This window comes from Lissotriton helveticus, chromosome 4_2 (genome assembly GCF_964261635.1).
Source record: "Lissotriton helveticus chromosome 4_2, aLisHel1.1, whole genome shotgun sequence".
Taxonomy (NCBI): Eukaryota; Metazoa; Chordata; class Amphibia; order Caudata; family Salamandridae; genus Lissotriton; species Lissotriton helveticus.
In genome coordinates this window covers 12,602,383-12,674,471 of record NC_136064.1, presented here as the reverse complement: position 1 = coordinate 12,674,471, position 72,089 = coordinate 12,602,383, and the positions used below count along the sequence as shown (strand labels likewise).

Below are 72,089 nucleotides of genomic sequence, written 5' to 3'. Positions count from 1 at the left end.
ATTCCTAGGACGCTGTGCAAGGGGGGTTCGACAGCCAGTGGGTTGCTCCTTGAAATTGCCAGCTAGCAGTCAAGAAGGTATGTGGCATCTCTGGGAGATATTCTCAAGAACGTCTGATAACCATTGCAAAATTAACTTAACGCAACTTTCAACATCGCAGTCTATCGCGGTAAAAGAACGGCGTGGTAATGAAGTATTCACAACACTGAGGCACCATGCGATAGGCCCCTGTCAACGGGTCAAATGTCTGCGATAAAGTCAATGCGAAGCCCCAAAAATGCGAAACACGAACGCAAAAAAAGTTGCGATGAGGCCAATCGTGATACAAATTGCAGCGAAACCCAGCGACAGGCCTGCAAATCACACGCGTCTGGGGGAAAACGCACTATATAAGCAACCAAGAAAACACACCAAAAATAATTCAAACTGCGTAGCAACATGGATGCACCCTGACCGAATGCACAGGTGAACGTGAACCCCACAAGCCCCAGAGACCACCAGCAAGGAACAACGGGCTCGGGGAAGGCCAAGGAGAAGAGGGAGAGGAAGACGGGGTGCAGTCCACAGGAAAACCAGATCAGCATCACGGAGATGACAGAACACTACCATCAACTGACCCACAATTGCACTACCGTGAATGCAGTCGGTCTGTCGAGGAGGTCAATGGAGGAGGCCAAGAGGTGCTGGCATGATGTGAAAACCAAACCAAACACAAACCTGCTGCCAACAGATCAGGAGGTGGGAGTCCTGCGCCACAGGAGGAACTGGAGGAAATAGAGGCCACAGTCATCAGTGTGGAGATGGTGCGAGGAGGTGGGAGTACATCATGTAGTGCAAATGTCCACTCTCCCCCCTCATACGTCACGTAGTGCAAAAGTCCACTCTCCCCCCTCAAATTAGCAACACTGCCCAAACAGTCACAATGTACATTGTCATACAGTCTGCATGTCAACATGAACAATGCACCAACATAAATGTCAACACAATGTCAACATTCATCTCCCCTTCACATTGCAGTGGGACAAACAACACATAGAGCAGAGCACAACAGATAACCCATCAGTGATGCTGGAGATGACCACCACACCTTCAACATCGACACTCTACAACAGCTCATGGACATCTTAGTCAACAACCCCCCAGGTGCAGAACAGCTAAGCTACATAGAGAATACCCTAACCCCTGCACAGACCACACAGCAGGAAGCACCCGCCACCACGGCTGGCTCCCAACATGTCACCGAGGCACACATTGCATTCCAATGCCAGGTGTCAGAATGCCAAAAGGAGGTGGCTGAACAGGTGCGGGTGGGGTCAGAGCTCATGGAAGCCGAATGACATCACATACGGGGTGTCCAAGTCCTATCAGGGACCACCTACACCCCACAAAGGAGACCCACACTGTGACAGAGACACATGTATTTGCACATTTTCTGTACTGAACCACGCCCAGAGCCCCAGAATTACCATTCACACACCCACGCTGGTCCTCCATACAATGGCCCAGTACACCCTTCTTGTGTATTGAGTGGCTGATGACAAAACTACATCTCCAAGCTCTAACCATGCAATGACATGGTTTGCATCCTCTGTACACAGCACAATGTAATGTTGTAGAGCCTGTGGCCCTCATGCACACACCTTGACCACACAGACACACGCAGGTAGTTTGTGGAACTGACTACGGGCACGGGCGCCCGGCCCCTTTATTGGCATGGTCACATGTACAGTGACGCCTGTGCTGGATGTGTGTGGGGGAGTGTAAGCCAGCCCTCAGGGAGTTGTTGGTGCTGGCAACAAATACAACAGTGAACACTATGAATACGGAAACAGAAAACACCGGCATTACAGAGCCAACTGCGGAGCATCAGGGAGGTAGCCGGAGCAAGTACAAAGTTCACTCAATGAGCAAACAGAAGCGTCCGTGAGTTGCAGTGCACTGAGGTTGGGATACTAGAGCTGAGCGCGCTCAATTCAAGAAAATGTCTAGGATTGCGTCCCTTCGGGACATTCCTGATGCAGCTGCGGTGGGGCGTGTCACACCTGCATCATCTTCCTCATCATCATCCCAGGTCACCCACACTGCCTGAGGTGACATTGCTGCGTGAGCTCTCCACAGCACATAACCAAAACAGAAATGGAAGAAGAGTTGTGGTGCACTGAGTTAGTGGCACCTGGAGTGCTGAGCAGGGTATCAGGCAGATGATGGCATCCACGACAGGTGAGAGCAACTCCGTCAGTCTGCCAGTACGATCTTTTTGACACTGGCAGTTCGTGGTGGTCCTGGCGGTGGTGGCGTGTGCCTCCGACGGTGATGCGATGTCCGGGCCAGTCAGGACTCGATTTGATGTGTGAGCCCTAGTGGACCGCAGTTGAGGCCAGAGACAGCGGACAGAGCAGGGCCACAAACACATGGCATTGATGACCCAAGGTATTCGTCTCAGAGGCCATCCAATATCTTAGAAGAGAGGGTCCCTGACCTGAGCTGCACAGATTTAGTGGCCCCGGATACACAGCGGCGGTACACTGAGGCAGGGCCACGCTGACTGAGCCGGCCCTCGTCGATGTCCAAGGGGAATGTGGCAGAGGGCTGCGGGGGACATTGGAGGGTGTCCTCCAGGGCATAATGCAGAGGGCAGAAGCCGTCTGGAAGCAGCAAATGGAGGAGTGGAATGCTACAGCCTTGTATTTAGGTATCAGCTGCATGAGGATGAAGACAACCCTGGTCCATAGACTCAGACGCCACCAAAGTTCAAACAGAGAGTGTCCATGAATGTCGGTGAACAGACTTAGTGGCACCGGGGCTGAGAGGGGATGCAGTCTGCGATGATGCCGGTACAATGTTATGAACTCGGCCACTGCATAATCAAGACTCAGATTCCAACTGTGTGACCCACTTGACCGCAGTGTGGGCCAAAGGCGTTGCAAGCAAGGGGCCACAGTCATGTGTGGTTGTAATGCTATGCACAGAGTCAGTGTCACCATATTGAACGGAGTATAGTGATTTGAACTCTACATTAACATGTGTACTTGGCCTTTGCATGATCGAGACTCAGTCCCAAATGTGTGACCTACTTGAATGCAGTGTAGGCCGCAGGCAGTGGTCAGCAGTGGCCCACAGCCACATGTCGTTGGCTCGCGATGTACAGAGTTAATGACACCAGGGCAGTTGTCAGTAATGTTCATTCACCTCCGTAACGATTATCCTTTTTTTTTCTCCTGACTGCAACACGTTATCCTCTTACACCTCTCCTTGCATTCAATGATATGTACTCTGCCATTGAAAAATCGATGCACAGTTCCAATTGTGTGACCTACTCGAGCGCAGCGTATGCCGAGGGCCGTAGTCCGTGTGGGCCTACAGACACGTGTGGTTGTAATGCTGTGCACAGAGTTGGTGGCACCACATCGAAGGGAGTATGGTGACATAAAATTTACCATAAATTGTTCTCTGCCATAGTGTAATCAAGACTCAGTTCCAAATGTGTGACCTACTAGTGCGCTGTGTATGCATGAAGAGTACGTCAAAGAGAAAGGAGCACTGTGGGCCTTGCTCACGGAGGCCATGTTGGCCGTAGAAGGTAGCCAGGGTCGCGTGCCTTGGGCTTGGGGCTTGCACTGGCACATGTTGGGCCCTCTTCCACACACGCCGGTGTCAGCAGGTGTGCAGTGAGACCAGGATGCGCAGGGGCAGGAAAGTCGGATTCGGGAACCAGCAGCCTGGGGTGCAGCAGGCGCACAGGATCACAGGCAACACCGCTCATGGCGACGGCCTCGTGGCGGGCTGAGGGGCAGAGCCCTGGCAGAGACGTTGGGCATTCCAGAAGAGGACCACACCCAGAGCTACGTGCTTTTTATTCACACCCCTATGCTGGCCTGGCGTACGCTGGGCCAGCCTACTCTGCTCACGCTTTTGGGGGGTGTAACAAGCTACATTTCCGCGAGCTTCCCCAGTGGCTGGGGTATTATGGTTGTGTCCACTGTCCACTACACTCCATCATACACCAGCGGTGTATGTCAACATGGATATGTGTGTGGTCTTCATGCTGCAGTCTGGTCATCACATCCAAGCCACACTTGGCATTGTGTACATTCACATTCATGGGTCACTTGCCTCCTTCGCACATGCCTGGTTCCCACCTCTCCCCACAATCTTCTATTCTGTGGCTGAGGTGCCATGCCATTGATGGCTTATGTACATGGCTGTGCCAGGTTCCCACAGTAAGTTGTTCTGTTGTGTCTGGTGGGTGAGCATGTTGTTTGCTGTTGCTCATAGGCGCTAGGACGCCTGCGGGTAGCTATCGCGCTATTCAAAAACCAAATCCAATCCAATCCAATCCATGCTGTACGTGAGTTTGTAACTTGTGCATTCCCAGTGTTGTGTGTTGCATGATTGTGGAGTTGAGGTGTGTGTTGTGTTCATTTGGTACTTTTTTTTTAATTTTAAAAAACTTTATTCGGGTCTTAAGTGTACACAGCTTCAACATGCCTACCACCCAGAGGCCAGCAGCATCTGCAGATATTCTATTTCGACAGTTAACACAGCTTATTGGCCGACAACCCGGGGGTTCGGCAGCGTGGCTATCTTATACGCATGATCGTGTCACAATTATGGATATGAAAGTAGGTCAATCAACGAGATTCTATCAATGTGTAGTGATTTAAAATTTTTATATTTTTGTTTTTGTGGATGGTGAAATAATTAACTCTCTCTTACGGTGGTAAAGATGAGAGCACAATGTGCTTGTTAAAATACCCCTCACATACTAAAAAACATCCAATAGTGTCATGCTTCATCATTGGGGTCTTCCCGTCCCTCTACGGGGCGGGGCGTGCTACGACCTGACGAACTACGCGGGAGCACTGATAATGTGACAAGGCTATGTGATAGTGCAGGGTGGGTGGTGTCAGTGAAGTGTAGGGACCTAATAATGTGTGAGAATAAAAAAGGCTAAAAATCCTCAGGCTAGTGGAAAAAAATAATTTATTCACTTCCCTAGCTGGGGACGTTAAGAAGGGGGTTTTGAGGTAGAGCAAATAGCTGCTACCGGGTCTACATGTTTCGTAAGCAGTCCCCTACTGCTTACTCATCAGGACCTTCTAGTGGCCCCTACTAGGAAATAGCTCAGTTTCTAAGTATAATAAGCCTGTCGTCCTAAAAACTAGCAGTAAAAATCCACTGTTAGTTTTAGCTTCAGGGCATAAGCTGGCCCAAAGGAAGCAAAAAATGTATCAAAAGAGATGACCTAAATTGGTCTCTGTAAGAAAGAGGGAGAAAAAAGGAAAACACAGATCTTTACCAATTGTAACTGTGATTTGTCTCTAGGCACAACATTGTAATAGCGCCACAAGTCCCACTAATCATTCATGTTTTGCCCGTTTCATAAAGAATATATTTAAGACTTTATGGACAGAGTGATGGTTCAACCTGCCATCCCCTGAACGTTCGTTTCTTGGCCGAACATTATGTTGCCCCATGTGATTGGGGCGGGTTCATCACAACTCACACACACATTCATAACTCGATGCACACATCGGCACCACACAGGGTTAAAAAAGAGGGACCCGATTTTTTCGGATTTCAATACCAGCAATAATGTCAGAAACAGTCATTAAAATCCTCATAAGGCACACCCAGATTATTATATAGATTGCCATACATACTGCTGAGGCGCTTAGGATATGCCCCATGAGCTGACAGTCGGTAGGTGTTTCACCGCGGTAATCTGTAAAAAAGAAACCACGCCCTTAGCGTCAAAACACACACACACACGTACATATTATCCCCTGTCTCTTGGGCCAGGTGTTTAGAGACCTTTGGCCAAGTCTGGTACTCACAGTATCCGCATAAGGGTATTGCCTTACTCCTACCCGTGCTGCCGCTCTGAAGAGTGCTCGCGTCTGGAGACAAGTGATCATTTAAGCTCCTCTCAGCGCTGGTGTCGCGTTGGTTGCCAAGTTGCAAGACTAGCGCGCTGACCTAAAATGGCCGCCCCCGATGGAACCAAGGGTGTGCATATTCGGAAGTCTTTCTTCAGTGTCTATTTCGTTTGTCAATAAACGTTCTGCCCAAATTGAAATAGTTATTATTATTTATAAAATATGCTCAATGCTCCTATTCGTCTGTATTTAATATTGGACCATGGTGTAGATATTTAGTGATGACTCACACAAGGACCATTGAAACAGCGGGCTGCCTATGATTCAGGTGTGTCGCTATTGATAGTTCGTGGTGATACTTGACCAGACTATGTTGCAGGTTCGATGAAAAATTATTTAATGTCTACAAGGTAAAGGCTCTTGGTAGCGGCTATCATCAAAGTGCTGTGCGCTACTGCAAATTTAAAAAGAAAGTTATATTTATGGGTGTTAGACCCGTTTGCGGACTTATGCTTTGGGGACGATAGGCTTGGCAACTATTTGATTTATATACAAAGGTATTCATTTTCACTTAGTGGTCTTATTGGCGGTGGTGAGGTAAATTACAGACATTGATATCCATCATTGGGCTCTTAAGGGTGAACGGAGGTAGTGTGTGTGGCCCATGGGGGGTGGTGCTTATCAAAGGGGAGTGTGTTGGTCTACAACTGACCCCACGGTATTTCATCGTTCAACCCATGTTTGTGAGACTGGACACGAAAAACCCATCTTTGTTCTTTTTCCAGTAGGTATTTCTCGTTATCAATCTGTTCGATCACTGTCCAGGCTATGTCCTCAGGTTTGTGCCCACTTTCAAGGAAGTGGTTGGTTAATTTCGTGCTTGACTTCTTGCACTTGATTGTACTTTTGTGCTCGCCTATTCTTATCTTTACAGCCCTGCTTGTCATGCCAATGTACTCGAGATTGCAAGGGCAGGTGATCAAGTAGACGACATTGGAACTGTTGCAGTTGCTGAAGCTTCTCTGCTCCCATGTAGTTCCATTCTTGAAGGTCAATTTTTTACTTTTTTTGGTGAGGCAGCATACCTTGCATCCACCACATGGGTAGTGTCCTTGTACAAAGTTGGAGTTCCCTGGAGTCCTGTCCTCCTTTGGTCTGGTGTGTACCAGTATGTCTCTTACACTCTGAGCTCTTTTGTGAGAAAACATGGGTTTCGGAATATCGAGACCGCCACTATTGAGAATCTTCCAATTCTTATTAATGATTTTGGTAACTTGGTCCGAGCTAGTGTTATATGTAGTGATACATATTGGTCTCTGTACTTCCACTTTTTTCACTTTCTCTTCAAGGAGGCTCTCTCTGCAGTTGTTCCTGGCTCTTTTGTATGCTTGATCTATGATTCTTTGAGGGTAGTGCCTCTTTTGTAGCTTCTTTCGTAGGTCGTTGGACTGAGATTTGAAATTGTCAATTTCAGTGCAGTTCCTACGAAGTCGCAAAAACTGTCCGTAGGGTAGATTGTCCCTCAGATGTCTAGGGTGGAAGCTTTGGTACATCAAAAGGCAGTTCTTTGAGGTGCACACTTCAAGAGCACCTCAAAGAACTGCCTTTTGATGTACCAAAGCTTCCACCCTAGACATCTGAGGGACAATCTACCCTCAAAGAATCATCGATCAAGCATACAAAAGAGCCAGGAACAACTGCAGAGAGAGCCTCCTTGAAGAGAAAGTGAAAAAAGTGGAAGTACAGAGACCAATATGTATCACTACATATAACACTAGCTCGGACCAAGTTACCAAAATCATTAATAAGAATTGGAAGATTCTCAATAGTGGCGGTCTCGATATTCCGAAACCCATGTTTTCTCACAAAAGGGCTCAGAGTGTAAGAGACATACTGGTACACACCAGACCAAAGGAGGACAGGACTCCAGGGAACTCCAACTTTGTACAAGGACACTACCCATGTGGTGGATGCAAGGTATGCTGCCTCACCAAAAAAAGTAAAAAATTGACCTTCAAGAATGGAACTACATGGGAGCAGAGAAGCTTCAGCAACTGCAACAGTTCCAATGTCGTCTACTTGATCACCTGCCCTTGCAATCTCGAGTACATTGGCATGACAAGCAGGGCTGTAAAGATAAGAATAGGCGAGCACAAAAGTACAATCAAGTGCAAGAAGTCAAGCACGAAATTAACCAACCACTTCCTTGAAAGTGGGCACAAACCTGAGGACATAGCCTGGACAGTGATCGAACAGATTGATAACGAGAAATACCTACTGGAAAAAGAACAAAGATGGGTTTTTCGTGTCCAGTCTCACAAACATGGGTTGAACGATGAAATACCGTGGGGTCAGTTGTAGACCAACACACTCCCCTTTGATAAGCACCACCCCCCATGGGCCACACACACTACCTCCGTTCACCCTTAAGAGCCCAATGATGGATATCAATGTCTGTAATTTACCTCACCACCGCCAATAAGACCACTAAGTGAAAATGAATACCTTTGTATATAAATCAAATAGTTGCCAAGCCTATTGTCCCCAAAGCATAAGTCCGCAAACGGGTCTAACACCCATAAATATAACTTTCTTTTTAAATTTGCAGTAGCGCACAGCACTTTGATGATAGCCCCTACCAAGAGCCTTTACCTTGTAGACATTAAATAATTTTTCATCGAACCTGCAACATAGTCTGGTCAAGTATCACCACGAACTATCAATAGCGACACACCTGAATCATAGGCAGCCCGCTGTTTCAATGGTCCTTGTGTGAGTCATCACTAAATATCTACACCATGGTCCAATAATAAATACAGACGAATAGGAGCATTGAGCATATTTTATAAATAATAATAACTATTTCAATTTGGGCAGAACGTTTATTGACAAACGAAATAGACACTGAAGAAAGACTTCCGAATATGCACACCCTTGGTTCCATCGGGGGCGGCCATTTTAGGTCAGCGCGCTAGTCTTGCAACTTGGCAACCAACGCGACACCAGCGCTGAGAGGAGCTTAAATGATCACTTGTCTCCAGACGCGAGCACTCTTCAGAGCGGCAGCACGGGTAGGAGTAAGGCAATACCCTTATGCGGATACTGTGAGTACCAGACTTGGCCAAAGGTCTCTAAACACCTGGCCCAAGAGACAGGGGATAATATGTACGTGTGTGTGTGTGTGTTTTGACGCTAAGGGCGTGGTTTCTTTTTTACAGATTACCGCTGTGAAACACCTACCGACTGTCAGCTCATGGGGCATATCCTAAGCGCCTCAGCAGTATGTATGGCAATCTATATAATAATCTGGGTGTGCCTTATGAGGATTTTAATGACTGTTTCTGACATTATTGCTGGTATTGAAATCCGAAAAAATCGGGTCCCTCTTTTTTAACCCTGTGTGGTGCCGATGTGTGCATCGAGTTATGAATGTGTGTGTGAGTTGTGATGAACCCGCCCCAATCACATGCGGCAACATAATGTTCGGCCAAGAAACGAACGTTCAGGGGATGGCAGATTGAACCATCACTCTGTCCATAAAGTCTTAAATATATTCTTTATGAAACGGGCAAAACATGAATGATTAGTGGGACTTGTGGCGCTATTACAATGTTGTGCCTAGAGACAAATCACAGTTACAATTGGTAAAGATCTGTGTTTTCCTTTTTTCTCCCTCTTTCTTACAGAGACCAATTTAGGTCATCTCTTTTGATACATTTTTTGCTTCCTTTGGGCCAGCTCATGCCCTGAAGCTAAAACTAACAGTGGATTTTTACTGCTAGTTTTTAGGACGACAGGCTTATTATACTTAGAAACTGAGCTATTTCCTAGTAGGGGCCACTAGAAGGTCCTGATGAGTAAGCAGTAGGGGACTGCTTACGAAACATGTAGACCCGGTAGCAGCTATTTGCTCTACCTCAAAACCCCCTTCTTAACGTCCCCAGCTAGGGAAGTGAATAAATTGTTTTTTTCCACTAGCCAGAGGATTTTTAGCCGTTTTTATTCTCACACATTATTAGGTCCCTACACTTCACTGACACCACCCACCCTGCACTATCACATAGCCTTGTCACATTATCAGTGCTCCCGCGTAGTTCGTCAGGTCGTAGCACGCCCCGCCCCGTAGAGGGACGGGAAGACCCCAATGATGAAGCATGACACTATTGGATTTTTTTAGTGTGTGAGGGGTATTTTAACAAGCACATTGTGCTCTCATCTTTACCACCGTAAGAGAGAGTTAATTATTTCACCATCCACAAAAACAAAAATATAAAAATTTTAAATCACTACAAATTGATAGAATCTCGTTGATTGTGCATATCGGATCGGAGGGTGATTCTGTCAACACCTCTTCACTTCCTCTATTGTTTTGGTATGAAAGTAGGTCAGCAGATCAAGATTAGAATAAATGTACACTTCAAGAATCACATGTTGCTACTTATCATTAGCCGCCTAAATCCTTCATAGGACCCCAACTTCCCCCCAACTTCAGAACTGCACACATCTGCCCGTTTATAGTGCATCCTAACAATGCGATTATAGCTACTTCAATATTCTACGATATGTGGTGATTGACTGTGACCATGGGTCGCCTTAAAGGAACCAATAAATAAGCCAGTGAGTTTGCCCTATCCTAACTAGTACGATCCAAATCATACATTCAGTCAGACGCATCTAAGGCCATGTCCACTCCCCCTCTAGCTAGCCACGACGTGTATGGTTCCAAAATGTCAGTCGGCCTAGAGCGGCTAGGCTGCAGTTCCCAGTAACGGGTGAGCTGGTCCTTGCAGTATGTGACAGAGTGCAGCCAACCCGCTATGGCAGGCGGCCTCTCCCTCTTCCAGTGTACCGCCGCTTGTCGTTTGGCTAAAAGCATCAGCATCGCCACCAACTTGCAAGAACTCGTCGATATCTCTTTAACATAGCCTAAAAGTGCTAGTAGCGGGGACAGCGGAGTCGCGATCCCTACTATATCTCCTTCGCGTTCAAATACTTCCAGCCAATAGTAGCAATGTCCCTCCAGGTCCATGCTAGGTGGAGAAATGTCGCGGCCGAGCTCCCACAGCGCCAGCAATTTGAATCAGACCTAAGATTCATTTGTTGTAGTTGTAACGGAGTACGGTAAACTCTATGTAGGAAGATAAAATGGATCAGACGAAGCCGATAGTTGGGGGACAGATGTCTTAATTGCACGCAGCAGAACGTCCATTGCTGGTCCGTTACCGTCATGTCTAAATCCATTTCCCACCTTTGTTTTGAAGTGTAGGCCGAAAAGGGCGCCGTTTTTTGGGTAATACTATATATCCGCGTTATCAGTTTCCTGGGCGAGGGGTTGGACAGTACATTCTCAAGAGCATGCAAGGAGGGTGGTTCCTGGGGGTATTCCGCGTAGCGGGCTTTGCAGGCGGACCTAATTTGATAATATAATAATGCGTCAGCTAGCGAGGGAGCCTCTGCCCGACACATGTGTTGAAGCGTCAAGAAAGAGGCCTCCGGAAAGAGGTCACTCCCCTTCACCAAACCATGCATCTTGGCCCTAAGCATCGTGGCCTTGTCCATCAGAGGCATAATGAGCGGGTTACTGTCCAGTGGCATGGAGGGGGCATATAGTACTTTAATACCCGCTCTTTTGGCGATACACCCCCAAGCCCATCTAGTAACTTCCACTGTGTCAACCTCCCCTTGCAGTCTCTTGTAGCTCACGTAGACCGTAGCGTGTATCGGAGTTGGTGCAGATCTATCAATTTCAATCGCCACGTGCGGCTGAAATGGTGTCGAGTGCTGCCAAAAATGAAGAAACTGAGCATATAATTCAAAATCTGGGGCACCCAGTCCTCCCTGCTCAAATGGAAGCATCAGCAGATTCCAAGCCACCCGGAGTTGTCTGCCTGCCCAGGCCATTCTATAGCTGCCGACCGTAGTCTTGCAAAGAAGGCCTTCGTGAGTGGCATCGGTATGTTGACAAATAAATATAGTAATTTGGGTAGTACCACCATCTTGAGGAGTGCTATGCGGCCTAGTAGTGATAGAGGGAGATGCTTCCAGCCTTGTATCTTGGTTTCAATCCAGTCCATTGCCATAATTATCGAGCCACAGCTCCTGTATCGATCTGCTGACCATTATGCCCAGATACCTAGTCCCGAAGTAGCCCACTGTATCGGGTAGTCTGTTTCACAGGGTGTGGTCTTGTCCGTGAGAGCAAGTATCGTAGATTTGCCCCGGTTTACTTGAATACCCGCCAAGCCGCCATATATTATAATTTCTCGCATGAGTGGATTGAAATTGTCCACAGGGTTGGTCATGTACACGGACATGTCGTCCGCATACATTGAAATCAGGATACCTCTAGAGGTAAATCCGATGCTTCTTTGTGTGTGGTGTTGCCGCAATCTCGCCGCCAGAGGGTCAGTGGCTATGGTGAACAGTAGCGGCGACAGGGGGCAGCCCTGCCTCGTTCCGCGTGTAATAGGAAAGGATTCTGACACTTGCCCGTTTATCCACAATCTGGCACATGGCTTGTTATACAGTACCTGAATTTGTTGTATGAAAGGAGGACTAAATCCCATTCGGGCCAGCAAGACAAACAAAAATGTCCATTCTAATGAATCGAATGCCTTAGTGTAGAGAGGACGGTGGCAGTGTCTCCCCGACCCGCTGACGCTGTACATCGCAAGCTGCTGGACATAGCTGGTTTTTAAATTTCAATTGACAGCAACTGTTGAGATTGAATTCTAAATAGCGCCGCTTTTATATATTTTATTTTATTTTGCCTTACTTGTACTTGAGAAGCCTGGGCTCGATCACACGACCTGCCCGCCCCGGTCCGACTCGGCACCCAGTGCCGTTGAGCGGAGGGCGGGACAGGCAGAGCCAGGCCACTTCCGCCCACATCGAGCGGTTAGCGCTCTAGCTGCATCACGCAGAGGGGTACTTAGGCAGCGAGGAGCAGGCGTCGGATTGCGGTAGGGAGGACGGTGGCAGTGTCTCCCTGACCCGCTGACGCTGTACATCGCAAGCTGCTGGACATAGCTGGTTTTTAAATTTCAATTGACAGCAACTGTTGAGATTGAATTCTAAATAGCGCCGCTTTTATATATTTTATTTTATTTTGCCTTACTTGCACTTGAGAAGCTTGGGCTCGATCACACGACCTGCCCGCCCCGGTCCGACTCGGCAACCAGTGCCGTTGAGCGGAGGGCGGGACAGGCAGAGCCAGGCCACTTCCGCCCACATCGAGCGGTTAGCGCTCTAGCTGCATCACGCAGAGGGGTACTTAGGCAGCGAGGAGCAGGCGGCGGATTGCGGTAGGGAGGACGGTGGCAGTGTCTCCCCGACCCGCTAACGCTTTACATCGCAAGCTGCTGGACATAGCTGGTTTTTAAATTTCAATTGACATCAACTGTTGAGATTGAATTCTAAATAGCGCCGCTTTTATATATTTTATTTTATTTTGCCTTACTTGCACTTGAGAAGCCTGGGCTCGATCACACGACCTGCCCGCCCCGGTCCGACTCGGCAACCAGTGCCGTTGAGCGGAGGGCGGGACAGGCAGAGCCAGGCCACTTCCGCCCACATCGAGCGGTTAGCGCTCTAGCTGCATCACGCAGAGGGGTACTTAGGCAGCGAGGAGCAGGCGGCGGATTGCGGTAGGGAGGACGGTGGCAGTGTCTCCCCAACCCGCTGACGCTGTACATCGCAAGTTGCTGGACATAGCTGGTTTTTAAATTTCAATTGACAGCAACTGTTGAGATTGAATTCTAAATAGCGCCGCTTTTATATATTTTATTTTATTTTGCCTTACTTGCACTTGAGAAGCCTGGGCTCGATCACACGACCTGCCCGCCCCGGTCCTACTCGGCAACCAGTGCCGTTGAGCGGAGGGCGGGACAGGAAGAGCCAGGCCACTTCCGCCCACATCGAGCGGTTAGCGCTCTAGCTGCATCACGCAGAGGGGTACTTAGCCCCCTCGTCACAGTGAGCGCACAGCGGTCGCGCACAGGGGGGCGCCTGAGGACACGCCTGAGACAAGCCAGAGAGAAGCCCGTCTGCGCCCGTCCGCGACTGGACGGGGCTAGGCGCCATGGCATTATTATCATCTGGATTAAACTCCCCAAAGAAATCTAGGGTGAGCTATTCCTTACAGGCCCTGATGCGTTTTAGAGGTAATCCACTTACACTCTGTGTGGGGAAAAACCAACGCCCTCCTGAAGGGCCATTTTCGTGTAGGCTATGTCAATATCAATTTCAAGTTGTAAATGATGTATGTCCTCAACAACCCATAACATACAAGCCCTCTGAAACAATTCAGGGTGGGAGAAACCTGCTATGTAACATAAGGTCTCTAGCCAAACATTATATTGAGGTCTGGGACCTCATCTCCACACATAAACCCGATCTGTGTTTTTTCACGGAGACGTGACTTAAACCCCATTCCATCCCGGCTATTACTCTTGGGATCCCGGAAGGATATAAAATTATCAGACAGGATCGTCCCACGAAAGCCGGAGGGGGAATAGCAATTGTACACAAAGATAACATTTCGGTTTCGGTTTTAGACCAATGGTGTAATCCTGCCTTTGAAATGATGGTTTTTAAGGTTGGTTCGTCTGCCAAACACAGTAGAAAGGGAGCACTGGTTTATCGTCCTCCGGGCCCCATAAAAGGAGCTTCTAGACAACTAGTGGAAGCACTCGCCCCTTATGTTGACGCAGATAAGGATTTTATACTGCTTGGTGATTTTAACATTCACAGCGAGATGAAAAATAACGTAGAGGCTCAATCCTTTTTGACTGACGTATCTCTATTAGGACTGAAACAGAGTAACAGTGGGCCTACGCATTTGGCGGGTCACACTTTAGACCTGATTCTTTCCAATTTTTCTGGTATTAAGTGTTATATGCCTAAACAGACTAACTGGACAGATCATGTTGTTCTTGAGTTTTCGATGCCGAAGATTGGCACATGTTCTAATTACTCTTCACAAATTCCGGTTCAGGGAAGACAATGGCATAAAATAACTGATGTAAATTTCAAAATGGTTTATGTTGCCCCACTTACTTTAGCTACTGATGATATTAATTCTGCCCTTTCTAAATTTGATTCAGCCACTCATACTGCAGTGGAGCAGATTGCCCAGCAAAAAATATTCAAAAAGCGCTCTGCTAGGAAACAGGAAGTCTGGTTTTCTGAAGAACTGCGGAGCCTTAAGCGCACTGCTAGGAAAACCGAGAAGGTGTGGAGAAAGTCGCACTTGGAGGAAGATAAGATCAATCATCAGATGGCGATTAACATCTATCATAAAGCCATCCGATCAGCACGTAAGAACCATGTTACCTCACAATTGGAGGCAGCAGGCAATGATTCGAAAGTACTCTTCCAGATTGTAAATGCCTTTCTAAAACCAGTGGCATGCGAAAGTGCGGACATGGCATCCCAACATCTCTGTGACAACATCTCGAGTTTTTTTACCGAGAAAATTGATGCTATCTATGAGAAGATAGAGGCACTTATTCCACCGATAATTAGTCAGGATGTCCATACATCGGTGCAAGCAGTTGCCACCAATTCCTATACCTTTCACAATTTTCCTGAGATCTCTTTGCCAGAAGTGGAGATGTTGATTAATAACATCAAAAGTGGGAGCCCGTCTGATCTACTACCAGCCAGATTAATGGGAACGTTGGGGAGTACACTTGGTCCTGATATTCAGAGCCTGGTGAACCTCTCATTAACAACGGGATGTGTCCCACGGGAATGGAAAAAGGCCCTAATTAGTCCGATTCAGAAGAACACCTCCTCTCCTTGGACCAACATGTCCAATCTTAGGCCTATCTCCTTGTTGCCCTTTCTGGGGAAAATCATTGAAAAGCACACAAATAAGCATCTGTCCAACTTCCTGGAACAATCGGGAAGCCTTGATCCTTCACAGTCAGGTTTCAGGCCAAAATATAGCACTGAAACGGCCTTACTGTCGATAAGTGATGACCTCCGCATGTACCAGGACAATGGTTATTCCGTTGTCCTGGTGCTGCTGGATTTATCGGCAGCGTTCGATACCATCTCGCATAACATCCTGATCGAACGACTGACTGTGAATGGACTCGGTGGCAAGGTACTGGACTGGACAAAAAGCTTTCTCTCCGACCGCACCCAATGTATCACCATGGGTGACTTTAAGTCGGATGAGGTTAAGATCACCAAGGGGGTCCCACGGGGCTCGTGTTTGAGCCCAACTCTTTTCAACACCTATGTGGCCCCCTTGGCAGATATAACAAGAGCCTTTGGTTTCTGTCCAGTGTCCTATGCTGACGATACTCAGCTGCTTTTCCCCTTTAAATTACTAACTCCGAAGGTCATACAATCTTTCTCCGAGGGGATGAAAGCAGTATCCCAGTGGATGTCTTCCAACTTTCTTCAGTGTAATGTTGGTAAGACTGAGGTGATGCTTTTCGGTGAGGCTAAGGTCCAATGGTCCCCCGACTGGTGGCCGCTGGACCTAGGTCCAGTTCCCGAACCTAAACAAATAATCAAGAACCTGGGGGTACGGTTGGAGCCGGAGTTGACTATGAAACAACATGGTAACATCACGGTGGGATCTTGTTTTCATATGATAGGTCTCCTCCGTAGGATATTCCCATTCCTCCCGGACTCCATCAGAAGAACTTTGGTTCAGGCTCTAGTGATTAGCCGACTTGATTATTGTAATGGTCTTCTGGTAGGTGCAAATGAAGAGGTGCTAGACCGACTGCAAGTGGTGCAAAACACAGCAGCCAGGCTAGTCCTCAATGCCCCCCCCAGATCTCCATCCAAACCACTGTTGGATAAACTTCACTGGTTGTCCATGCACCAAAGAGTGAAGTTTAAGACCTGTTGTATTATACAGACCCCCCAGGATATAGCGGCATGGATTAGCAAATTTACCGGCACAAAAATGGAAATTTAGCGGCACAAATATGGAAATTTAGCGGCAATTTTGCGGCATTTCATTTGGCCCTGGACCTTCATAAAGCGGCCTCCAGTGACCCCATCCGTCACCCGCCCTTCCTAACACTCTTTCTGCCTCCCAATTCTCCCTCTCTTAGTTGTGTTCTGCCGCTTTTAGCTCCTCTATCTTCCTTCCTAATTCACTCTTTCCACTGTCCCATTCAGCTTTCTGTTTCTCATGCCCCCTCCTTTCTGTGCCTCATTCACTCATCCTCTCTCTCACACATACACACACATCTTTCTCTCCTTATCGATATCTCTCTCATCAGCCCAGTCTCTTCTCCCCCGTCCCTCTCTCTTTCCATCTTCGTATCTCTCTAGCACCCTGCCTCTCTAGTTCTCTCTTGTCGCCCTCTCTCCCTTCCTAGCCCTCTCTTCTCTCTCTAACTCTCATACTTTCGTTCTACCAGACACTGTCTTTCTTCCCCTTCCTCTCTCGCCCTATTTCTCGCGCATTCACCCTCCCTCTTTCTCTCCTGCTCACTCCTCTCTACTTTTCTCCACCTTTCACTTTCATTCGCCCAGTTTCTCTCACCCCCTACTACCCTTTACTTCTTTCCCACCTGTGACTTCTTTGCTCACTCCCCCTCTCTTTCACCCCTTCTTTCTCGTCTCACCTGCCCCATACCCTCAGTTTTCATTCTTGCTCCCCCTCTTTACCTTTGCGCTCCACTGCTACTGGATAGGGCAAAAGTAGGCACAGGCTGCTATAGGCTGTCTTCCATTGCTACTCACATCGGTGATTACTCAGGCTTTTAAGTGAAAGTGACACACTTTTCGATGCTAGATAATGTGTAATTTGAAAGTAGCACTTATTCCGATGTGCTACTCTGTAGTTGCTGACGTTGCAACGTGATTTGTTGATAGTATTCCTAAGATGGCCTGTAAGTCTGTGTTCATAAGAGATATATCATGGCTAAATCATCGGCCATCAGTCATAAAAACGTAATTTTATTGATGGGCACAACTAAAGTGGGTGGCACTAGACACTCTGAGATATGGTAGTGGGCACAACAGAAGAGATGGGATGGGACCGTCGCGATAACGACGATGTGACAGTCCTAGATAGTTGCTGTACACATCTCCATGGATGCCACCACTAGGCAGACGGTAAACTGACTCCTAAATCAACATTCAACAGTTCATCCCACATGCTGCCTAGATATTTTAAAGTACATTTTCCTAGGTATTTTACTTTTCTTGTTTTTTAAGATGTTTATCTTTGTGAGGCACTTTCCTTGGGTTCAGTACTATTTTAGCCCATTTGCTTTTACTGACCTGGAACAAAAATTGCCTGGCTGGTATCTAAGAGAATGAGAGGGGCAGTGGAGGTGCGAGCCCCTGCTTCCTGCTGGGAATCCAATCCCATCACAATCCTCGTGGTTGTTTCATTTCCTTCCCGAGACCCCCCCCCCGGCTCCAGAGCTCATTACCGAGAGGAATGTCGGGATTACACTGAGGCTTGTCTTCAGGGTGGGGGGGTCGGGTGTCCACTTCGAGCCCCCCGGCCCGCCCTGCAGCGGTGTTCACGCTCACCCCACATCATAGGCAGCGCAGTCTGTACACAGGGCAGACACACACACACTGCAAGGCACGCCGCTCCTCTCCAGCAGACACCCCCACCTTGTCTCTACTCCTCCCCCCCCCGCCCTCTGGAAGATAGATGCCCCCAGCCTCTGGCCACCTGCAGGCCCCGGGTCGGTCTGTGCGCTTCTATCGATTGTGAGCTGAGTGAGCTGCTAATGCCCCATTAAGCAAGCCCGGAATGTTATTCTTTCGTGCTTCTGTGTCCTTCCCGCCCGCCCCAATAAACAAAGTAAGTCAGACCCCCCCAGGATATAGCGGCTTTGGTAAAAATGCCGCGATTTCTACGAAAAGTGTCGATTTCGCAGGCACTTTTGTAAAAATCGCGGCATTTTTACTAAAGTGCCGATTTCGCGGCAAATCGCGAAATCGCGATATCCTGGAGAGTCTGATTATACATAAAGGCTTACATGATTTGGGACCGGCCTATTTGGCTATTAAATTTGTACCATACGTCCCTATACGCACACTCAGGTCAAGTGAGCAGATGCTGCTGAGGGTACCCAAGATCAGCAGGACTAGACTGGGTGGTAAGGCTCTGTCAGTGGTGGGTCCCATCTTGTGGAACGCTCTTCCACTCTTATTGAGACAATGCTCCGACCATCTCCTCTTTAGAAAACAATTGAAAACCTTTCTGTTTAAACAAAATTAGCTGAAGCTTTGTCATCGTAAAGTCAAAAATATGTAATTGACCCATATGATCTTAGAATACCAGTGTTATTGTTCTGTTTCATGCTTGCCTGCTGACTTGAGCGCGGAGATACTCCTTCAGGAGTCTATTCCTAGCGCTATACAAACCCGCAAATAAATAAATAAAAGTGGCATCTAGTAGGGCCACCACGGCCTGGACTTGTGGCGCCAGATAGTGTAGGACACCAAATAGCGATCATAGGTTATGCGATATCGCTCTACCCGGTATGAAACCAGACTGGTCCGGTAGCGCTATCTGGGGTAGCATAGGCTGCAATCTGTCAGCCAGCAATTTGGCATATATTTTCGCATCAAGGTTGATGAGCGAAAGTGGCCTATATGTAAATGTAAATGTAAATGTGCTAGACTTGTAAAGCGCACAGCTGCCCGTAAGCGTCCCGGCGCTTGCTTAGGGAACCCGTCCTGGTATTCCCCTGTGAGAAACCCTGGCAGGGTGTCCACAAGGTGAAAGCCAGGCATCCCGCCGCGAGGGGCCGTAGTGGAGATTAAGCAAGCTATTGCCCAGAGTCGCAGAGTGTGACCCCGTGAGTTGAGTAGGCACCAGAGCGAGAATTGTCGAGTCCGTGGAATTTTGAGCCCGAGACCCGCCGAGGCGGGGAATCGAACCCTGGTCCACGGTCGATCTCAGCTTCCGGGTCTGCCGCATCTAACCACTGAGCCACGCTTCTCCCTAACCACTGAGCCACGCTTCTCCCTATGAATCCGGTAACGCTGAATCTTTACCAGGCTTTGGCAGTGCGATTATCAGAGCTTCGCGCAGAGTGGGGGAAAGCATGCCTGTGTCACCGGCCTCCATGTATACTCTCCATAGTTTAAGCGCCAGTAGGTCTGCATATTCTTTGTAAAATGCGGCTGTTAGGCCGTCCGCCCCTGGGGCTTTTCCGGTCGGCATACTCCCAATCACTTGCCGTATATCTTCAATTGTTATTGGCAAGTTCATGTATTCCCGGGCACCGTCGTTGGGCACGGGAGGGTGGGGGCGCAGGGGGGGGTCAGTGGTGGGAAAAAACGGCGGGGGTCAGCGGCGGGAAAAGCGGGGGCGCGGGGTCAGGGGCTGCTGGCACACGGGGGGTGCAGGAGAAGGCTGTCAGGCTGAGGAGGCGGCTGGCTGTCAGGCTGAGGAGGTGCTGTAGCGGCGGGGAAGCGACCTACCCGAGGGTCAAGGGTCACTGTCTCTGTCACACAGCAGCCTCCCTTGAACTGGGGTCAGCTGGGAGGCGGGAGGGCAGGCTGCAATGGGCACGGGGGGCGGGGGCGCAGGGGGGTCAGTGGCGGGAAAAAACGGCGGGGGTCAGCGGCGGGAAAAGCGTTGGCGCGGGGTCAGGGGCTGCTGGCACACGGGGGTGCAGGAGAAGGCTGGCAGGCTGAGGAGGCGGCTGGCTGGCAGGCTGAGGAGGTGCTGTAGCGGTGTGGAAGCGACCTATCCGAGGGTCAAGGTCCCTGTCTCTGTAGTTCAGAACACGTGCCAGTATCGGGCGAGCCGGAGCGCCCGGTTTGGGCCGTGGGCCTAGCGATCTATGGGCCCGCTCGATCAGAAATATGGGCGATAGTTCAGGGCCAAAAAGTTCCCTCATCATTTCCTCCACGTATTTTTCCATATTTTGCATGTCCGTTGTCTCTGCAATTCCAGTAATGCATATGTTATTACGGCGGGATCTCGCTTCTAAGTCCTCATTCTTTTGTTTAATTATCTGAAGTGCACCATCCATACCTCGCAGTTTTTTATCTAGTTCCGTGTGTCCTTCCTCCGTTTCTGTAAAACTCGTCTCCAATACGCTGACCCTACCTTCTTGTTTGTCCATACGGTTGATTCTTTCTGTGAGAGTGTCTAACTTAGTATCTAAGCTCTGCAGGCTGGTTTTTAGGTCTTTGAACATGGAGCAGATATCATCCTCGGAGGCGTCTGCTCCGCGGACCCCGTTGGTTGTTCCTGGTGAGTGCCATCTGTGTCTCCAGACTTATTTGTCTTCTTTTCAAAGGTGATCTTTGGCTGTCGCGTTTCTGGTTTGCCCATGTTGGTGTCTGGGGAATGTTGCGCCCTCTCCGGGGCCCTCCACCTCAATAGTGTCGCTCCTCACCACTTCACCTGCGGTACCGGCAGTGTCCGCTCAGGTGCCGTTACTCACGTGTTTGCTATCAGCTCCACGTGGTCCACAGCCTTAGGCTTTCGGCATCCAAGTTCTTATATTATAGGCCAAGTGTTGCGGGACACCTGCACGCAGTTCGCGCCAATGCCTTCCCCTTCCCGAATGCACGGCCTGTCAGCCCGAGTGTCAAGGTTTACTGTTGTGGGCCGGCGTCACGAGGTGCGCAACTGGGCCTCCACCTCGTCTCCAATTACGCCCCTGATAGAACTTCTGTGTTGCAGAGGAAGGGGCGCGTTACGCCTGTGCGTGGTCTCTTCAGCACCAGGTGATACTCCCAGGTGTTGTGTCCTGATGTTACCGCCCAGGGGGGGAGAAGAGCACTATCCCCCTAAATGCAGTCAATTTCTGTTGTCTCCAGGCCTCTGGGACCAGCGCGACCCGGCCGTGTGTCAGCGACTTTCAGTGGCCCAGGGGTACATTATGTCCATCACCTGGTTGCTGCCCATGAGGCCCTGCGTGGGTCAGCTGTGACTGTTTGGGCCGGCACCCTCGCTTTCTCAGTAGGTAGTGCGCAGGTTCCGCCGCTCAACAGGGATAAGGCAGTCAGTCGCAAAATGGCAGCGCTTCTTCACTGACTCCAACTGGCTCGAGATGGCGCCGAATCTCCCGTGGCTCCTCGTCCCGTCGCCCTCGATTCAGCGGCGCGTAGGTGCGCCGGCTTCAGCAGAACAAGCACCGATGCGGGAGATAAGCCCGCGGTGCAGGCAGTTAGGTGCGCGGCTCACTCCGGCTTACCGCGTAGCTAGCAGCGTCTGGCCCCGGGTGTCTGGTCACAGGTTCTGCAGCCTCAGCGCTCCTCGGGTTGTGAATCGGACCGGCCCTCAGCTCTGCTGTCGAGGCCCGATATTTGTCTGCTGGCTCGGTGCCGGGGTATGGCGACCCTCCCCGCCGTCCGCTCCTCCGCCGGACGTGTGGTTAGGCAGGGCGTCCCGGCTCGGTCACCCTGGACTCCAGGTCCCGGCTTCTATGGCGCCTGCTAGGCCGCAGTCCGGCTCAGGGGATCGGCTGCCTCAGGCGGCGGCCGGCGTTCCAGCGCCTACAATCACTAACCGCTGGTTGCCGGACACACTCTTCTACCTGATCCGCTGTGGTTGGGTCAGATCAGCCTGCCAATGTGCGGATTAATGGACGGATTATTCAATCGGCCGGCGGAGCTGCTCTGGCAAGCAGCCATTCCGCAGCTCGACCAAACCACGCCCCCATGTGTTCATTTGCTACTTCCCAACGAGCAGTGCATTTCCTTAGGTGCCATCCTGATAGCACTGGTTTCTGATGGACTGTCGGGAGATGTAGGAATCATGCACACTGCCTGGGTGATTGTCGTCGACGTCGGTGGAGATTTCCTGGGGGACCGCTATCGCCTGCACACTGATTGAATGCGTGTGCTTTCTGTTGCGGTTATGGTGTGCAGTGTTGCCAGGGGGCACCTGTCGGACATGTGTGCAGTCAATTGCCCCCAAAACGTTCAGGAAGACAGCTAAGGCGTAGACGCCTTGCTTGGTCTCCGGCTGTTCCTACGTAGTGTGGGGGAAGTATAGGTAGTGGGGTACCAAGCTGATTATGTCATCCATGACCGTTGTGAGGAACTTGGATTGGGCTGGCTATGAGACTCCTCTGACTCTGGCAGTTGTTGTTTGGAAGGTACCAGAGGCCAACAGGTGAAGCACGGCCAGCAGCTTTGTCTTAGGTGGGATGTTGATTGTCTGCTGTGTTACTACCGTCAGCCTTTGGGCAATGATGTTCAGGATATGGAGGATGGTTGTCCTTTTGGGCCTGTAGTGGGCAATGACATTCTCTCGTGTTGGGTCTGTGAGGTTGGAGCGTTTTCTGAAGGTCCGCTGTCTTTGTCTGCGCTGCCTCAGTGTTGGTCCTGGGGGTCGGGGGCCCTGGGGGTGGTGGCGGTGGGTGTTGTCGCCCTCTTGGGTGTCCAGCCTGCATGCTCAGTGGCTCCATGGCATCTGTTGCCCTTCAGGTGTGGCTCTGGCCTTGGCTCCCTTTTCTGTTGCAGGCTGTGGTCCGACTTTACACCAGGTCAGAGCAGGTGTTAATTTCATCCAGCTAACGTACCTTATCGCATGTTTTGTGATCTTATTACCGATGTGGCTGGTCGTTGAGAATGTTGCGGAGTGGTGTGGTCGCGGCTTTTTGCACGGGAACGCCTACTCTGCATCTCATTAACGATAGTTGCCGGGGTCATCTGTGGCAATGTTTTTTGCAGCTGCTATCACAGGGAAACTGGTGATATGGGCTGTTAGCACCAGCTTGTGTATGGGGCGATAGTTTGAACTTAATTTTGGCTGAGATAAGTGCCAATAACTCAGCGATAGCTCCTTGAGAATATGCCCCTCTGGGTGTGGTAGGAACTTCCAAGTTCTCAAACATTTCACTCACATTTTTAGACCACTGCACAGGGAAGAACAGATGAGAAGCAGGAGGACCGGAGATGGAGAGGGGCAGGCCTGCATGGTGGATGAGCCCATGTCCAGAGTATGGAGGACCACTCTGGACTTGTACTCCTGGCACTTTAGCTGGACTCTTCAGAGGTAGTGGCACAAGATGTCTGCCTCCTCTCAGAGACAGTTGAGTGGATTTGCTGGGGACTGAGAAAGAAAGATCACCTTGGGCTTCTGTGGATTGGTCTTGTTTGTTGCTGCCCCAGACGTGGGTACTGCAGGTCCTTCCTGGACAGACTAGCACTGTGTAAGTGGCAGGACTCATGTGGGTGCAAGGGGACTGCAGACAGAGAGAATGACTTGTCTTGAGGACCAGTCTTTGCCTGCCCAGTATCTTATAGCAAGCTGGTGCAGAAGACAATAGGCAGCATTACAACATTAATGAATTCACCATCGGAATATTGAGGGTCACTAGACCCCACAAGTGCTTTCGTGGTGATAGTAGCACCTAACCAGGAGTACTGAATAGCAAACCCCATAGAAATTGACACAACGCGGCTGGAGATATGCATGGGAGACCTTAACCTCCTCTATCTGGTCTTTCAGTGAGGTGCCTAAGAGCTGGGGGAACCCGGACGACTACTACAGCCCCAGCATAATCACCCGCTTTCCCTCAGGGGGCCCATGCAATATTGTGTCTTTCCAGGGGACCTCATGCTCATTTCAGAAATCGTCCATTTTAGATGAGCGATACCACAAGGTGGTCCATGACCCCAGAAAATCCCTGTGACCTTTTGAGCATGGTCCTACAGCGTTGGTGTGCCCTGTTGCATTAGGGAGTAAAGGGGCATGGACCGCCTCCTCTCCCCACTACCTAGGCCAGATGCCCTTAGGATTGGCATGGAGGATCGGATGCAACATCTTGCCCACCTGCCGGCACCTTGGATGGAGATGCTAAAGGGGGGTGGCATGAGAACCTACTTGGGGCACTTGCCTGAAGATAAACAGATTCCAACTGGTGCATCAAAAAGGAACATAAATGTAAACATTTGCTAGCACAGTGGTGGTAACATCAAAGGAGACTGAAAGAACGCCGCCGGCAAAGCGACCCCCATAAGTCATAGCAAGTGTACTTATGGTGACCCAGGAGGGCAGGGGCAACAGAAAAAATACTCAAGTGTACTCTAGGGGCTACATAGAGTTGTAAGAGGCACAAAAGTCCAGTAGATTTGTAGAATATCAACATCCGAAGTTTTCCAAACTTGCCAACATTTTAGAAGAGGTAAGTGGGATATAAAAAATATACATATTGGAAGAATGTATTTCCCGCATAGACTTCTATTGAAGCAGAGGCAATTTCAGGCGGAAGACATTTTTGCTTCGAAAATTGGGAGTCTCCCTCCCGAATCAGGTCTTTTGGCATGTGTGGTCTCCCAAAGGAGGAAACTAGTCACCCCCGAGAGCAGCTGAGTCTGTGTGAAGTTGTTTTGGGGCTGACGTTTTGGGTTTCCCCAGGGAGTCTGCCACACCTATTGAGGTTTGGGTTCTGAGAGTTTTATATATAACCTGTTTCAACAGGAGCTTCAATAATGTCTTTGATGGAAATGCTCAATGTTTTGTCATGTTTTCTATAGATTTGCTATAGTTTGTAATATAGAAAGTCAAAATATGTTCAGAATTCTGACAATAGGATTGAAATATTCATACATAAAGAAATACCCATGTTCTCATTGTTGAATGGATAATGAAGAACCTCTAATACAACTAGCAGGCCTGTTGTTTTATGTATGCATACCACATGATTTATTGATTTATTGTGGGCTTATATGGAGGTATTGGGGTCTTCGGGTTAAGGGGTATTTTGCTGCACAAATCAGGAAAAGGTGCCTTAGGCCTACAGGTCTAGTCTGGATTCGGAGAGTCATTTGATGAGGTCAACTTAACCTTTCCTTAGTGCACCACACACCATTTAAAGATGACGAAACTCTTTAAGGTGGTGTTGCAATTGGTCTTTACACCTGCCATTTTGTATATATTTAGGGCCTCATTTATTCTGAAAACTGTCGAATCGCTGCGTGAAAACAGCGATGCAACAGTTTTCACTGCGCCTTCCATGCAACAGGATGGATGCGCTGAATTTAATGTTTGGCACTCCATGTCGCAAGGAGTTACAGATACGTCACTATTTCTGACATGTCTGTAGGGGCAAAAGTGGCGCATTGCTGAGGTGTGCCTGAAAACAGATGTAACTCCAGCTATGTGTCCATTCACATGGGGCAGGCCCCATGTGAAAGGGCCTGCGTCAGTCTTACGCCTGCTGTGAGGCAGGCGTAGGATATTGACAGATTAGTGTCCTAGAAGTGTTGCAGTGAAATCTCATAGATTTCCATGGGCCACTTGTATGACCCTTTATTGCGGGGGAACTCCCACCCTGCAAGCATTATACCTGACGTAAGTATAATGTAGGGCATGGGTTTACAAAGTGACGCATCTGCTTACATGTGTCACTTTGTAAATATGTTGCAGCGCATTATTTATGCTGCTGCAACCTCACAAGTAGTGACGCAATGGCGGCCTAAAAGTGTCTCAGGCCTTCGTAAATAAGGACTTTAAAATTCTGTGCATAGCATTTAGTTTTGTGTGCCTTAAAGTAAGAATCCTTTTTAGAGAAAAATCACGAACCATTGATTTGTTGAGTGTTATTTGTAGAGTTTCTATGTTCGATTTCTAGTCCACAGCACCTTCCCGAGTAAGCCTTAGACGACTCCACCTCAATATCCTGAGAGTCAACTGATAAAAGGTGTACTTGATCCACATTTTAAGGGTTCACAGTGCGTGGGACCCACGGCACTGGAAGCGAAAAAACAACTATGGTGACACACTCGAAGCTCAGTAAATTCCCTACGAGGCTCCCAACTATACACAGCACTTGGCCTGTTGCCCCATCCTTTGTGATGTCACAGAACCCACTTTTATTAACAAGCCTTTTAATGCATGGGGTTCGTCCTACATGTATTAAAACCGCTTCTGTCTAAAGTGTCATGTGTCTAGTGAAAGAATGCCCATACACAATGGCAATTAAATCCAAGTTCATTTTGGACTTACTGATTTCTTCTTGTGGTTCGTCTTTGAATCAGGTGGTCCTTATTTCTTTCTCTCCTTCGCCAAATCTCTCCTCCTCCCAACTATCTTTAACCCCAAAAAGGGAAGAAAGGAACGAAGAAGAAAAGCTGGCACGCGAATGAAAGCAAAGGCCTGGGGAGCTGTCGAGTCAGACCCTGGCCAGCTGTTACATGTGTTTATTTGGAAGGAAGTGAGTGCGTTATGCATGAGCTGCTGAGGATAGAAATGTTCTGAGGCCTTCAGATGCGCCAAGGGGTCCCAAGTTGGCACAGCTGCTCTGACGGAAATTGGAAGCAGCCCCTGTCCCAGCGGCGGCGGCTGCCAGCGAGTGTCAGGTGTTTCATTAAGATCTGTGCGCAGTGCAATCAGGAAAGTTTGTCACTAAGTAAAGGGCAAGATGTGAGGAAGGCATGCTGCACCGGCACTTTGGAATAGAGGCGCCCTGCGTTGTTTGAAGTGCAGGTGACACTTTCATGCCACGTATTCTTCTCAGATGTAATTACTTTATGGAAGGTTTGGGGCTTGTTGTGATTTTATCTTGAAGAAATTCGGTCTCTATACGGGCACATGCATCAATATTGCATTTTGCGATTCCTTAATTGCGAAAAATAAGGAATCACAATTAAGGAATTGCAAAATGCAATGCATCAAAAAATCGCTAAAAAAATAGCGATTCCCTAAAATTCCTTCATTGCGATTCTCTAATTGAGAATCGCAATTAAGGAATACCACCCCATTCATTCCTATGGGCCTCCATAGGAATGAATGGGAATGACATTCTTAATTTGCGATTCATCATTAGAAATTCGCAAATTAAGAATGCAATTTCAAGGGTGCAGGGGTGCCAAAGGACACCCTGTTGCACCCCTGAAATTTGCCCATAAGTACATTTTGCACACACACATGCCCCAAGGGCTTTTGTGTGTGTGAAATGAAACTTTGAAAAATGCACTTTAGTGCATTTTTCAAAGTTTTTGCAAATTACCATGAAGGTCAACTTCATGGTAATTTGCACCCCTTATTTGCGAATTCGCAATTTTTTTAATTTTGATGCATTGCATTTAAGGAATCTCAATTTGAGATTCCTTAAATGCAATCGCAATTTAAGAAATTTTGCAATTTTGCGATTTCTTAAATTGCGAAATTGACAAAAATGTTAATGCATCCCAAAAATGGGAATTGCATTCGCAAACGGACGAATTTTGCGATTCGCACCGTTTGAGAATGCAATTTCCTTTGATGCATGTGCCCATAAGCTTATATTTTTGGAGTTTGCCTTCTCATTTTGGGGTTCACAAAGGGATTTCTTAGGAAGGGCGCACAGGCGTAAATATTTCCTCACCCAACATAGAAAGAAACAGTTCACTTTTCTTCATGCGTAGGTTTAATGAGTCAGTGCAGCTAAACTGTTTAGCTTTTTCTGTGTTCCTGCAGTTAGAAATATTTTTTCCAGTAGACAATTTTCCTCTCCCACAGCCTAGACAGTTTTGAAGGTGTTCCTTCTCGCTTCCCACACAAACATGATCTTGACAGGAGTCATTTTGAGACTATCTCACCTCAGGAAAACTCTAAGCAAAAGGTTTGTGAATACCCACAAACTTGTGGCTTGATGGTTTGTAATCCCATTTACAAGGTCAGAATTCCACCATTTCTGATTTTATAAACTCCATTTTTCCATCTTAACTGCCTCTATGTGTGCATCCGTATTGCCCTTTTTTGTGCACTTAGTGGAGATAGCCTTCTGAACCAGGTCCATTGTTTAATGACCTTAAAACAAAACACAGACACTCAGGATAGCGCATAGAAGTCTAATGCAAAAATAGCCAGCAAGCATTCAAAAGGAGCACAGTAAGTGCGTAATCAACAGACCAGAGGGTCGTCTGCAATCAGCTGGAGCATGCAATGCTGAAATTCATATATTTTGGTGTTACATTTATGCACTTTTGCTCATTGTAAGTGACTTGAAATTAAATGACGTGATAAAACAGAGACCTTCCGATAGGTTCTAATAAGGAAGGGCCAAGCTCTACTCATGGGAAGAATGTGAGAGTGAGAAGACCTTGACGGAAAAGATAAGTATTGCAAGCAAGAGCTCTGTGAAATCCTTGCTTCACTGTGCCAACTTCAGACAAGGCTAAGCTTACTAGAACTGTTGCATTTTCATTGCATTTAAGTACTGAGATGTTTGCGGCCTAAGAGTCTGGCCTAACTGTTTATGATCTGAGCTGTGCCGAGATACCCCTTCCGGGGTGATTATTGCGTTTATAAATAAAACTAAACATAACATAAGTAACCATTAACGCATATGTGTATGTGAATTCATGTCCTCCTGATGGATTGCAGAATCCCCTTCAGGACCCATGGGGCATAATGAGGTTATTGGGACACCATTGAGATGGTTGACGTCTTCACCACTGTTGTCCCGGGGCCTGACCTGCTATTGAAGCACGCCGAGATTAACGCCTTACTCAAGAAACCCAAGGCGGACCCCAAAGACCTTCAAGCTCCTCACCCACTCACACAAGGCACTCCACAACACCAGGCCAGCGTACCTGAACAACAGACTCAACTTTTACACCCCCGCCCGCCAGCTTCGCTCCGCCAGCCTTGCCCTCGCCGCCGTCCCGCGCATCCAACGAACGACTACCGGCGGCAGATCCTTCTCCTTCCTCGCCGCCAAGACCTGGAACACCCTCCCCACCCAAGACCTGCTCACCTTCAGAAGGCCCCTCAAGACCTGGCTCTTCGAGCAGTAGCAGCTCCCCTTCCTCTCAGTGCCTTGAGACCCTCACAGGTAAGTAGTGCGCTTTACAAGTTCTACTGATTGATTGCAGTACAATCTGAACACCATGTACACCCTTTCTGCACTTTACCCCAAAGGCAGTACTATAAGGGTTACAGACATAGGGGCCGATTCACAGAACTAATCTAAGACAAAATCCTAAGCTTACTATTATTGGTATTCACAGAAGGCATTTAGTAGTAGTAAAGTTAGTATTTTGTCTTAAGTAAGGATTTTCTCTTAAGTTTTGGTCTGTCTGGAGCACAAGGCTAATGCCTACAAAATCCTCACAAGATGGTATTTCACCCCGGTCTGGCTTCATGCCATGGTGGGATCTTCTGATCTTTGTTGGAGGGACTTCGAAGCTCGGACACTTACCTGCATATGTGGTGGCACTGCACACAAGTAACACGCTTCTCGTCAGAGGTGCTTCTTTTAAGTCACCAGATTTGTTAAGTGACTCTGCTGATGTACCCTCTGATGCTCCTGTTTTGTGATGCTGGGGAGGAATCGGTTGATCCACACACTACACCTAAGGGTAAGCTACTCACCTTTTTCCTTGTGGCTGCACAACTGATCATAGCCCACGCCTGGAAGAGCCCTTGCCTATCAAGTTGATCATTTAGGTGGTCTAAGAAATGGCATATGTATGCCATGGAGCACTTGACTGAAATAGTTGCTGACAAAACATTCAATTTTGTACGAACCTGGCTTCCTTCAAGAGGTTATGGTAAGGTAAGGTATGTTAAGAGGGATAGGGCAGGGTGAATCAATCCATCACCATGCCGGATATCCTAGGGTGGATCCAGTTTTGAGGACTTTCGTCATCAGTTGATGAGTCTGGCAGGGGTGTGAAAGAGTACTTATGCTGTGTTATAAACTAAGTGACCTTCTGTAACAGTGTCTTGTATGTTTGATGTCTACAACCCCGCCAGTCAGACCTTTTCTCTTGTCGCTGTATGTTGCTCTGGATGGTGCTGTGATTCATCAATTCATTTTTAACCTCCCTTCCCTTTGTGTTTTTTCATCTTATGTTGTATTGGGATCACCCTGGAATTTCATAACAAAGATTAATTCCCTCGTGGCCTAAATTTCTTTACCAATGTTGTGTAATCTCTACTTTCAAAATTGTCCTTCAAAACATGGCAAACACACTTGTTTATTTCATATTTGTACTTTTTTTATTATTATTTATTCTTCTTTTACTTTTTTGCAAAATTACTTTTTATACATTTTTTCTTTTATATATAAATTCATTATATTCGCATCTCATAAAAATTTGAATCAGCACATAAATATATAATTAGCAGTGCATGTGTGAACAATAAAAAAAAATGTATACACAAAATACCATACAGAGAACACATCTAAACAATCTCACAAAATTGTCATACATACACTATCATTCACCCAAAATACACTCTTTATTCTGTGTCTAAGGAGTCACAGGTGTTTATGTGAACTGTCACGCTAGGTCGACGCGTTTCGGTGGGCTCAGACCACCTTCCTCAGGACCTTTTGACAGAACAAAGCTCGTCACACAGTTCGTGGACTCTGAATGGATATCCTAACGAAAATGCAGGGAGATGGTTTGTATGCAGAGTTTCAATCGTCAGTTGATTTAGGCAATTCGTCCTATTGGAGACTCAGCTTAATGATATCTTTTGTATATTATGGCTCTTAGTTGGATTCCTCCTTTTGTTAAGTACGCACCATTTCACGCAAAACCCTCTCATATAAAAAATGTTATTCCAATGTCATCCTTAAATTCAAAGACAATACTTCCTCAGTTTTGCAAATTCCAAGAATTCGGGCGATGATGGCGATCTGAGGACACAAGACGGAGACTCTGCTCCAAGGTGAAACCTACAAAATTAGGAAAAAAGAAAAATTATGCAAAACTGAGGAAGTATCATCTTTGAATTTAAGGATGACATTGGTGATTCCAGAGTTGGATGCTAAAATGGAAGGCTGTTTCCCTGAATTGGGTCCTGAGCTGATTACAGGAAGTGCTTCTGGGAAAAAAGTGACAATAGGTCCGCCATGCCACACCAGCTTGATGAATCTGTCGAAGCGTATTTATTGTAAATAAAAAACCCTTTTTTAAATAAAAAACCCAAAGAGGGATTTCATTTTTGAAAAATAAAACTAACATCCCACGTGAGCTGGGAGAATTCTCCCAGAGGGTGGGGTACATTTGTGGACTTACCTGTCCTGCCCTTGGCAACCCAGACAGGAATCACACCATTCGGAATAGCTTTGGAGAGGCTGCACTAGATATAGTGATGGGGTGGCTTCTCCAAAGCTATTCTCATCTGTGTTGGGTTAGCTGAGTGGGTTTTCCTGACCCAGAGGTGGTGGCCTCCCATTGGGAGAACCATCATCGCCTGCACTCTGATTAGGCCAGAGGATGAGAGAAGTGGGCAGCTAGGGCAGATACACATTTGAGCAGCTGTTACTGACCACTTTTTCGTCTGTTTCTGCTGCTATGTCACGTAGTGAGACAACATCCCTGTCCCCTTTCCATGGGGTGGAGTTTGAAAGGGGTTTCATGGATTAGCATATGTTGATTGGGTCCCCCACTCCTACTTCTCATGAGGTCACTTCTTTGGTGTGGGCTAGGGGACTCAATCCCTATTCTGGCCTTGTTTCTCCTCTTTTGCAGGCTGAAGCAACAACCTACCCAATGGCTCACCCCTAATGAGGTTGTGAATAAGGTGTGTACTCTTTCTGATGTTCTGATGTGCTGCTATTGCTACTGCCTGTAAAGCTATTTGTATGTTGCATGTGGAGAGCAGGTCGGTCCATTTTTTTCTGTACTTTTACATCAAGCTAGGACATGGGCCCAATCGAGGGATCTTGGTGATGATATTCCTGAAAGAATTTGTCTGGGACCCCAAATGCAATTTTAGGTCACGGGGTACAATTGTCGGATCCAATTGATTGAATTAATGCTAGCCAACATCAGAACTTCTAGAAAGCATTAGTTTGTTATATAACTAGCATTTGTAATGCAATAGGTCTCGCATTCACGCAAGTTTGAGCTACTGGCTTTGTAAATGACAAAGCCTTTTATTTATGTTTTGTGTTTTAAAACATACATTAAAGGCATTGTCATTTACAATACTAACAGCTTAAACTCTCACAAATGCGAAGTCGATTGCATTGCAATAAAGGGCCTTCTCGACTGCTTTTTAGATTGTAATTATCAGAGGAAGAAACCAGCCTGCGACGTCTTCCGAAGAGGATAAATATGGTAAAACCTGATGAATTAGAAGGGAGCAGTGGTACTGTCAGAAGTTAGGGAAATTGACACCACCCTGATCTTTAGGTGCAGACAAAGAAAATAAAGAGATGCAGGCTTTCTGATTATTCCAGAGAAATTTACCTAAAGTACTATTAAGAGTTTTAAAGAACTTTAATGGAAGTCTCACAGGTAACATGGACAGGTAAACGTTAATAACAGGGAGCATCATCCTTTTTATTGTGTCCAATCTACCCACCAAGATAAAAATAAGGGAGACCATTTCTCAGGCATACGAGTCACATTTAATCAGACATCCTCTAAAATAAGTTGAACCATTTTGACAATGTAAGAAGAGTATTTGACCCCCAAACAAGAAATGCAATTTGTATTCCATTTGAAATCTGCTCCTTCAAACATATTTTTGATTAACAAGCCATGGGGAAAATTCCCACGATTAATAATACAATTCATAAGATATGGAAGACTGTCAGGATTGTCTTTTAAGTGGGACAAATGAGAGCTCTTCTCCCTAGCCCCACTTACTTCTCAGTCAATAATGGACTAGCAAACAAAACAAAGAAACCCTTCAACTAGGTAACTGGGGATAGTAGTGCCTAGTGAAAAGCGCCTCTTTGATTTGGGATGAATATGATCTGGTAGTGGACAGGTTAAATTCAAAGTGGAGAAGTGGATGAAGTTACATTGTCAAATTCTTGCTCGATTGCTATTATCAAAACAGTGGTCCTGTTAAAATATCTCTATTTGTTTTGAACATTCGAGTCGCATTTAATGCTTTATTCTTTGATAATCTCAAAGCCTTACCAACCAAGATGATGTGAGTTGGGGAGAATTGAAGAGTGAATTGAGAGACCCTCATTTTGTCACTGGAAAGGTGGAGCTTTGGTGTACAGATCTTTTATGCATATCCCCTAACAGCTAAAACTCATTATGCCTTCTACTAGTGCTACCCTGATTCAGATTTGCCACATCTCCTAATCAAAAGTGATTAGATAGAAGGATCTATACTCAATATTTTATGCATCGAACAGCTCAAAGCTCCTTTACATATTCATACCGTGTAATGCACAAACTGGGTCTGGTGGACCTTAGATCACAGGATTGGACGCAATGTAGTATACTCCCAGCATATAACTCTAGTAAGAATCACACTATTCCCACCGAGACTCAGAAAGGGGCACATATTGACAAGGCTGTGAAAAGCCATGCAAAGTAACTTTGCTTGGCCTTCTAAATATGCTGCACCACATTGCGCCACTGGAGCGTAAAAAAAAGTGCTGCTTTGGCAGTGCAAAAGTGAGGCCCATGGTTTGTACCTACACCTGCTTCCAAATCAAATTGGTTTACATCAATTATAAGCAATAAAAAGGAGAGGGGTCCCTAATGTACCAAAGGATTGGCCAAAGAAACTTGTTTTGCTTGCTGTAAATAGATGCAAAAGAGAGGGGGGGGGGGAAGGCTACTAGCCTTTAAATGCCATAACCACATGAAAAATAAATCACAATACTAGAGGAAAAAGTCATAAAACAACTCTAACACAAAATGTAGAAAATTGTAAAATTTTTAATTTACAAATTACATACACATAAAAATACTTTGTGGTGCAGTTAAATACAGTTAAAAATGTACATAGGTACACAGAAATGGCAAAAAGTTAAAATCGTGAACACAAGTTGTCGACGCAGCGTTTCGGTATTGGGATGTGACCTTCATCAGGACAGAGTTCTAGAAGAAGAGACATACCATTAGACATAGCTATTTTGCTTTTCTTTCTATTTTGTCACACAATACGAAGAGTTAAAACTACAAAGTACAAAAAGCTTAAGTAATGACCAGTATTTATACATCATTATTTGCATACAAGGGCACCATCTTTATCCTCTTTTATTAAGCATGTGGTATGGACTTGGGAACGGGGACAGGTCGGACTAGTATATTCAGTCTTATGAGCTTATCTTACATATAAATCGTTATTCGACGGCTACAGGGTAAGAGAGGAACTGTGGCTGACATTCCATTGTCGGTTACGAGGCTTGCAGCCATGTTATTGTTGTTGGCCAAATACAAAGTGGCCATGACCTGATATTAAGTCCCCCTACCAGACCAGAAACCTGGATGCAAATCGCAAGATACTACCAACTATAAACAATGTAAACCCAGAAATATTTAATGGCCACTGTGGGGTTATCTAGATCACCATGCGCAGTCAGGCGTGTAGATTTTGGGAAATATCTAAGAAAATATTGCTGGTTTGATGAGGACCTTAATATTTGTGCATCCGATTTCCAGGCTATATGATGTGAAGTTTTGTGATTTGCATTGAATTTCCTCATCAGACCACACTATATGCTTACAGCCTTCATCCTCATCATATGCTGTGCATTTGACATGGCTATGCAGTCTCTGAGTTGATGTATGCTCACGTTTGTCATCATTAATCATTATCTGAGACATTGAGGGGCATATTTACAATAAAGTGGTGAAATGTGTCTTCAAGCCAAAAAGGCTAACAACACACTCCGTCACTTTAGAAACGCAGGGTTGCACCATATTTACAAGAACATGGTGCAGCCCTGCATTTCCCCCTGCGCAGGTGCCAAAATGAGGTGCCTAGTGCCAACCCAAGCACCCCTGCACCAGAGTGTAAGGGTGTCTGCGTTGAGGGTAAGATTGTTTATGTGCCGGAAGGCAAAGTCCCTCACGCCACCACTGCGTCACTAAAAGTGACGTTGTGGTGACAATAGGGACTTGTAGATATGCCCCTAAGTTTGAGAACTATAATTTGATATTCAATCTGCAGTGCCATGCACAACACTATTTTGCACTACATTGTGTGTATAAATGTATTTCTTGAAAACTAAAACAAAGTCAACATAAATAGTTGCCTAAGTGATCCAGACTGGTAACAAGCCCTGGGATGGAGTTCCACAGTGTGTTCTTCTCTGAGTGCCACAAAAGCAACAGGCTGCGCATCATCTGGCGTGCTTTGATAGCTGCTGATGAAGCCAGACCGGTAACAAGCCCTGGAATAGGGCCCTGCTCCTTAAGGTGCTCAGTGCGTTCTCTTATCGATGCCACAAACACAACAGGCTTAACGACAGCGTGTGTGGTTAAATAGGCGCAGTCGCAAACCAGCAGGGCCGGACTGGGAACTAAAACCGGCCCTGGCAAAGTGCTCGGCAGGGGGCGGGAGGGGCGGGGGGGGGGGGGTTGGGGGTGCGACCGCGCTCTTCACCAGGGCCGGTTTTCAGCCAATTTTGTTACAGGGCCGTTTTTGCAGCAACGCTGCAAAAACGGCCCTGTAACAAAAACGGCCCCCAGAGGACCAAAACCGGCCCCCACCATTGCGGCGCACCGGGGGATTGCACGGTTCCCGCAACGGCCAGTCCGGGCCTGCAAACCAGAGCAGTAACAAGCCCCAGGATGGAGGTCTTCTCCCTAATTAAAGTGCACAGTACCTCCTCTTAGTGCTCCTCTCTCTACAACAAACACAAGCTGTGCTTTACACTTTAATTTGTAAATCCCAGAGCTCCTGCAGAAGCCTTGTGAATAGAATATCTGATAGCCGGAGCTAATCCGAAACAATATAGAAATGAGGGTGAGGTAAGGTAAATCTTATTGTTGAGTTAATTAAAACTAGAACAATTTTAGCATAAAAGAGATAGGGTACAGTAGGATTCCTAATTAAAAGAGACTTGATAAACATTTCATCCAACAATAATTCCTTATGTGGAAGTAGGCAAACAATATACGATATTTAGAAGTGCTAAGTACATAAGGCTGGAAAGCTCTAGAAAATGCAAGCTTCATTCTTAAGATGAAACAAAATAAGCATTTCATCTAAAAGTTGGTTCAATGTGCAAACTAAACAAGCTAAACCTAAGCTTCATTCTTAAGTATGGACCTAATCGAAACTACTTTTAAAATGTATTCCATAAGCAAAAAAGAAAATAAACCAAGGGGCCTGTAACTCTTCATGTTGTGGGCGCATAAAGTCCATTGTGTGGACTAAAAACGACCTCACAGGCTTCCTTATTCAATTGAAACATGATAAATACTTTGCCTAAAAGTTGTTTCAGTGTGCAAAATGAGCAAGGTGAACACAAACTCCGGCCCGATTCACAAAAGTAATTTGAGACAAAATCCTAACTTTAATACTTTCGGTATTCACAAAAGGCATTTCGGAGTAATAAAGTTAGGATTCCTAACTTTACTACTCCTAAACTGAGACAAAATCCTAACTTTAGGACTTTCGGTAATCATAAAACGCATTTAGGAGTGGTAAAGGTAGGATTCCTAACCATTGGTGGCAGTGCGTTCATTAGGACACTGGGGCGTTGATCCACAAGCAGGCGTGCCTGCAGCTCCCTCAGAGGCTCTGAACTAACAAGGCATGTCAGTCAGCATGACGCCGGACTGCCCACCCCCTTCAAAGTCTGAAGGGGGTGGGCGGTCCAGCGTCATGCTGACTGACATGCATTGTCAGTGTAGGGGGTGGTGCCGAGCGCACAGCAGGCAGCAGCACAAGCGCTCATGTTGGGTTTAGGTCGGAGAATTTTTCTGAACAGCTCAGTCATGTGCACTAGTGTTAGCTGTAGCTGGCGGCTGCGCATTAGGAGAGCGAGGGTTGATCAACGCCACAACCCTCGGTCTCCTAATGGGAGGCAGGGCGGCGAGTATCCCTGCTAAGCCAATCCTGGCGCTGCTGGAGCAGCGTAAGTATTGGCTGAGAAGGGTTGCCAGTAACGTGGCTGTTCCTGTTCAGAATGCGCCAACACGGACCCCCGGCCCAGGAGCAGAGAGGAGGCATGGACCCGGTCAGGTAAGTTTTCTTTTTAATTTATTTGAATTTTAAACTCCCTTGAAATCCCCCCATGAGACCCCCTCCCCTACCCCCGCGGCTTGGAAATAACAATTTCCTATACAGTGAAGTGCCTACTGTGTTTACGAACTGGCGTAGCCAAGAACGTCGTCCCCTTCCACTTGACAGGACTTCTGATAAATACCGGGAAATCTGTTTAGAGAAGGCTGTTTACTCTGTGTCAGACTTTAGGGTGATCTTTAAGCACATTATGTTTTTAGGTGATATATGATGCATTATGTATTCCTTGGCATCCGTGGGTTCGGATTTGTTGATGCCCTGGGCAGGGGAACCCTTGTCAGTTGTCTGTCATGACGGTTTGAAACGCTGTGTGTTCTTTGAAATTTGCTGGTTGATATTTAAAAACAGCCTGTGCTCTTTATTAGTCGTTGGCTGGACTTGGATTTTTAGATGTATTGTATGAGATGCTGTCCGTTCCATTGCTGGTTGTTGGTTGCTCTTTGCCGTTGTTAGCTGGTTTATTAGAGGAACTGTGCACAGGCTTCTGGGTGGATTCATTGAGGTGTGGTCTCTTCTGTGCCTGTTGTAGACTGGATTGTTTGAGAACCTGGACATCCTCTGCTAGTTATTGGCTGGAATGTTGGCAGAGCTATTTACTCTTTAATAGCTGTTGTTTGGTGGTTCCATGTACTCTTTGCCTATTTATAATTGGATTGTTTCAGGTGTTGTGTGCTCTTTACCATGTTGGGTGGGGATGAATGCGGGTGATGTATGCTCCAATTCCAGTTGGCAGAGGATGTTTGAGGAAATGTGGGGTTTCTTTTCAGTTGTTGGCTTTGGCTATTTGCAGGTGATGTGAGTCCTATGTGAAGTTGCTTGTTGGGGTTGGTCGAGGTGCAAAGCGCTCTTTGGTATTTGATGGATTTGTTGATGTTCTATGTGCTCTTGCCAATAGCCAGTTTGGATTATTTAAAGTGGTGTGTGCTCCTGGGTCTAGTATTGGGGGATGTTTTAACTGCTGTTTACCACTGGTTGGTTTAGGTTATTTGTCATGGTGTGCTCTTTTGCATTTGTTGGTTAGGGTTGTCAAGGAACTCAGTGGACCTTCGTCAGCTGTAGATGCTTACACACTGCCAGTGGTGTTTGTCAGTAGCAGTTTGTGGCTGTAAAAGGTGTGGTTTCCTGTTTTCCTTGTGTTTGTTGCGGTCTTAGGTACTTTGTGCTCTCTGTCAGTTATTGGTTGGGGATGGGGTTTTTTTTTTGTTTGGTTTTTTGCAGATAACTTTATTGAGAAAAATCAAGGCAGACACAGTACATCGTGCAACATTACCGTGCAATATACAAAACAGAGAGCAGGTCAAACGTTCCATTACATATAGGCGTCAATTGTCAGCACAGTAAATAATCATGAGGATAATGTCACAGTTCCACCTCATCAAGGTCCCTTCCTCGTGGGGAAACACAATCAGAGTGGTGTCAACAGTGAAGGGCTAAGGAGAGAGGGGCGGGAGCGCCCATTGCAGGGGGAGAGGCAGTCACTGACCAGCACCAGCGGCCGCCGTGGACCCAAGGCCGGCGGGGAGTGAGGGAGAGGCAGCGCCACTAGGGTGGGAACGGGAAAGAAGGTAGGTAACCAAAGGGCCCAGATGTCAACCGGTCAGGTTGGCTTGGGATGCTTAAGGCGCCGCGTGCTCTTTGCCTCCCGGGCTGGGATTCGTAACAGGCGCTCAGAGCTCAGCGGCTCTGAAAGGCTCTGCTCAGAGTGGGGGATTAGCTTCAGAGGGGGTGGAGCTTTGGTGGTGTGTGGCACTTCTTTGTGCTTAGAGAAACTGTTAGAAATAGTGCCTCTCGCGGTAGTTTCCTTTGGTGGATATTTGAGCATCAGCGTGTGGAACACACTTCCCATCATCCCCAGACTTCCCTGAAGCCGGATCGGAGAGCGAGGGGCACATGTCAGAGAATGGTCACAGCCTACAGTTGAAGGCCTCTGTGACATTCAGTTGTCCATATTTATAGGCTTTTAGGGGTATAATGCAGCATATTAGCCTGATTTGGTCTTTTTTTCAGCTCAAGACTTATGGGGGAAACTAGACAGTAGGGGGCAGATCTACAACAGAGTGCCACAGGGCAGCACCGCAAGCCGTTTGGCTGTGCCACTCTGAGGCACTTTCAGAGCACAGGAATGCAACATATCTACAATGATATGTCGCATTCCTGTGCTCTCCCCTGCGCTGCACCATGGCGAGATTGTTTTTGAGCCGGAAGGGGCACTTTCCTGCAAAAAAACAATCACTACAGGCATTTTCCTCCTTCAATGTGAACTGTAGAATGCAGCACGCATTGAAAGAGGAAAAAACGAGGAGAAACAAAAACATTTCTCCTTTTGCGCCTGGCTACGCCATCCGTTGGGTGGCATAGCAAACTGACGCATTTCCAGATTTACGATTTCTTGTAAATCTGGAAATGTGTCCGGTTCCATGGGTGTTATGTGGGAAAACCAACAGCAACACCCATGTAATGCCCCTTTCACACAAAGTGCTGCATGTAAAAGGGCCCTATTTACAAGGAGAGGAAAAGCCACGCAGGGTGGCTGTTCCTGTCCTTGTAAATATGGGGCAGAGAAATGCGCTGCCAGTGCGTCACAAAAAGTGAAGTTCTGGCAGCGCAAGGGACTTGTAAATCTCCCCCATGTCCTTCCACTGGAAAGATAGAAAGAAGTGCACATGTTCGCACTGGCCTTTCTGGAGATTTCCTGCCAATCATCCTTTGTGGATCTCAGCCTTGAATTTTTGTAAGCAACTTGGCGCATAATTTTGGTGGAAGGTTCAGATCTATAGTATCTTCGGCGCCCATGGCCTTTATTGAATTTGTTGCACATAATGTCCATGCCAGTTTACTATTCTGCATGCTTGAACATATAAGCCCCGTCAGTGAGCTAGGCAGGGCAGCCTAAAGGTTGAGATAATAATTTAGGAATCTTAATTTCCCCAGGATTGCTTGCTTGCTTAAGTTGAATTCTAGGTGCATTTGCGAAGACAGAGTGGCATCCAGCAGCTGAAATAGTCTTCTATAGAAGCAGCACTGGGCCTTGTCCAACCAGGGGTCGAGACTATTTTGGAAAATTAGGGATTCATATGCCAATGTTGGAATGAATATGGAATCAATGACTTGACCATTGGCAGACAGATGAAGCCCTCTAATTTGTTTTAGCAATTTCTGAAAACTGATGATCAGTGCAGCCGGCAAGTGCTTAATTTGTGCTGGTGCTTTCCAGTGCTTAGCACCACCACTTAATTGCCAGCACCGGGGCTTATGACTGTCTGCCACATGGTAGTAGTGTCTGCCAATATAGGTACGAGCATAACAACTTCTGTTTATTATTTCAATTTCAATTTCCAATTCTTACTATTTGCCTCTAAAGCCATTCTTATAGCTTTGGGGGTCTGTAATAGTATGAATTGTCAGACTTTTAAGAGTGTGATGATCAGTAGTATATTGGTTCTGTCATTGGGAGTGCTGCCACTGTCAACGGATGGTGCAAGCTCTAGTGTCATACTGTCGAGAGCCTCAGCAGTAAGTTTTTTTACAAAGTAAGCACTGCATCCAACATTCCTTTCATCAGCACAAGCTGCCCATAGTGTAAACTATGCACGTTGAAGTAGACACCCAGGTATTTAATGCTGGAAAGCTGCTCAATATTCACCTGATCCAAGGTGAATTTGGTTTGATTGGCTTTCTTCCTCCCATACACCAATATTTTTTTCTTTAAAGCATTGATAGAGATACTATTTTCATAACAGTAGCGGGACAAGGCAATTAGCTGTCTGTGCCGACTGACAGTCCTGTGATCAAATAAGATAGTATCATCTGCATATTGCACCATTGTAGATGTAAGCCTGCAAATGTAATGAGGGTGCTAATAAAAGTAGACTGGAGACACAACTACTAAGAGCAAGCACTTGTCAGTTGAGGATGCTGAGATAGAAATGGGGATTGAAGCGACAGGCAAAATCTTGACTGCAAGGAAGGTAGAGTGAACTGTGGAGCAAAAATTACCTTAATGAGGGCACTGTGACGATGTGGCTGTAAAGGCCAAATCTGAGATTGCAGGACAATACCAAATGGACAATCAGTCCCCTTGTAGGAGAAGCTTCTCGATATAAGAATTGAAAGTGCAGAGAACATAGCATGTCGAAGTGTATGTACATATAAATACTTCAAATATACGTCCAATGCAGAGTCAGCCTAAAAAGGTATATAAAAAACATATAGCGCTTACAGCTTGATGTGCTATCCCCCAATCTCAAAGTTTTTGGCTCTTCCCAGTCCCAGGCCCTTGGCCCACCCACAGAAGTGAGGTAACATTTTACTCAGGAGACTGAGGGGAATGCTGAGTGTTAGGAAATTTGTGCCGGTGCAGTGATCCCACACAGAAATGTGAGAAAAAAGTGATTTGTCAGCTAAATTTGAGGTTGCAGAGGATTTAGGGTAAGAAAACATTGGGGAATCCATGCAAGTCACACATCCTTACACTTCTCCAAGTGTCTAGTTTTTAGAAATATCTGGGTTTGGTAGGTTTCCCTAGATGGCCGTCGAACCCGGCACCAAAAACGCAGGTGGCCCCCTTGTAAAACCAGGTTGTGTTGTGATAGATAGTTTTGATCTCTCCACAATATATTTTGGGCCCTTCCCTGTCGCAGGTACTTAGCCCACCCACAAAAGTGAGGCAGCATTTTTATAAGGAGATCTGGGAGAACACTGGTTGGTAGGAAATGTGTGGTTTCCCTCTAATTCTGGAACACTATGGCAGAGTAATGCAAGGAAAATGTGTTACTTGGGTCACATTTTGAGGTTTGCAGGGCATTGTGGGTAACAAAACTTGTTGGGATCCACGAGAAAGACACCACTGTGTACCACCCTGGGTGGTTAGTTTATGAAACAATTTAGAGTTGGTAGATTTTCCCTAGAGACAATGTACATCGTGGCAGTAAAAGACAGAAAAGACAAATATTACTGCACAACCATCTATTCTTCAAGTACACACACACATACTGATTGGATTTGGCACAAGGGGGAGTGATGGTTCAATATATAAAGTTTTATTAACAATAGATTCCACAAAAATGAAATGCACTGTTAATAATTAAAAGTTCAAAACACCGAACTAATGACTCGCAGCTCGTGAGCTGTAACGTCGCGTCAAGGCTCCAACCACTTTACAGGCCATTCACACACCTTTGTACATGATGCACACAAGACCATTGACACCGCCAGTCACGGAACCAACACATTACAACATTTACAAAAAGAGACAACGTTCACCCTGGCAGAGAAAGGCGAAAAGACAATTATTACTGCACAATCATCTTTTCCTCAAGTACACACACAAACTGGTTGGATTTGGCACGAAGGTGAGTGATGGTTCAGTATATAAAATTTTATTAACAAACGATTTCACAAAAAATGAAATGCAGTTAATATTTGAAAGGTCAAAACACTGAACCAGTGACTCACAGCTCATGAGCTCTGACCCCTGCCCGCCATACACCTACCACAAGTCGGGCACCGTCATCGCCCAGGAACTACTGCACACCGTCAACAGCACCTTCAAGACCGGCACCTTCCCGATGACTGGAAATGCGCAGAAGTCAGACCCCTGCTCGAGGAGCCCTCAGCAGACCCCATGGACCTCAAGAACTACCGGCCCATCTCTCTCTTCCCGTTCACGGCCAAAGTCACCGAGAAGATCGTCAATGCCCAATTAACACATTTTTGTTTTGCCTATCAACTGTAATTCCCAGGATTCTCTACCTTACCGTACCAAGTAATGTTTAGTTGCGCATCCTTGTACATTTTTATTAGTTCATTATGTTATGCTCTTTTACTCCCTCTATAATGTTCCCCTTTACCTTGTTCTCCCCTTCCAATATTGTGAAGTGCTCCGATACCCTTCAGGGTCTTGCATGTGCTATACAAAACTTTAAAAATAAAAATAAATAAATAAATAAAATCAAAGAAAACTCCATCCTCGACCCTTCCGAATCTGGATTCCGCAACAATCAAAGCACCGAGACCGTACTACTCGCTGCCACCGGCGACATCCGTACCCTCCTCAACCTAGGTCACACTGCTGCCCTGATCCTGCTTGACCTATCTGCAACATTCAACACCGTCTCCCACTGCACACTCACCGCCAGACTCCACAATGCGGGTATACAGGGAACCGCCCTCAACTGGATCCACTCTTTCCTCACCAACAGAACCCAAAGAATCAACTGCCATCTTTCCTCTCCGAACCCACAGAAACCAACTGCGGAGTACCCCAAGGATCGTCGCTCAGCCCCACGCTCTTCAACATCTACATGGCCCTCCTCGCCGCCATCGTCAGACAGCACAGACTCAACATAGTATCCTACACCGATGACACCCAACTCATTCTCTTCCTCACCAAGGACCCCGTTACCACCAGACTCAACTTCTAGAAAGGAATGAAGGACGTTGCATCCTGGATGAGAAGCAGCTGTCTGTAGCTCAACTTGGTGAAGACAGAGGTCCTCGTCCTCAGACCCTCCCTCTCTGCGTGGGGCCCATCACCTGGTGGTCAACCGCCCTCGGCAGCCCTCCAACCCCCATGGAACACATTTGAAACCTCTGCATTTTATTCAACTCCTCCCTCTCCATGACCCATCAGGTGAATGCCGTTGCATCCGGCTGCTACAACACTCTCCGCATTCTCCGAAAGACCTTCAAATGGATCCCTCCGAATCAAGGAAGACCGTCACCCACGCACTCATAACCAGCAGACTGGACTATAGAAACGCCCTCTATGCCAGGATCAACAAGTCTCTGCTCCACAAGCTCCAGACCATACAGAACACCACAGCCAGACTTGTACTCGGCCTCCCTCAACACTACATTACCCACCTGCGCAACCTCCACTGGCTCCCTGTTGAAAAAAGAGTCACTTTCAAGATACTCACCCACGCTTACAAATGCCTCCACCCCAATACCTCAATGAAAGAATCTCATTCCACCTATCCAAGAGAAACCTCCGATCCGCTGACCTTGCCCTCGTCGAAATCCAATGCATCCGCAGAGTCAGAACAGGTGGAAGAGCCATCTCCTACATCGCAGCTAAAACCTGGAACAAGCTCCAGATCAACATCAGACGCTCCCCCTCCCTGAACATATACAGGAAGACACTAAAGACCTGGCTCTTTGAGTGAGCAGAGCTGCCTACCCCCCCCAGCACCCGGAGACCCTCATGGGTTAGTAGTGCGCGTACAATTCCCCTGATTGATTGATTAATTGTAAAGCAGTGACAAGGGACCAATCTCTTTAAAGGCCATTCCTGCACCTTTCATACATGACAAACACAAAACTATTCACATCACCAGTGGCGTGCCCAGCACATGACAACAGACAGTGACATTCAAGAGCCCATCACTTTCATATGCCCACATGCCTGACACAGCAACCACACTGGCTGATGGAGTGTGTTGACTGACGTTTGGAAACCAGTGTTTGTAGTGACCAGCAGCAAGCCACTACTCACACACTGCCAGCCAGGCGCCAGTTTACACACACCACCCACCAAGTGCCAGGCCACACACACCACCAGCCAAGCACCAGTCCACACACACTACCAGACAAACCCCAGCCCACACACACCGAAAGTCAAGCCCCAGTCCACGTACATCACCAGCCGAGCACCTGTCCATGCACACCACCAGCTAAGCCCCTGTCCACTCACACCACCAGCTAGGCGCCTGTCCACGCACGCTGCCAGCCAGGTGCCAGTCCACACACACCGCCAGCCCATCACCAGTCCACACACACCGCCATCATATTTTTCTTTTTTACAAAAAAGAAAACACAAAGCAAATATAAGTAGATGCAACACTACAAACACAAAACCTCCAACGAAATACATTGCACTAATGCCAACTTTGGAAAAATATAAAACAATACAGACCAGGCCTCTCACTTTTACACTCACGGATGCTCCCAAACACTCTTTTGCATGTGGTACATTCTAAAACAAGCAGGCAAACGCAGTACAGGTTTAGGACACTCAGAGCAGTACATATGAGTCTCTGTCCGCACAACTCTTTGCATACAGATTCTACATCTGCTACTGGGAAAGTCTTTTTTGGGCATGGGAGGAATGTGATCAGCAAAGTAGTGATTTTTCAATCTAACCACATTCTCCACCACTCCAACTCTAGGAACACCTGCCTGTTCAACTACAACAAGGCTACCTATCACCGACTCCTGAAACTTAATAGATGTTATCTTTGAATCTGGAGAACAATCCTTAAAAACAAGAAAAGCATTAAAGGTTGCTAAGTGGATAAGATGGATAGCTAACTTCTTATACCAAATGTAAGCCTTACTAAGAGCAGTGTAAGGTTCTGACCTCTGATCTTCTCTAGCAATACCACCCATGTGCCTATTGTAGTCCAAAATGCACACAGGTTTGTGTACTTCAGCAATAGGATCCCAAACAGTCACAGGTGAAGTATTGTCATCATGGATGGTAGTCAGCATGTAAATATTTCTAACTGCAAACTTCACAGCTAGAAGTTCATCACTACGCAAAGCACTGCACTCTCCCCCTCAAGTTTTTTTGGGTAACCTTTATAGTTAGAGTGGATTGTGCCACAAGCAACAGTGTCCACTTTCACCAATTACCTGAACAACTGCACACCAGTGTAGAAGTTATCAACATATAATTTGGGGACCCTTGATAAAAAGAATTCTACCAAGTTCCCACACAATTTTCTCACTCACTCCAAAAGTAGACGGACATTTGGGGGGTATCCAGTCCTACTCTCACACAGCATGTACATCTTAATTCCATAACATGCCCTCTTGCCAGGAATGTACTGCCTATAAACCAAGAGGCACTTGATCAGGACCAAAGAATTACCAACTGCTCTTTCTTCCCTGGAGCATAGACTGATCTACAAATTGTTCAAGGACAGGCCGAATTGTAAAAATACTATCACAATCAGGTGATCTTGTGTCAACACAATATCATTATCAACAAAAATGAGAAGTAGAGGCAAATATTGATCACTACTCATGATAGCAGGAAATACAGCCGTTGCCATCAAGGGACTAGTAAACCACTATGAAGAAATCGACTGCTTCCTTATCAAGCCCATCAAAAAAGTGAAACCCAAGAACTTCTTCATCTCCTCCAGATTTGTGAGAGTCCACCGGGTAGCTGTAGAGTGGAGCTTAAGTCTGGTGCTGTTGTCCCTCAAATACTGTTCAGCATATAAATTAGTTTGCTCAACAATATCATCCAAAAATACATCATCCATAAACAACTGAAAAAAACGTATAGGCAACAAGAAAGTCTAGATTATTAGACCGAAGGTATGATTAGGGGTGGCCAGTTGATGGAGAACATGTGGGCCTGTGTTGTGCTTTGCAATCAGGCGAGAAAGAATCAATCCTTGAATCATGATTCTGCGTGACTGCAATGGCAGCCATTTCAGAATCTTTCTCAGAGCTCTCAGGAGGTCGAAGCAGTGGCCTGCCACCTTCTTAACTTGAGAGGTCATGATTAGCTGTTTGTCCAGGATAATTCTTAGACTCTATACTTTCGATTTAGGAGAAGGATGCTGTCCTTGGGGAGGGGGACCAGATAATTGGATCCCAAAGTATTGGATTGTCACCTAGAACCAAGACCTCTGTTTTCTCTCTATTTAACTGCAGGCAGCTGGCTGCCAATCATTCAGACACCTTCTCTAAGCAACTATTGAGTTTCATGGAAGTACAGTCTATATCTGGTGGTAGCGAGACAATCAACTAAGCATCATCCGCATAATATACCATCTCAAAACCAAAAGAATAGATTCTATCTGACAGAGGGCAGACATAACTAATAAAAACTGTAGGGCTCAAAGAAGAGCCCTGCAGCACACCATCATTTATCTGATCGCTAGTGAAATGATTGAAGTGGAAACTCCAAGTCTGGACGAATGACGCATGTAGTTGTAAGATTACTATTTGGATGAATAAGTCAGTGATGTATTTGAGGATGCAGATTTGGGTGTGTCCTCTTGATAGTGCTTCAGTGGTGTCTCTGGATGGTATATGTAGACATTGGCATAGTCCATATTCATCATTGACTCAACAATGTCCAAGCACTGTAATGCAGTAACCAAACTACTCTTGTGGTGGAGATCTTAGCACATAAGAAATAAAGGAAGGAACCATAGGTGGACCTATACCGAATATTGTGAGGAGTCTATGAAAAGTATTTGCCAATGGAGACAAGATAAATCAACATGGCTTTTTGTCTAGCACAGGATCATCTGCAGATTGCCTAGACTCTCAGGCATAAACAATGTCCGAAAAACTTCATTAAAATAATAGACATCTTACATGTAAAGAGAGAAATAAAGAGATAACAACTGTGCTGCTTCTGAGAAATAAATATCAGTGACAAACATGAAACAAATATTATGCAAATACTTATTTGCATCAAAATGTGCTCTAGTGTTAAAAAGGCCTATAATTGCATGTTCTGTACTCATGGTTAAACACTCCTTCTGGACATTTTAAAGATTCTACACATGTTCGTTTAATCCTGATACTGCCCAGAATTATGCTTTCTTCATTACAATTTCATTAAAAATGTATGTTTAACGCCACCCTTGAGAGCACTTGACAAAACATGGTTCACTTGCACTACTAAAGGCTGTTGCATCAAAAACTGCTCATTTGAGTAAGTACAGTCGGCCTTGTCTAGCATGCTTGTATAAATTCATACATGTGCATGCCTGTTTTACATGTTAGAACATTAATGTCATACCTATTGGCTTTGCCATTGCTTGTTATTATTCTGCAGTGTGGGACATTGAATAATAATCAAAACCTGTCATATTGTGAACCATCTTCAATCAGCGTCTGGTGGATTGCCAATTGGAGAGCAACATAGCGATAAAGGCGACGCATGTGTCAGGATGCGACAATTCACTTGTTAACTGTAGCTGGCTCGCTTAGTATATGGTGCTCACTTATATAAGTGTAGCACCCTGCACTAACCCAGACAACCTTTACGGTGATTTAGTGGTCTTAGAAAACCTTAGAAAGCTCTCTAAGTGGCGCTGTGGAGAGCAGCCTTCAGGCTTAGTCCAGAACGAGTGTAAAGCAGCTTGTTTTAATAGTACTAATCATATAGTGTAGGTTAAGTGAAAAAGAACCACACAGTTTTGTTATAAAAATATGTATTTATTATAAACACTCACTAACACATTGCAATATCGCCTACGCAGGCATATAATCACATAACACACAATGCTTTGGTAATAGATCACATAAGTAGCACAAATACACAGTGCTCTCCAGGGGAGACCAAACCATATACTAAGTGGAATGCGTACCACAACCTAAATCAAGGCTGGACTCTGAAGACGTGGAAGAGCTGGGGACCCAAGGAACCACCCAAGGTAACTACCCAGGAACCCACGGAGGCCGTGTGCAGAGTGGGAACACGACAGCGTGCTCAATGCAAGTCCATGGGTAAGTCGCAGTTGCAATTTTTAAGAAGATGGACCCTTCTCAAAGGCCCCTAAACAAACCCTGTGGAAGATGGAAGGTTGGCGAGTCACCCCACCCGTGGATACCCCGTGAACCAGGATACCTATACCACACCAAATGACAACGGAAACCACTATAGACCACAATGGAGGATTTCAGTTAAGATGCCGCTGGCGAAGAAGGTGAAAGAGTACGGTGGAACCCAAAGGTGGATTCAAGATGAGAGGTACCTGCAAGCAGAGGGGACCGAGTCTATGCCACTCAGGAGTGACCAGGAGGCACGGAAGACGAATGCCCACCAATGTTGGAGATGCAGAAGAACTGATGGTGACCATGCAGCTGCAGCTGTGCGGACCAGACGATGCTGTGGAGTGGTGTGGCTCACTGGTTAGAGGCGGCAGACCCGTAAGCAAAGAACGGCCTGGGACCAGGGTTCAATTCCCGACGCGGCAGGGTCGTGGACCAGGGTCAAAACGGACTCGATAATTCTCGCCTCGGTGCCTACTCTAACCAGGGAACACACTCGGCAACTCTGGGCATTAAGCTTGCCTCATCTCTACAACGGCCCCCCACAGACGCCGGGGATGCCTGGTTTCACCTTGGAGATACCCAGAAAGGGACAATCTCACAGGGAAAACCAGGACGGGTTCCCCAGTGGTCTTCAGCGCCAGGATACTCCTTGGAGTCGCAGTGCGCTTTACAAGTACACCCACATTTACATTTGCTGTGGAAGACCAGGAGCCATTCACGAGCCGTCCCACGTCGGATTTCAAGAGCCAGGGGGTCAGTGTCTGGCAAGGGCACCAACAAGCCTTGGCAACGGCATCAAACATAGTATTTTAAAAAGTGCAATGTTGGGATCAGCAAGGTCCAAGGGACTCACCATGAGCAGGTAAGTCAGAGAAGGCCCTGAGCAAGCAGAGGAGCCCACTGAAGCCAAAGAAGACCCTCAAGAGGATGCACAGGCTGAAGGCACAGGAGTCGCAAGAGGACCCTGAGCAGCTTATCAATGGTGTAGGCCCAATGTGCAGAGGATGCGGTGAGGATGATGTTCTTAGGGGAGGCTGGAGCTTCTTGGAGCCCAAAAATCTCTGGTGAAGAGAGTCAACAAGCTTTGGCAATAGCAAGTCGATACGGTGCACATGGATACTACTCCAGCAGTTCCGACGAGGGATACTGGCTTCAACTTGCTGTGAAGACAGTGCAAGCCTCAAGGGAGTTGCAGAACCACCACCTGGGTTGCTGAACCTTTTGGAGCCCATAGGAGCCCAGGAGCAGCAGACTGGTCAGCTTTGTTGCGGTGCCTGCAGGTGAAGGGAAGTGACTCCTTCACTTCAAGGGAGATTCCTTCGGGTGTCTTGGATGTCCACAGGCCTGTAGAGGAACCTGTATGGACCACATGCATGGACACTGCAGAAGACTGGCAGGATGACAAAACCAGGAGCAGCAGGAGTCTTCCCAATTGCAGTCTCGGTACCCAAAGCGAAGTCCAACAAAGTCCAAAGTGCCCATATGATTGAAGATGAAGTGGTTTCGGATCTGAATTTTGACCCACAAGAATCTAAAGAATCACCTACAGGTAAGCCCTTAAGTAGCCTAAGGAAAGGGCTGGAACAATTCAGGGGTCCCTCCCACAGGAGGGTTCAAGTTCTCAAGTTTATTTTCTTAGCATAGTTACTCAAAACCATTGCATCAAGGCACAGCAATAAAATTTTTAAAAGATGATAAAATATTGTTAAAATAAATGTGTTAACCATCTTCATTATGGATTGGGTTTTTAAGTTTGTTTTTATGCGTCTCTAGGGATGTGGCTGTCGGTGGGGAGCCTGTTTCCCCTGCAGGTTTGGTTAGTGTTGTTATACTGTATGGCCTCTGCGCGGGGTAAGGTATGACGTGGGTTCAATGATTGCAATGAAAAAGCTTAAATTTGCTCGGGTCTTCTGGCTAAACGTTCCTCCATCAGTGAGCTGGCATTTTTTTGCCACCAGTCTCAACATTTTACCAAACAGCAGTTCAGCTGTAGGCCCTGTGATGTGAAGGAGCCCAGCATGGCTTGCCTTCGTGTACGGAACCCTCGTTGATTAAAGTGAGGTTTCAATAGTTGTTTCCATTCCTTCAGAAGATCTTTACATGTACATAAGAGGTGCAAAAGGTCCTCCAGTGCTGTGCTGCATAAGCGGCAGGTGGAGCCTGCTTGAACACTAAGCCAGTGTGGGAGCTGCTGTATGCAAGGTGGCAGACCCAGTCGATATTTCAGGAATTAAGTTTTGACGGTTTTTGCATATCGTAAGTTGAAATATTTTTGGGGTGCCAGGACGGTATAAGTGTTCAGGGTCATCCAGCCGTGGGCCCTCTTTGACTTTGGTCAATGATAAAAGGTTTACGGTTTTCCATATACTTTTTTCATGCTATATTGTTGGTGGGTGTTTTCCAGAGCTGTGCTAGCCCTGTATTACTCAGGCATATTTTGAGATGGGATGAAGCAGTTGATGAGTGTCTTTATTTTAATTCTAACTATAAGTAAAGACTGAGAGTTTCTGGTGTAGCTTTCCGGACTTTATCCCAGGTGATGATATGCGCTCCATGTCTTGCCAGGGTCAGTTTTTGTAGTCCAAACTCCAACCTAATCTCTGCTTGTGAGGTGTATTTGCGCACACAGTAGATAATTCTGCACACTGGTATAATTACGCTGTCCAGGATTTTTGAATCCATGCCCCTCTGTAGTTCACAGCCATGGGCTATCATTGGTAAGAGCTTGGTTTGTGTAACTTGAACTAAGGGGAGTAACGATGGACTGTTCATTTTTGAACTGAGTTTCCTTTGTGAGACTACCAGGGCAAGGCCTTTCCTTCTGATTGACTTCTTCTGGGCAACAAAGTGGCCTACCTTGTCTATGATCACACCTAGGTATTTATAGTCCGGCGCAGATTCAGTGCATGCATTGCCCCAGTGCGAGACCGATGATTTCTTTAGGTTTTTCCTGATCGTCATTGTCCTTGTTTTCTCCAGGTCGATGGTTAGGCCATTAGCTTAGGAGAATTCCTGTGTGATGGTGAGAAGGTGCTGTAGGCCCACCTGCGTGTGGCTGATCAGGACTATGTTGTCTGCATAGAGAAGGCAAGATAGTGCTAATCCTCCTATTCTTTGAGTGCGTGAGTTGCAGGTATTCAGTGCTGGTACCAGGTCTGCTAAGACAAGGTTAAATAGGGTCGGAGCCAGGACACACCCCTGTTTAAGTCCCTTCTTGGTTGGTATACGTCTTGACAGAGAGGAGCTGTTGCCCAGCTTTATCTGGACCCATGTATCTGTGCGAAGATGGATTACCAGGTTTAGCAGAGTCTGTGGGATCTCCCATTGTGCCAGTTTGACCTAGAGTCTGTTACGGTTCACATGGTCAAATGCAGCCTTTTAGTCTATGATACATAGGTGTAATAGCATTTTTGTTGATTCCGCCTTATCAAGCAGTGCCAAGATGTTTGTTGTAGTTCTGTCAGAATTTCCAAAGCCTGTCTGTTTAGGAGGGATGATTTATTTCTCTTTGTTCCAGGACTGGAGCTCTTCTAGGAGTATTCCTGCGAAATATTTTGCCTCGTTGTCTAGGAGAGCTACTAAACAGTAGTTTTTGGGCAAAAACTTGTCTCTCGACTTGAATATTGGGGAGAATATTGAACGCCTCAAGGAGGATGGAAGTCTGCCAATTTGCCTCATTTCAGTAAAGAGAGGTTTTAGGGCCTTGGCCCAGAGTTCTGCATCTTGTTTGAACAGTACCGGGGGAATCTCAATTGGACCCTGAGCCCCTTCTCTCCTTCCTTTCCCTATTTGCCTTTTGATTGTCGTGAAATTGCAACTTGGGGATGCAGTGGTCATCATGTTTCCCCCTGCTGGCAAAGAATATGTTGCGCTCCCTTTCTCATGATGGCTTGCCGTTGGGGTTCCTCCTGTGTATATTGTAATTTTTGATCCAGTGGTCTGTAGGATGTGATCTTGGTGGAAATAGCCCCCAAGGTATCTTGCCAATCTTCTTCTGAGATGTTAGCTGAGACTCCCTCATGTGTCGGGCAAACAAGTCTGTTTATTGTTCCCAAGAATCTTGCACTGTCTTTCTGCTTGATGTCGGCATACAGTTTTGACCAGACCTCCTTCTTCTCTGTTGACAGCCCATTTTAGTCTCCTGAGCTGATCGTTTTGCTGTCATAACAGTGCTAAGTAGGCTTTGTCAGTTGGGCTGTGATGGGTAGATCTTAACGTGCGGTAGATTCGGTTTTTGATGTTCTTGCTTTGGGTCCTTTGCACTTTTGGTATGCACTTCATCCTATTGTACTTAATACTCCTTAGCACACGTTAGGTATTTGCACTTTCAACAGTATACTTGTGTTTCCACAATTTCATCAATCATACAATCACGAAAATAATTTTTTCAGTTCCTCTTCATTCAGGGTTGTCGTTTGTTGTTATTTTATTTCTGGAGATGTTACAGCCGACACGTGTTTCGTCGTTATGGGGATGTAACCCATGACTTTTTCAAGGCTATTCTCCTGAATATTGTTCTTTTTTTGATGAGGTGATACTTCCAACTCTCAAGGGGGTTCTGTTTGGGGACCTCGTACGTTATGGGCGATTTAAACCCAGTTGTAACCGGAATCTCGGTTATCAGCATAGACAGCTTTTCCGCTGTGATTCTATCGATCAGACGTCCGTCACCTCTGCCGTATCTGATGTGCAGTCATCCTATTGTAGTTGTGATGTGCCTTTTGTTTAGTCGGGCGGAGAAGGACTCAGCCATTTTTTTTGATGAAGCTCCCCCATTTCTCAGTTTCTTTTGTTCCAGACCGTGTCTCCAAGAGCCCACAGGAGAGGCTGGACTTAGGGGAAGATACTCCCATGTCCTTTGTCCAGCGGTTCCCTGAACTGGTTCCAACTGGAGTATGCAAGGAGGGCACCCGGTGTGCCCTTCAAAGCAGTCTAGTGGCGCTGGCAAGTGCCCCTACCCTGTCCCAATACACTAAGTCCTGGCTGGGGAGGTGCTCACACCTTCCTGTGACAGTAAACCTATTGTACTGCCTTCCCCTGCTGGAGCTTGGCTCAGCAGCAGGAGGGCAGAATTGTGTCTCTGGTCGGCAGCAGCCATAGTTTGTTGTTCGGGTCTAGAAGATTGGTACCGGGAGCACTGACAGGAAGAGCTTTACAGTGCATGGAATCATACCTCCAATACCGTTTACAGTATTGGGGTATGATTCCAACATACACTGTTTGCTGTGTTGGGTATGATTCCAAAATGTTTGATACCAAACTCGACAGGGTTTGTTAAAGCAAGTTTAGAGTTAGCCATCGCATAATGACGCATGGACACTCTATGTATCGTAATGGCTGATGCACTTACAACCCGGGAGAATGGGCTCCGTTGATTGTAGGGTTGACCTGTTCATGCAGGGGCAGTCCCACACATATAACAGAGCACCCCGCCTTCAGGATTTAAAGGCCTGGTTTAGCGGTGACGTGTAGGTTGTAAGTGCAGTGACCTCAGATATAAGGAAACAAATCTGTCGTAAGTGGTGCTAGCACCAGCTTACACAGGCTGCAATGACATGCCTGTAGTCACAGTGTTGGTGGTCTCCCACGGGTGGCCTAACACATGCTTCAGGTAACGGGGACCCCTGGTGTACTTAGGCTCTAGGTATCTTAGTACCATTTACTGGGGACTTAGAAGGGAACACCAGTAGCCAATCTGGTGTGTACATAAGTACTCACCATGTCCAATTTAGGGAAGAAGCAGAGAGACTGGTGTCCTGATTGGCAGGATCCCATTCAGACTAGTCAGAAAAAAATTATGACACCAGCAAAAAAGTAGGGGTGACCATAAAAGCAGATCCTACTTGTCTACACTAACTCGCTCACTTTCACTGGGAGAGGTTCTGCCAACTCGCACCATAGGTAGACGAGCGGATGACAACACTACCAACAGACATATGGGACATCGTGTACGTGACCTAGCAGTACTCGATGTCAGGGCCCTGGCCCCGGAGACCATGGCCACGTATAGTAAATGTTTGCAGCAGTTCAGTAGGGCAATGGGGGGATGCGAGAACCTGCACCAGCGATAAGGTAGAAGGATTTATTTAATGGGCCTTCAAGCAAGGCAAGTCCAGATCATAGGTGCAGTCACACCTGAGTGCCATAGTTTACCACGTAATGCTGTACAGGGGGTCGACCCAAAGAACACATTTTACTGCCACACAATAATGAAGGGCTGGGCCGCATGCAACCCAAAAATCACGACAACAGATCACCAGTTGACATTCATAGGTCTTGTTGACCCTACTGGGTATATTTAGATACTTGGGGAGACACGCTTGGTCAAATCAGCTTTTGCCTTAGCAATCTTCAGGCCATTCAGGGTGAGTGAGCTGGTGACACCGTCAAGGGCGAACCCAGGCTCGGTGTGCTTACTGCTAGAGGACCTCCACTTGGTGCTGTACCTGAGAAGGTAAAAATCCAACCAGGAAGGGACAGGAAAGCACACGCAACAAGCGAAAACTGCCTGGTATGCTTAACCCACAGCTACATGTAGGTCAGGGTAGGAGGCGATCCCCTTATTCCTACATGAGGACAGTAGCTACTTCAGCAGGTTCCAGTTCATCACAGTATCACGTCAAGCTCTGCCAAGGGCGGGCTTCACACCAGCACGCTTCCGTTCACACTCATTCCACATTGAGCTTTCACCACGGCAGCAGCGCACGGTATGGTGTACGCGAGGATCCAGTGCATGGATAGGTGGAAATCGTCACCATTTAGGACATGCATTAGGCCACTGTCGTACTAACACCGGGTTGTATTTCTCGCTGCAGGGGACAGAGCTAAAGAATGTACGGTGGGTGCGGAGTGTAGGACATTTCTACATCTCAAGGACCCAGCAGTTGACTGGTGCCAGGATATTGTAAGGTGGCATTTTGGTTGTACAACACAAAGGTTACGGCTGGTGCACCCAGCAGACATAGTTTGGTCAGAAATCATAGCGAGATATGAATGGCAGGGGGCAGCGAGCCATGAAGCGGTTGAGAGGTGTAGACTGAAATTAAACATATCAATGAGCATCAATTTAAAGAGGTCGGTTGTTACGCAGATGACAAGGTACACCTGTCTGGTGTAGCGATCGACAGGTTCCTCCTGAACATCGTGGAGGCATTGGAACTTCTGGGCTTTTCATAGTCTTGGGGGGAGCTGTCGGAGGTCAGTAAACCACCAGCATGGTGGGGAGCTACAAAGTGTAACAATAAATATCTTGACACAAGGACATAAAAGGACAATTGCCCAAACAAGGTCCTTCGGATGCCTCACGGCAGAGACACTGGAGGGCAAAAAAGGGGTATGAAATGGTCAGCGCTGGGCAGACCTGGCACTTGCAGCCCAGGGGCCTCATTTATGAGCCCTTGCATCAGTTTTGCGCTTCCGATGCGTCACTTTTTGTGACGCATCGGCGCGTAAAACATGCCTCCTGTTGCGCACTATTTACAAAGTGACGCATCTAAGCAGATGCGTCACTTTGTAAACCCCTGCGCTACATTATACCTGCGTCAGGTATAATGTATGCAGAGGGGGCGTTCCCCCGCAAAAAGTCTCGTAATAGTGACGCAGTGAAATCTATGAGATTTCACTGCATCACTTTTAGGACGCTGTTGGGTCAAAATCTTGCGCCTGCCTCACAGCAGGCGTAAGACTGACGCAAGCCCTTTCACATGGGGCTTTCCCCATTTGAAAGGACGCATTGCTGGAGTTGCGTCACTTTTGTGATGGTGTACAACACTTACAACGAAACTTTTACATCGCAGAGCCTTTACAACGCAACCATTACAACGCAAACTATTACAACGCATAGCTCTGGGGGGCGCTCTAGGATAGGGAACAGGTTAATTTACTATCCAATAACCTTCCCTAGTGTCCACAGGGACTGGAGTTGGAATAGTAAATTAAACTATTCACTATCCAGCGCCCCAAATCACTATGCGTTGTAATGGACTGCGTTGTAATACTTGCGTTGTAAAGGCATGCGATGTAAATGCATGCGTTGTAATGTCATACATCCTTTTGTACACGTTGACCCAACGAACCGTGCACTATCCACTTGGTGCTATGCACCTAAACAATTTATATTTTCTTAACAAACAATGAACTTTCTGTTTTGTTTAATTGCTTCTATTTATTTTTAGATATTTTTTATCTTGTTTTCATCTGTATATTACCAAATTATGACATTGTATTTCTATGAATTGTATTACATTCACAAAACCACAACATTAGCATTACATTTCATGTTGCATTCAACAATGTTATGTGCTGTACAATTTCTATAAAATGCCTGGTGCCCAATGCATTTCGGCACTACCAAGGTGCCTTCATCAGGGGCGAATCTGTAAGAAATAAATAAAAATGACCATGTAATTTCACTTTTAAGATGCCCATGGATGGTGTTATATGTGTATCCTGTGTGTTATCATACCTGTTCTCGTATTGCTCAATTCTTAAATCCTGTGTGAAAAAATTAAATCTATTTATTCTCTCAGCCAAGCCAAGTATAACAATGCGTCCTGAGAATGAACCAAGTTTGGATTGCTAACATAGGCTTACCACAAATCTCGAGTCTTCAAAAGTACCCTAAACAACAAACAAGGAATATATTCAGTGTCCTGCTTACTGCTACTAACCATTTCCATATAGCTTAAAACCACTCCTATATATAGACTGGCATACCTGTTGTTCCAGCACTGTTCTGTTTCTGCAAAATATAATGACAAATCACGTATGCTCTATTAGTACTCCAATGTACTGAACCGTAAGTTATATTCCATGTCAATTCCACTCCCGCATACCTGTTGAATCCGTCCATATGATGTTCACTACAAAACATAAACAAACAAATTCGCCGTCAATACTCAAGCCCATCGCGAATTGCTACTCCTCATCTACATATCTTTCGGTACAACCGAAAACCCCTTACCTTGTTTTCAAACGATTCTCTCCGTATCAAAACGACCTGCTCTCCAATCAAAGAGTGTCTCAACTGTTACCGATAGTTCCGCGTCTCATAACAATCTCCCGCGCGCCTGAACACAAAGACATAAACAACGGACTAGTGCGCTACCATTGATCGAGTCGCGGACGCCATATTTCAATAGGTTATTTTCAGCATAAATGCTGTACGTATCACCTGCGCTCGGTTTTCAAACCGCGTCCTACCTAATATCTTGAGTTTAATGAATGAATTGTGAATAAATTATGAATGTCACATTACAGTGACCAAGCAATTCTCTTGTTATTACCAACATAAGTTCCAACTTAAACACTACCTTCCTGCCGCAGACGCCATATTATAAGGTGTTGTTATCTCGATAACACCAAACGCTAACCAACCATGCTATACAAACCCTCGTCCTGACTGATGTACTAAGTGTTTTATTGATGTATTCACTCTGTGGTAGATGTTTTGTGATACCTTCAGGTTTATGTTCAAAAGAATATGTTAACGGCAATGATGGTGCGTATTATACATTGTACAATGTGAACCAGTATATTCAAATGCACGATAAGTTTTCAATGGGTACTGTTGTATCTTAATCACATGTCTTAATATACATTGCTATTACATCTCAAAACCCTATATTATTTGTCTTAGTGCTATAATGTAATAAAGTTGGTTGATTTTATGCAATTGCTTAGGTTTTTGGTATTCATAAATTTTCAGTTTATATGCGCTGACCCATAAGGGCTCTGATTTTAATATCTGCATGAGATGCTTTATTTGCTCATAGGAAGCAAGATAAATCATATTTATCGTTAAGACCGATGGGAGCCATCGCGTGTAAGTTTTTGATCCAAAATAGTTCTCTTTGCAACAATCTTTGGTGGTTATTGATTCCTGCCTTTATGGGTACTTGTTCAATGATGAAGAACCGCAATTGAGAGATTGTGTGACCTGTGTCTCTCCAGTGAACTGCTAAGGGTGACGTTAGGTTTAAATTGCGTATTCTGCTCTTATGCTCCGTGATTCGAGTCTTAATTTTGCTTCCAAAGCACAGGAATGCAACATATTTACAATAATATGTTGCATTCCTGTGCTCTCCCCTGCTCTTGTGCACAAACTGCTCCTATGCGCAGGCGCAGGCACCCTTGTACCATGCGTAACTAGAGGCATTTTCCTCTTTCAATGTGTGCTGTAGAATGCAGCGCACATTGAAGGAGGAAAAGACGAGGAGAAATTAAAAAAATTCTCCTCGTAGCGCCTCGCTACGCCACCCCTTGGATGGCGTAGCAAATTGATGTATTTCCAGATTTACGAGTCCTCAAAAATCTGGATATGTGTCTTGTTCCATGGGTGTTGCGTGGGAACACCCACAGCAACACCCATGGGACGCCCCCTTCACGCAAAGTGCTGCGTGTAAAGGGGCCATATTTACAAGGACAGGAAAAGCAACTCAGAGAGGCTTTTCCTGTCCTTGTAAATATGGAGAAGTAACATGCGCCGCCTTTACGTCACAAAAAGTGACGTACTTGTGGCGCAAGGGCCTTGTAAATCTGCTCCAGAGGCTGTAGCTATCCACTCACTGTACACTCCGAAATCCCCTGCTGCTTCGCTCTATTTTTAAACTGCTTTATTTCTTTTTTCTTCACGTATGCACATTTATGACCGCAGGGCTTTGTGGGTGATTTCCTTATCACTCCAGTGATGGATGGCAACACCCACTGATTTACACACGGGCCTCGGAGCGCGAGCGCAAAATGCCATTTATTTCCAAAGAAAAATCGATGCAGTAAAACTGGACTCCGAGGAAGGGATCGTGGCTTTTATCTTGGAAAAATGCCCACCAAAAGGCATTCTGCTGTAAATTGTGAAAAGTCTGATGCATGCATTATTTCCCAGGCCTTTCGACAGTAGCTTGGGTTGTATTTCCTCTTGTCTTCTACCTTGTGCTGACATTATGCTTTATCTAGAGCAGGGCTTACCTATACTCTCAGTGCTAGGATGTTTTAAGGGTTTAAGGCTACGGAAGGGGTAAATATTACCTCTATATACACTCTTGCTTTTGATCACTTTCCTTCAAATAGCAAACTTATGTGATCAAGCATTTGCCATTAAAGGTGCACCTATGTCTTTGCTAGTAAAAATGTTTGACTATGTCCAATGGAGGCAAAGTGGAATAAAACATAGGAGGTCTTGATGGGTGGCCTGCTGTGCTTCATTTGAGCCGGTGGTTGGGGGTGTGGCCCACCGGCACTCATTTTTGGGGTCTTGCACACATTTTTCATCACTAGACTTTGACCCAGAACAAGCGAGAGAAAAATACAAAAGAGGCATAGAAACAGTAAAAGAAAAACAAAATAACAGTGGTAAAGAATGCAAGAATGGTAAAGAGAGAAGTAGGCAGGGAGTGTGGTGGGTTAGAGAGGCCTGTGGTGGAATTAGGACAAAGCAGTTTTAGCAGTGGGCAATCCGGAAACTCGTCAATGTGGACTGCGGTCCAAGGAAAACAGTGATGCTTACTCTTACTTTGCATACAAATGTGGCTGTTTGGAGAGGTTGGCAAAGGTCAGTATCTCTTGGGGGCAACAGGGGCACCCAATGATGGCTCTGGCATTGATTATAGGTTGCACATTATTCTGTGCAATAAACACTTAGACAGTACTGTGCAATTATGAGTTAATCCCAGCATAATGGGGAAAACCTTTGCTCATCCGGCTTTACAAGGCCAAATTCCTCCTAGTATTCCCTGGGGATATTTACAATGTCTGGCGCATCTCTGAAAATCAGCAGGGATGCGCCAGAATAGATGCAACATGCAATTCCCCCTTGCGCCACCACGGATGTGTCGCATTTAAAATGCGGCGCACCGTGGCACAAGGACAGGCAGAGGCATGTCGCTTCTTGTGGCGTAAGGGCAGCGCATTGCTTGAGTCGTGTCGTAAGCACGACCCAACTCCAGCAGTGCTCAGGGGCCGCCCATACTTAACGTGGTGCATCACTCCTTATGCCTGCTATAAACAGACATTAGGTTTGACGCAAAGACATTGCAAAACTGACTCAGTGAAATCCTGTAGATTTCGCTGTGTTACTTTTATGAGGCTTTCCTGCGACAGTACGCCCACCCTGCGACGGAAAGCCCACATGAAACCTGACGCAGGTTTCATGTGGAGCAGTGCTTTACAACGTGACGCATCTGCCTAGATGCTTCACGTTGTAAATAAGTTGCAACGTGGCGCATGGTTTACGCCGCCTCTGCGTCATAAAAGTGACACAATGGCGGCAAAATGTGTTACAAGGGGCTTGTAAATCAGCCCCCCTGTACTGTGGGGGATGGATGCTCCTACCACCTGCTCTGACCAGGTAGTAAAAGTGAGCTGAGAGGCAGCTGTAGGGTGTGGCAGGGGGAGGAAGGGGTTAGAGCTCTCTGGCAGTGGGGGGTGGGTGGGGGCAGCATTGGATCTTCCTCCTTGTTGTAGAATAAAGTCAGACGGGGACATTGCTGTTGCAGCCAAAGTCCCATACAATTTTATCTCCTTGTTTTTCGGCTGATAAAATCGAGTGTGCTGTTCCCCTGCTCAATCTGTTTGTTAGGAACAAAGGACCAGCTGTGACTGAGTGGAGCCGAATTCCAGAGTGGAATTCCGCTCTGCCCAACTTGGACATGTGTCCAGTTCAGTGCTTAATTTTGAGTCCGTGGTTTCTGGTGATCGGCAATGGCACTTAATTGACCACACAGGCACTTAAGATGGCACTTTTTGTGCAAATTACAACACAACAAAAGTAGTTTTTTATTCAATGTGCATTAACATTGTGTAATGCCTACCACCCAAGTCATTATTGTAACTTTGGGGGCCCTGAATAGTCTGATTTGTCACACTTGTAGAGTGTAATGCTTAGTAGATGTGTTGGTTCTGTCATTGGCGGCACTGGTAGGGGTATTGGGCGAAGTGGCCTCCGGGCATTGGGTGAAGTGGCCTCCCGGCATTGGATGAAGTGGCCTTCTGGCATTGGATTAAGCGGCCTCCTGGCATTAAGTGAAGTGGCCTCCTGGAATTGGGTTAAATGGCCTCCTGGCATTGGGTGAAGTGGCCTCCTGGCATTGGCTGAAGTAGCCTCCCGGCATTCGGTAAAGTGGCCTCCCGGCATTGGCTGAAGTGGCCTCCCAGCATTGGGTTAAGTGGCCTCCCAGCATTGGCTGAAGTGCCCCCCCCCCAGCATTAGGTAAAGTGGCCTCCTGGCATTGGATGAAATGGACTCCCGCATTGGGTTAAGTGGCTTCCCGGCATTAGGTGAAGTGGCCTCCTGGGATTGGGTGAAATGGCTGTCGCTTTGACAAATTTGGCAGATCTTGCCAGTGCCCAGGGTGCCATAATCTTAAGGTAGATCAATCAATCAATCAATCAATCAATCAAGCATTTGTAGAGCTCACTACTCACTTGCGAGGGTCTAAGGCGCTAAGGAAGGGGGGAGCTGCTACTGCTCAAACAGATGGAGGTTGCATCCTGACATGTATGCGCCCCAGTGGCCAGAAAGATCGGTGTAGGCAAGAGTCTCCTTTGATATTCTAGGGCTGAGCAACATCATACCAAGTGTAACCATGATTCATGTTTATAATTGCATTGCACACATTCTCTGTTATCTCCCAGTCCTGTACAAGCTGGCTTAACATCTTTTATCGGGAGCACTAGTAATCTCATGTAAAGGCCCTGTCTTTATGTTTCTGCGTTTATAGCTTTCATAAAATAAGGTGATGATTTCTCCACGAGATAAGTGTCATTCAGGGGCTGAATCAGCACTGCATTGTCTGCTGTTAGGTCTTCTTCCCAGGAGGTCATTTTCATTTGCTGATTGGTTGCCTTTTTTCAAACGGGATCTGAAGCAACTCCATCACTAAGGGCGGATTCTTCAATCAGTAGGGTCGAGATCGCTGTTTTTAATTGGTTGGACCAGGGATTACCAGGAATTTCAAAAATTTATTTCAGGTAGCATTTTAAAGAGTCTGTTGGCCAATCCGGGTCCTAATGTAATATTTCAACAAGTAAGCTTTACATTCTAGTGATTTACTTACTAGCCCCAATTCCAACCTTAGGCAGGAAAGCCCTGAAAACCTGGATCTTTAATGCCACCAAAAAACCAACATTAGGCCTTGGGTTAAGTGGCCTCCTGGCATTGGCTGAAGTGGCCCCCCGGCATTAGGTAAAGTGGCCTCCTGGCATTGGATGAAGTGGCCTCCCGGCATTGGGTGAAGTGGCCTCCCGGCATTGGGTAAAGTGGCCTCCCGGCATTGGATGAAGTGGCCTCCCGCATTGGGTGAAGGAGCCTCATGGGATTGGGTGAAGTGGCCTCCTGGCATTGGATGAAGTGGCCTCCCGGCATTGGCTGAAGTGGCCTCCCGGCATTGGAGGAAGTGGCCTCCCGGCATTGGCTGAAGTGGCCTCCCGGCATTGGGTGAAGTGGCCTCCCGGCATTGGGTGAAGTAGCCTCCTGGCATTGGGTTAAGTGGCCTCCCGGCATTGGGTGAAGGAGCCTCATGGGATTGGGTGAAGTGGCCTCCTGGCATTGGATGAAGTGGCCTCCCGGCATTGGGTGAAGTGGCCTCCCGGCATTGGGTGAAGTGGCTGCCAGGCATTGGGTGAAGGAGCCTCATGGGATAGGGTGAAGTGGCCTCCTGGCATTGGATGAAATGGCCTCCCGGCATTGGGTGAAGTGGCCTCCCGGCATTGGGTGAGGGAGCCTCATGGGATTGGGCGAAGTGGCCTCCTTGCATTGGGTGAAGTGGCCTCCTTGCATTGGGTGAAGTGGCCTCCTTGCATTGGGTGAAGTGGCCTCCTGGCATTGGGTGAAGTGGCCCCCTGGCACTTAATTGTTTACAAATTAGGCACTGGTACAGCGCAGGCTGATATCATTTAGCACAAGTTTCTTGTTCATTGATGATTGGCTGGGCGGGTAAATGCAATGCCTTACCCAACCAGGGCACAGCAGTAATCTCAGAGAAGGGCAGGTTAGTCCCCCGGGAATGGCATTAATTATAATGCCAGCATCTTCAGTTCAATGTCTGATGGGAGCCTCAGCAAGGGGAACCACGTGATGACACATATTAAATCATTATGCAATAACCATGAGAACTTCTCAGCCTTTCTGTAGGCAGCCATTACCCACTTTCAGAATGGAGTCCCAGCACAGTCTCAGCTGGGGAATTTAATCATTGAGCTATCACCATGAGAGAGGCGCATAGAGCCAACACCCTGAGGCTTAGATGTAACTTCTAAATGGCAGTGCATACCAGCTCAATGAGGTGTTGTGTAAAAAAATACCAAATGTGTTGCAGCTAGCATGGCTTTGGAGAACTAACTGTCCTTGAGACAACAGACAAGGCTGCTTCTTCACCCTGCTTCCTTTTCCATTCTTAAAAGATTGAGGCGATTTCACCTCCTAAATAGGCATACCCTACCTTAATACTCTCCCAAAATGTATACCCCTGCTATGCCTCCTGGTAGTGCAATATATTTTAACTTACCCCCTCAGAAAAATTCAGTTTTTTCTGTCTTCTGGCAAGGAATCTCTGTTCTTAGTACTCAAGGCTAATTTTACTGTTGTATCCACCTGTATTCTATTATTTTTTGCTCTTTATTGTATTGAGTTTAGCCTAGTGCTGGGTGCTCACTAGAACATGTTGTTATTTGCAGCTCCCAGTCCCTGCATCCTCAAGGGACCAGCTGTGTGACCGCTGGAGGCACGGAGAAGAGGACTGTTTCCCTTCCAGCAAAAAAGATAAGTGATTGCCATGCTCTTCGAGGGATGTTTGGTGCTTGCAATTCTCATAATTTCTAATCATTCTCTTCAGTTAAGATTCATAAATTTGCCAAGGAGCTTTTTCCCCTTTGCCAATTTTTCCTCCTGTATGCAACCTCTTATGGAGACACTTGACACCTTTTATGTACCCTATTCTGTACACAATGGCATCTTGGTTGTTGGGAGGAGCCACCCTTACTTCAGGCAATCTAGAAAGGAGCTCATATAATCAATCAAGCATCCATCCATGAGGATTAGGACGGTGATCCTTCCTGAGTGAGTGTCGTAATCTGGATCCTCTCTCTATTCCCAGATTCATGCAACAGATAATCGGCTGGCCCATGCCTTAAGAATTGATACCACGTTGATAACTTTGATGGAACATACATCCATGACTCCAGAAACTGTACTCCCACAGACACAGTTGATAAACAGACTGAAAGTACCAAGAAGAAGGCACATGCAGGGAACAACCTGACATTAGGAGCTGAAATTTATGCTACTTAGACAGCTTAATCTGTAATGAGGGATTCTGGATCTCTGTCTGCAGACATGGAAGAAAGTGATTACTGCTCTGCTATGCTGGAGCAAATGGAACTGATGGCCATGTTTTTGTCTGATGCCTCATGTGATGGATTTTGTGTTTCAGCTTTATCTTTGTTAGAGTCAGCATTGGAACGTCACTATAAGCGGGTGGGAGATTGGAAGGCGGGTGGAGCCAAGAAGGCTGCCTTGCTGAAGATTCCTTTTGTGTGGCTTAAGCTTTTTGAAGATCATTTGGAACAGATGATCAACAACACAGTTAAAGATGCAAAACTTGCTCTTCCATATAATAGCAGGGCTTCAATTTCCTCTTGTTATTGTATTTGAGAATAACTTCTACATAATTATCATCTGACATGAATAATTTCTCAGAAATGTAAGCCCATTGGGTTAGATGCTCTGCTAACAACTTAAATGGAGTGACATTTTTGTAAATCATATTTAGCACTAAATATGCATGCTAGATGATATACTAGTACCATATCTCATCTGCACCCTGAATTTGTGGACTTGGTATTCAAAATTGTTTTGTACATGTTTTCAGTCAATGAATTCTGGGAAGGCATCAAGTGCTAGAACCACACCCCAGCAGGATAAAAGCAGCAGTGGTACTGCTGTTGTAAAGCACAGGAGACAACAGGTCCCATTGGAGGGCACATCAAGGCTTTGTTTCAGCCTTTGAGTACAGCGTGTTAGACCACACCGTGTTTTAGTGGAGAAGTGTGGCTCAATGGTTGGAGCTGCAGACCCTGATGCAGAGATCTGGCCCGGGACCAGGGTTCAATTCCTGTCGCGGCAGGGTCTTGGGCTCAATTTCCTCGGACCTGATAATTCTCGCCTCGGTGCCTATTCTAATCATGGGTGCCACTCAGCAACTCTGGGCAATAGCTTGCTTAATCTCCACACCGGCCCTAATCGCTAAGGATGCCTGGCTTCACCTTGGGGTGCCCAGGAGTGGGCGCCTCACAGGAACAGGCCAGGACGGGTTCCTCAGCGGTACAGCGCGGGGACACACTGTTAAGTGTAATAACCAGGCGCTTTATAAGCTCAGTTACACACATACATATGTGCTGTGGTCAGGATATCTTATCAGCTTTGTTTCCCTGCCTCCAGATTTGGGTTTCATACCTTCTGTCTACAAAATCAAGATAAAGGCACTATTATTATGAGGAGGCATTTCATCTCTACTTCAAAATAGGGTCTTCATTCCTGTAGTATTAGATAAACTAGGTAAGGGGATTTATTTAATCACATTTCTTGTTGAGAAGGGGGCAGGAGGTTTTTGCAAAGTACTCAATCTGATGGCTATCAACAAATTAGTCTAAACTGTTCACTTCAAATTGGTCTGCCTGCAGAGGATTAATGTGTGCAGAAATGTGATTGATGGAATGCTTGAATTAATCTCAACCACTGGTAATTATTGGGGGTCGCATCCCAATCCATTACTATTTTGCACACCATGCCACCTCAGTTTGGACGCAGCTATATGCAAATCAGTCTTGACCCTTCTCCAATGGGAACAGTCTAGCTCGAACTTTCAAGCCAGTTCCTCCCTGAACCAGAACAAAAGCAGCCCAGGACCAGTTTTGCGCTAGTAATGGGCTCATCGGCCAGGTACAGCTTGGTTCCAGTGACAGTGTGCATGGAACCACATCTGTGCATACCAGTCCCACTTAGGGTGAAACATCAACATATAAAAAAAAGTGATGGATTGAATACTTGAATTAATCTCATTCACTAGTAATTACTCAAGCTGCATCCCAATCCATCATTATTTTGCATACCATGTCTCCTGAGGATTAGCCACTGTCCATCCAGAGAGTTTCTTGCAACTCTGAATTTACAGGATGCCTATCTTCTTTTACTGGTGAAGAAATGTGATAAGACAATTGGGTGAATTTTGTGCTTTATCTTTGGTACCCCTTTCCTGCAGGTTTTCGGTGACAGTTTGGTACTCAGATTGGGTGCTAAATTGTTATGTAAATTTTCTTCCATGTATGATTTGAACCAGGAGACACAGTTTGCTTATATTCTTCTTCTCCAGAAGAGGTACTTCTTCACCCCATGTGAGTTTGGAGAGCAGTTTTGCTTTATCTTGCACAGGTGGTTTCTTTTAGCAAAGCCAATTACCTTTTTGTAAAATGTAATCCTCAATATCCTATCTGAGCCACTAGGTGCATTCTCTCATTTCCCTGCCTTATGAAGTACAAGGATTTCCCCATCTACTGGGTGTGCAAGGGTGGTCTACCTGTAGAATGGCAGTATCCTGGTGAAGGATTAGGGTACATTCTTAGTGAAAATGTGTAGAGCCGCAATTTGGTCTCTCCTCTCATGTTTGTACAATATTACCGTCTTTAGTATGAGGGGACAGAATCACTCAACTTTGGTACTAAAGTTTTTGGGGTATTTGGAAGCAATACGGAAACAAAACTATTGCTATACAAAAATATTGTGTCAAGAATATCAGGTTACAAAAATATTGTTGACAGAATATTAAAGGTAAAGATATTATTTTAGTGTTGTTTTTAATATTTTTGTACTAAATATCGATGTAGAAAATTTCGTTGTATGTAATATCATTTGTAAATGTTAATTAGTACATAATTTATTGCAATGTGTTTAACATGTTTATTAGTTTTATTTATTTGTATTTTTAGTCATAATTGTTTAGTTATTAAATGGTTGAAATGTTTATTTTTAGTTGTATTATTGTTTCTAAATAATTAATAGCTCTTTTTTTGTAGCAGGATATTGAGTTTTCAGGGGATTAGAGTGAGGAGATTTAAAAAAAACATTTATTTTAAAATGAAGATTAAGTTAATAATTTTAAAGATGTGTAAATTAATAATTTCGAATTCTAAACTGTATTTTGTTATTTTACTATTTTCAATGCATTTTAATTTCATATTAATGAAGATATATATTAATAGTATTAAATAAGTTATTAAAAATAGCATACAATTTAAAAGTATAAAACAACACTTTTAATAAAGGTAAATATTTAGAAATAGTTTTATGCTAAAAGTTTTAATTTAAAATGTGTAGTAACAAATGTTATAAAATTGTAGAAATATTTTTAAAATGTTAGGTTTTAAAATTGTAATTGTATTAAAAATATTTGGTAAGTTTTCTAAATTATAAACTTTATTTAAATATTGTTTTCTATTATGATTCCTAATTTTATATTATGATTTTATTAGTAACAAGCAGCCCGTCCCGACGTTGTCCGGGTATGAAATATAATGTGTGTATTGTGTGTATTTGGCAAGGGCAATATATTTTAAAATCTCGCGGTAGACAACATTTTTTGTTTTATTAGAATCGGGACGGAGAAGGCCCAGCTGCAGCCCTGGTTGATGTTAGCAGGCGCGTGTAATTGGTGTAGTGATCCGCTGCCTGAGCCCGGCTACAGCCCTGGTTGATGTTAGCATGTGCGTGTAATGTCGTTGAATGAGAGAGTTATCAGCCGCGGGTAAATCCGTTTAATGAGAGAGTTGAGGGACAGCGAGTAGGAGAGGCTGCAGTAATTGTCCCCACAGACACGCTCATTTGCGTGTTCCCCTGCTTGAAGCCCAGATGCTGGCCTGTTTAATATTAGCAGGCGCGTGTTCCCCTATTGAGGCCCAGTGGCAGCCCTGGTTGATGTTATCAGGCGTGTGTAATTAGTGTACTGATCCGCTGCCTGAGCCCGGCTAGAGCCCTGGTGGATGGTAGCAGGCGCATGTAATTTCGTTGAATGAGAGAGTTCAGTACCAGCGCGCAGGAGAGGCAGCAGTAACGTTACTTATCACGCCTCCAGCTGAACACGTTTGTCACGCCCCAGCACACGGCCACAGCAGACGATCTTCTGATTAATGTACGACCCACATGGCATGCAGGGCGGAATGTAGCACACGCCCCCAGCATTTCTCACGCCCCCAGCATGTCCCTTGATGCGGCGCAATTGCGTTCACATGGCATGAAGGCCGGACACACGCCCCCAGCGTTTCTCACGCCCCCAGCATGTCACGCCCCCTGCAGGCCCCTTGCTGCTGCACAGCAATGTAATTGGCGCTTGTATGTACGACTCACATGGAATGAAGGGCGGACACACGCCCCCAGCATTTGTCACACCCCCAGCACACGCCCACAGCCCACGATATGATGGCCGTACCACATGCCCCCAGCGTTAGTCACGCCCCCAGCCCACGCCCACAGCACAATGCAGACACGCCCACAAGGGACTACTTTGCCGGCACGGTTCTTTTACCTTTTAAATGTATATGGTGGCCGTCTGCATAGTCTATGTCCTTCTGCTGCAACTGCCCTTTCCAACGCTGTATTGGGTGTTGTGATTGGTGCTGTGGTTACTGAGATAACCCGCCTCAAAGGTTTGGGCTCTCTCTTTATAATATTAGTATGGATATATATATATATATATATATATATATTTGTTCAGCAAGCGTCCCAATATGAGAGGAGCAGCAATAAGCTGGTGCTGGCGGCGAGGTTCAGGACACCCTCGCAAGTTTGTGAATTCAGCAAAGTTCTCTTCAAAAGAAGACGCCGCACACCACCTCAGGAATCAGATTTAATTGTTTATTTCATGTAGGTTCCCCACCTACGCGTTTCAGACAGATACACTGTCCTTGATCACGGTTACAAACACGTGTCCATCATTTGTTTCTACTATTTATACTGGCTAACTCCACTTGGCAATTAAGATGCATTGTGGGTGCAGTAGTTTTAATGCATTTTTTTTTATATCTTACAGTGCGTTTTTGCCCAGCCGGATCGCGGTAATATAATGGCAATCCTTGAACGTTTAGGATGTTATTTGGTCATTATCGTCTTATAAGTGTCGTCACTTAAAGCCTGACGATTTGGGACCAAAGAGGAAGTCAGGGACTGAGTGTCCATGTGGGGAGTGGTTGTCTTTATACCCAAGTTCTCCATTGTTAGTGGCTAATGTAAGGCTTAGTGCCTCCGTTCAGTGATGTCATTATAAGCCTTGATCAACAGCTGGGTTTGCGCAAAGTTAAAAAAGAAGAGAGACTTATCTATTGCATTAGGTCATATCAATTTGCTTTGTCCGGCTAGTGGAAAATAAAGGTCAAAAAGAAAAGTTATCTACGTAAACAGTGTTCAAAGAAAACAGGAGATATTTACAAGCGGCTGTTTATAAAGGAATGTTCAGAAGGCTTCCAGAACAGAATTTTTATAAGTGTACGCTAAGTTCTTCGTCCATGTTCAGGCCTCGCGGCTGTCTGGTCTTAAACCTTATAATTAGTTTTGATTCGAGGCGTCTTAGTCTTGTTACTCGGTCGCCCCCTCTTTCATTTTCTCCCACCACGGCAATTCCTGAATATTTCATGTTTTTCCATGTTTTACCAGGGTGTGTCTTCAGATGTTTTGCCGTTGCGTAACTCATGTCATTGTTCTGGATGGCTCTGGTATGTTCAAGTATTCGTTTTTTAAGTGGGCAGATAGTGGAGCCGATATATTTCTTACCACAGAAGCAAACAATCTGGTAGACTACAAATGATGACTCACACGTTATCTTGTCCTTTATGTCGAAAATTCTTCCTTTTGGATCTTTCAAGGTTTTTATGTTCTGGCCAATTGTACATGCTTTGCATGTTGTGCATTTGGTAAAGCCCAGTTGTCGTTTTTCTAGCCAACTCAAAGTCTTGATTTCCTTTTTGAAGTGGCTGTTTACTAATGTATCTTGTAACGAGGGCGCTTTTCGGTAGGTGATTAGAGGTCTGTCCCCTATTAACGATCCTATTTCGCTGTCCTTTTTCAGTACATTCCAGAACTTGATCAGAATTTGACGGATTTTGTAACTCTCTCTTGAGTATGTCAAGATTAGTCGTGGTTTTTCTTCCCCATTGTTCTCTGTGGATTTGCATTTGGGTATCAAAGTTTCAGCTCTTGTTTTGGCTCTTGCTTTTTGCTCGCCCTTAGTTATGTCTGCCCGTTTATATCCACGCTGGATGAAGCGGTCTCGGGTTTCAGTGATTTTATTTTCCAGTTCTATTTCTTCCGAGCAATTCCGTTTCATCCGGAGAAATTCCCCGTAGGGAATGCTTTGTTTCAGTGAGATGGGGTGGAAACTCGTTCCATAAAGTACACTGTTCGTGGATTTTTTTTTCGGAATACTGTGGTCTCCAATTTGTTGTTGTTGACGTAGATTTTTGTATCAAGAAATTCAATTTCTTTCTTTTGAATGTTGAATGTGAACTGTAGTCCTACATTATTCACATTAAGAATGTCAATATATTCCACTAGTTTTGATTTGGTCCCTTTCCACAGGAGGAACAGATCGTCTATAAATCTTAGCCAGACAACCACGTCCGTGGTGTATGGCTCGTTTTCCTCCTCTTTCCTCATGCCACGGTTTTAGATACTGCTCCATCATTTTCTGATCTCCATGCCCATGTGCCTTTAGCTTGACGATATAGTTCTTGTCCAAATAAAAATATATTCTGTTCCAGGCACATTGAAATCATGT

General features: G+C 46.1%; 1 long non-coding RNA gene across 2 annotated transcripts; it reads right to left on the bottom strand.

Moving 5' to 3' along the window:
- Positions 1 to 34,412: 34,412 nt before the first annotated feature.
- On the bottom strand, positions 34,413 to 58,315 carry LOC144752021 (uncharacterized). 2 transcript variants are annotated; one of them, XR_013593995.1, is made up of 6 exons: positions 58,241 to 58,315; positions 57,994 to 58,139; positions 57,871 to 57,897; positions 57,743 to 57,790; positions 57,550 to 57,653; positions 34,413 to 34,592 (listed from the first exon to the last, which is right to left on the bottom strand). It is a non-coding gene; the product is annotated as an uncharacterized LOC144752021 (long non-coding RNA). The 2 variants fall into 2 exon arrangements; XR_013593994.1 differs by lacking the exons at positions 57,550 to 57,653; positions 57,743 to 57,790; positions 57,871 to 57,897.
- Between the last annotated feature and the right edge of the window lie 13,774 nt (positions 58,316 to 72,089).